Raw genomic sequence first — 72,089 nt, forward strand, 5'->3', positions numbered from 1 at the left:
TAAAAAGAATGAATATTAGAAATTTCTTGCTTTCTTTAGATCCAAATTAAGTGACACCTTCTCTAAAAATGTCCACCCATATTCCCCCCCACAAATTTCTCATAGCACTTTGCCTATCTAAGTAGATCATAAGGTCCTTGAGGGGAAAAGTCTTTTCATTTTATGCCTTTGTATCATAGCCCAACAATAACTTAATAAATCTTTTTGAACAAAATAGAATTGAACATCTCCTTAGTGCTTATTCTTTCCCTTGAAGCAATTATTGGTATTTGGATGCATGATATTTCCCCACTTCCCCACTTCTAGATTACAAATCCTTATTCATCTGGATCTGTTATCTCATTCACCTATAATAGTGCTTTTTAATCAAAGTTTGTTGAATTGAATATCTCCTTTTTATATGCACTCTGCCTTAAATTATAGCAAAAATGTGTTTTCTTCCAATGGACTATAAATTTTTTATCATATCTGTATGTGTCATCTCTAATTTTGTACTTCCAATTTCTGTCACTGTTTCACACACACACACACAAACACACACACACACACACACACATACACACATACACATATAGAGAGAGAGAGTGTGTGTTTAATCTTTATTTGTTAACTTGCATGGATTTGTGATTTCATCACTATAACTATTTCCTTCATTAAAGCAGATTGCAGTCTATCTATGACCTCTCAATAAATCTTTTCAAACCTTGATAAATCATTATCTAATTTAACTGGATTATAATTAAAGGAATGCACAATCCTGCTCTTAAGAAATGTACAAACCAATATGAGTAACAAGATAGCTAATTGGGTAATTCCTAGATATAGAAACTACAAAATTACATTGAGTTGGAAGAGACTGTGAAGAGATTGTGGGAAAAGCTGTGGGAAAAGCTCTCTGGAAGAGTTAAAGCTTCTACTTGTGATTCTGTCACTTCAAACTTATTGACATGATAAAGTATAACTGACCAAAAATTAACTTAACTTTTGAAAAATTCATAGGGGTGATGTAATGTTTAACCTAGAAGAGAGTGGAAGGTTAAGAAATATTCTTTTATAAAGGACTAAATAAGTAGATGGCATAATAGATAGAGAGTCTGACCTAGAGTCAGGAAGACCTGAGTTCAAATTTAACCTCCAACTTTAACTAGTTGTAAATCACTTAATACTGTTTGCCTCAATTTCCTTACCTGTAAATGAGTTGAAGCAGGAAATGGCAAACCATTACAGTATCTTTACTAAGAAAACTCCAAATTACAGTCATGAAGAGTCAAAGACAACCAAAAGTTGACTGAGATAAAGAATAGAATTTTTCATTGGAATTTCATTTGTTTCATTCATGGGGTAGGGAAGGAGGGGAGAAGTGGAAGATATTCAAGGTCTTCTATGTGCAAAGTTCTACGATAACTCCTAAAACTGGTGTAGCTAAAAACTTGCTTTACATGCTATTTTCACCTTTTTTTAAAATTTGTTTTTCCCCTTTCCATGGATTTAATGGGGGGGAAAAGTGCAAAAGAAGGTGGCTTAGCCTTACAAGATCTAAAATTATATTATAAAGCATCAGTCATCAAAACTGTCTGATATTGGCTAATATATAGAGTGGTGGATCGATGGAATAGACTTGGTGCAATAGCAGAAAATGGTTATAGTAATCTTCTGTTTGATAAACCCAAAGAGTCCATCTATTGGGATAAAAACTCTCTCTTTAATAAAAAAAACTGTTGGGAAAAACTGGAGGTTAGTATGGAAGAAACTCAGATTAGACAGCCCAACACCTCACACCCTATACCAAGATAAGATCCAAATAGATACAGGATTTAGAAATAAAAAACAATATTATAAGCAAACCAGAAAATAAAGGAGTAGTCTCCTGTCAGATCTATGGAAAGAGAAGCAGTTTATGACCAAGGAAGAGATGGAGAACATCACTAAAAACATACTAGATAATTTTGATTACATTAAATTAAAAAGCTTTTGCACAGACAAAATCACTGTAACCAAGATCAAGGAAACAATTTAAACAACTATTATTTCTGACAAAGGACTCATTTCTAAAATATACAGAGAACTGAGTCAATTTTTCAAAAAAAACAAGACATTCCCAAATTGACAAATGGTCAAAGGCTATGCAGAAGCAATTTACAGATGAGGAAATCAAAGCTATTCATAACCATATGAAAAATTGCTCTAAATCATTACTGATTAGAGAAATGCAAATTAAAGAAGCTCTGAGGTACCATCTCACACCTATCAGATTGGCCAATATGACCAGAAAGGGCAAGATTCAATGTTGGAAGGAATGTGGGAAATCTGGGACACTAATACTTTGTTGGTATAGCTGTGAATTCATCCCTTTCTAAAGAGCAATCTGGAATTATGCCCAAAAGGCAATAAAAATGTGCATATCCTTTGATCTAGCAATACCATTACTGGGTCTATACCATAAAGAGATCATGAAAAGAGTAAAAACATCACTTGTATAAAAATATTCATAGCAGCCCTGTTTGTGGTGGCAAAGAATTGGAAATTAAATGAATGTCCTTCAATTGGGGAATGGCTTAACAAACTGTGGTATATGTATGTCATGGAACACTATTGTTCTATTAGAAACCAGAAGGGATGGGAATTCAGGGAAGCCTGGAAGGATTTGCATGAACTGATGCTGAGCAAAATGAGCAGAACCAGGAAAACACTGTACACCCTAACAGTGACATGGAGGTGATGATCAACCTTGATGGATTTGCTCATTACATCATTGAAAGAACCAGGGACAATTTTGGGCTGTCTGCAATGGAGAATACCATCTGTATCCAGGGAAAGAATTGTGAAGTTTGAACAAAGACTAATGACTGTTACCTTCAAATTGGGAAAAAAAAAACGTTATCTTATGTAATTTTGCTATCTTCTATACTTTATTTTTCTTCCTTAAGGATATGATTTCTCTCTCATCACATTCAACTGAGATTAATGTATACCATGTATACATATCCAACATATACCATGGAAACAATGTAAAGACTAACAGAATGCTTCTGTGGGGGATGGGAGAGGGAAGCAAAAATGGGGGGGATTGTAAAACTCAAAATAAATACAATCTTTCTTAAAAAATTTGTTTTTTTCTTTCTCATGTTTTTTTCCTTTTGTACTGATTCTTCTTTCACAACATGACTAATATGAAAATATGTTTAACATGATTGTGCATGTACAACCTATATCAGATTTCTTGCTCTCTTGAGGGAAGAGGAAAGGAGAGAAGGATAAAATTTTACAAAAATGAATATTGAAAACTATATATGTAATAGGAAAGAAATAAAATACTAATAAGACAAAAACTTGCTTTAAAAATTTAATCTATTTAATGTCCATATTTTTGAAAGACATTTTCCATGAGGAAATATGGGAAATGATATGGGAAAATTTATGTTTTTAAGTTACTTTATTGGTTGATGAATGACACTTAAAACCAGAAAAGCTATTTTCAAATTATTGTACTTTCCTAGCATGACTTCTAAACTTCCATAGGGAAGTTTGAGTTTCTTTCTTTCTTTTTTTTTTTTCCTTTCTCATCTCTAGACAACTTTAATCTGTAGTTCTCACTAGAATTTATCAGGGTGTTATTTATAAAGGTTAACAACTGCACATGGGAACATATGCAACTAAAATGATCTCTAATCCTATTTAAAGAAAAAAAAACACATCTTTTTTGTGCCTAGCCAAAATCTTTGTTACTTTAATGACTTCAAATGGTGCTTTAAATTGGACAAAAAAAAGGACCAGGAAGCTCTGTCTGATTAAACTTCTTGCCTTTTTAACCATGTATACATTAGGGGAGTAAGATGAATTAAGTAGTTCTAAAACAAGGTAAATTCTTTTCAGCTGTAAGATAAAGAAAAGAGGAAAGTTGGATTCAATTTCTGAATTCCCTTAGAGTACCAAGTGACTGAAGGGAACAAATGTGTCAGATGTACCCTAATGGAACATGGCTTAATACAGCTCCTTCTCAAAGATGTGACTCCTGAGTGATGAAGAAAGTAAAAGCCAAGAGTGAGAGGTTATCCCAGATAAGTACAAAGAAGGAGCTTCCAATGTTTTCCCTATTGTGTCTGTTACACTTATTGGTGTGAATAATGTTGTTTTGTTTTCACAAAGTCAGTCATGAGCAAAAAGAGAATAGTGAGTGATAAGCCAAGCCCAGGAAACTGGAGAATGACACACTGTGATAATATATGTTAATTTAATTGGAAAGATGTGAATATGTTTTCATAAAAGACAAAGAAAAGGAATCAGAATATATTTTAAACACTTACTTTCAAGCTGTAATATGGGCCCCACCCATGTTCAAAATATTCACATTTCTTATAAATTATTTAAAATCTGCTTTGCTTGTGGTAGCTTATTTATTTTAAATTACCATATTTTTCTTGCTTTGGAGATAAAAACTCTGGTGGAGCCAGACTTCAAATAGATGATGTTCCGAGAACATCAAAACAAAGAAACTGTTTCTGAGACGAAATAAAAGCATTTTTTGAATGACTCTTCTAGTCCATTCAAGTTTTCTTTCAGTTTAGCGGCATTGGCTCAGATAAAGGACTGAACACCTCATAGTCTTTTCAAAAGTATCAAATTCAGCTGAAGGTGAAGAAAATAGGCTATCTGCAATATTCATGAGTTGGGACACTTCCCAAGTTTGCCTATTGTCTGAATGACTTTACAACTGCTTGGTGATATGTATTACATAACAGATATTCACTGGCACCCATCTCTCCTAATCAAGGCAAACTTTGTACCCAAGTCAAAAGTGTCATACCATTCTTTACTAATTCAAATCTCAACTAAAATGCTACCCAGACTTTGAAGCAGGACTGTCCCACTCCTTCTTTTACCTGATGCCAAACTAAAGGTTTAGATATCATTTCCTTACAGATCCCATGAACTGAAATCTTTCGTAGTGTATGTAGCCTTTGGAAAGCCTTTGTCTTTAATTGTAAGGTAGCCAGCAAAGAACAATTTCCAGACAAGTATTGCTAAATCTTCCATCTATTGTAACTTTTGAAGTAAAATGATGATTCCATTTTACTATGACAATTTATCAGCTACGTAGGTATCCAGGTACTACCTCTCCAGCATAGAAGACTGTCCACCTTTCTTATATGAAAACTCTAATATTCTCCTATTGAATAAGAATCTAGAAGGTAAAGAATAGTTGTTTTTAAAAGAAACTGAAAAGAAACTTAAAAAAATAGCACCAAGGCTATAATAGATATCAAATATGAATGACTGGAGCTTTATATTACCCTTTGTGTTGATCTTGTTCCAGTAGAAAAAGTTGAGTAGTAGCTTATAAAAAATATTTGTGTTAGTGCCAAAGAAGTTAATTTTTTTACCTTTCCTATTTTCTGTGGAGTCTCAGATACAAAGCTATCTGCATATTTGTTCATAGGATGATGGAAGAGAAGCTGGAAAGTTCTTTAGAGTCATTTAGTTCAATACATACCCTGATTTTACAGATGAGACAACAAGGCCCTGAGAAGCTAAGGGAATTGAACAAAATCATACAGGTAACAAATAGCAGAAAAGAGCTTCAAGCACAATTTGTCTGATCCTAGATTTATATTTCTTCTTACTGTACCATGTATTTCAGGTACATCAATGACTGTTGCAGTGGAGATCCTTTCTTGACCCTCCTCTATGCTGTGGAAGCTCAGAATAGAATTCTTCCCAGGCTTTTCCTATCTCCTCCCTGGGAAATGATTTAAGGTGAGCTCTTTTCTCCTGGCATTTCCTTCTGCTTTCTCATCTTTTCCCATATCCCTAACTCTTTAAGTAGCCATACCTTGATATAACAATTAGCTCCATTTTTAGGGCAATCATATAATTCTTTGGAACTAGTCCATTTCTGACTCTTACAGAGTAAATATCAGGTTTAAACAATCAGACAATCACAATAGCTCAAAGTCATTAATTAGGAAAAATTCTGACTGTGAAAGGTTTTTTCTCTATCTCACTTTAATCTCTCTGTGTGTATCTAGCTAATTTATAGCCCAAAATCAGGATACAGAAAACATTTATATTAAAGAAATGAGCAGAGTATATGACAATGTCAGTTATTGGAAAGGAATGTGGAGGGGAAGTTGGGGAAAGAGTAGAACCTTTATGGCACTTTAGCTTTTAAAGTGGTGAATATAGCCAGTAGTTTTAGACAGTCCTCTATTCCAAGATTCTTAGAGGGGGCCTCATGACCTGCCTCAGTCTCTCTCTGTCACAATCCTTTCACTTTTTCCTTCAGTCTATGATTTCAATTTTTTTTACTTTCATTTTCTATGATTTCACTTTTCATTTTCCTGTTTCTCCTATGCCACTGAATCTTTCCCAGATAGCTCATTAAGACAGGGGACACTGTCTCTCCATTATTTCATTGTTCAGTTTCTGAAATCCCCATTTCTTTCTATCTGCCTCTCTATATCTGTCTTATGGTCTCTTTTTCTGTCTATGTCTCTATTTTTCTGTATCTCTCTGTCTCTCTGTCTCATTCTCTATTTTTCTCTGAGTTATAGGATGTGACTCATGAGTCTGCCTGTCACTTCAAAAATCACAATAATCCCTAGTGACTCTCAGGGAATAAGAAGAAATGCTTTTTTTTCTCTGCAAATCAAATCCCAGGATGCCAATCAGTTTTCAAAATCCTACATTCCCCCCAGGAGTATGGAATTTTGCAGGCCCTTTCAAAACTGGGTGTGGAATATTTGGCAGCATAAAATCAAATTAAATCAGCATTTAAAAAAAACAAAGCTAATTAATTAAAATTCCTAATTCCTTTAGAATGACACAGTAAATATACATTAAAGATATATCCAATAGAGTTAGTTTAATGCAGAGCATCACTTGACCAATTGCTTCAGTAACTATTGTTCTAAATTTCATGCAGGATATAGGCAAATACTTCAGTAGTACATGTATAATTATATAGCTCAAACAAATATGCATAAAAACAAACAAAATCAAGCAGACACTAATATAAATAGGATTTGTAAAACAGCCATATTATGTGCACCTAAAGTAATAACAGAATGGATCACAGTTAAGAAACTATATGCTAATATAAAAGAACTAGACAAAGAGAAAAAAATGATAAAACTGGAGCAATTTGAACCTGCAGCAATAACAAGTTCATACATGAATATATGTAATTACATGCAAAATGTCTATTGTGTGGCTAAATGTTAGCATTATCATTTGGCTAAACACATGCTAACACAGAGATTTGGAGTTAACTGGGTGCCATTTTTCTTCTGCCTTAGTGCCAGTTATATGACTCAAAGAATTAATCAAAAGATTTCATTTAAAAAAAAGTTTCAGTATAATTTAGAATTTCCTTTCCTGTAGTCTTGTTTACCTCTTCCTCTTCTGTCTTACCTTGTTGAAAGCTCTTGGTTCTTGCATTTCCTAGTGAAGCCTCAATGCCAGTAGCTTGGGAGGTGGGGAAGAAAGCTGAGTTATCTCAAGGTCAATGGGGAAGAAAGCTGAGTTATCTCAAGGTCAACGAGCATCACTTCATAGGTATTTCTTTGTTTATCTTTATCATCTTTTGATTATAGGTATCCTAGACCATGGTTTTATGTCGGCATATAATTTCTCTTTTGGAGAGGTTTTGAGATATTGTGAGCATCAAAGAAAATATTTGGTCCTCCATCTTGTTGCTCATGTGATCCAGAAGGCACTGATTTTTCTGTGACTACCTGAAGTTACTTAAAAAAATAGTTTTATCTACTATTTTATATAAGAAGGGCTAATGGAATATGAAAATACTTATATAGGAAAATTTACATGGTATTAAGATTATTTGTTACTTTTTACTTTGTTAGTTTCTGCTACTGTTTTAAAACTGATTTTCAGTCTTTGATAGGCAATCTAGCATAGCCAAGAAAAGTTTTGAAATGGACCAGATGACCTGCATTCAAATTCTAGCTACAACATTTCATCTTAAACAAGTCCTTTTTCTACTGTTTTCTCATTCATAAAATGAAGTTCTACCTACTTTGCAATCTTACAAATTATTGATAATTTTGTAACCTTAAGTTATTAAGTCAATTAAATGACTATGTATTGAATCAATTAAATGACTATGTACCTATAGTACATAACATATTATATAAGACTATGGGAGTACACAAAGTTGAGATTATAAATGGTTCCTGACATCATGGAGATTCTAGCTTGTTTGGGGTAGATGATGGTAATGGCAATGAAAATAATGATAATGAAGATGATGATGATGATGATGATGATGATGATGATGATGATGATGCAGAATAAATTGAAATGGACCTTTAGAAAGTGATTTTGTCTGAATTTAATTTTGTTCAAGCCAGCACAGAATCTCCTATGACTTGGATGTGTATTATTTATTTTTTAATCTCCCAGGTATCATAGGATCACAGACTTACTGTAGGACTGAACCTCAGAGGTCATCTAGTCACGAGGTCACATATTTAGAGATAGAAGGGAACTTTGAAGTTATCTAGATAAATCCCCTGACTTTACCAGAAAGGTCCTGCTTGGGACTTGCTCAACAGTATTATTACTAGAATTTGAACTCAGTTCTTCTGATTCCAAATCAACCACTCTATATACCATGGTGCTTCTCAGCTGGCCCACTACTTTGTAGAAGTGCAATAATAAATGTTGAAAGATGGAAGAAAATCAGCATCCTTAAATATTTTTCCTCCTGGTCCATTCCTCCTCTGAATTAATTTCAATTAATCAGAACTTCATTCGAGACTAGTAACTTTACTATCCTTAAATGTAGTGAACAAAATCATTTACTAGAATGGGACACTGAAAGAAGTTTTAGAATGTCCATGATTTGAAAACTATCATATATCTATGATATTTTGAATCACCTCAAGAATAAATGAAAAGGGATAGCTCCCTCAATGACCAATCTCTGTTGGTCCTTTCTAGTCTTAGGACATAGTGTTTTTTTCCTCTACATAGTTCTTAATTTTTCTCCTCCAATCTCCTTAGCTCTCTATATATTCTTCATTGTAAGAAGGTAAGCTATGAGAGGAGGAGAGAGATGTCCTTTTTACTCACTGTCCATATTCCCATTTCCATTCTCATTTCCTACCCCTTCTCATTCCACCATTGAAAAAGTCCTTTCCTGAAGCTTCTGAGTACCATGTTTTTTTCTGAGCAACCATTTTGCAAATCCCTTGTGGCCATAAACTGAATGCTAAATTGCCCCGGGCAGGTGCAGGTATTTGACCAACTACAAATTATTCTTTCTCTTAAATGAGGTCCCTATTTGGAGTTCTGGGTAGGCTGATGATCTTATCCATAATTAGCCACTTTCACCCAAGAAATATTGTGCAGATGTGATTTTTTCCCCTTTTTTTGTAGTCACTTGGGAGTAACCACAATCACAGTTTAAAGTACACAATTCACCTCATATTGCAGTAAGTGTGGACTCATTCTTGATACTCATAAAGGCCAGGCAGAGTTTTGATAATTACTAAAGATGCTAGACAGTTAACTAAGTACAACTTAGTTTTCTAATCTGTGCATATATGGTGAAGGAATTCATGCCAAGAAAAGTGTGACTTTCTATTTTCTTTTTTTAAGTAAGCAGCATGTCATAGTAGAAAGTGAATTAGTCTGAGAAAAGGAAGATATGGGCTGCTCAACAGCTGTGGGCCATTCTCCAAGCCACATAAACATTTTGGGCCTCAGTTTTCTCATATGCAAGATGCAATGGGTTGGATTAGTGAATTTTTTTTAGGTTCCTTTCAGCTAAAAAATTATATGCCTATAATTTGGTTTTCCTAAAATTTAAAGGGATACCATGTGGCTGATTTTGAAATAGTACTGCATCAAAGGCTTTCTGAAAACAAACATATTCCCAGAATACTTTGCTTAAAATTGCCAGGTTCAACTTGAGATTCATTGAAAGTATCTGGCAACCTGGATTCTATTTATTGAACCAAAACTGGCCTTCCTCTTCAGCCATTCTGCTGACAGGTGCTGCAGATGTTAGTCCTGCTGGGCCTCAGTCGGCAGCCATCTGTCAGTGAGGGCTTCTCTCCTCCAGGCAACAGGCGTGTTGATAAGAATATACACTTTCTGCAGTTGACAGACTTTGCTATTCAAAACACTGTAAAAAAAATGGCTATAGGAATTTAATTAGCAACTTCCATTAGGAGATTAGATGACAAGAACAAAGAAAAACCAAGGAAAAGGCTTCTTATTAAAACTGGCAGAGCCGAGGAATATTCATAGCATAACAAAGGAAATGGAGGATATGCACCGTGAATTGTTAAAGGTGACTGATATATTCTGATATTTTCTCAGGGGCTGGTTAGTAACCAACTAATGAAGCAAAGAGTGGAGACCAGACTCTTGAAAAAGTACCTTCTGTCCTATCTGCTGGTAACTAAATGAAATAGGTAAAGGGAAACAGAAAGTCTTATGTTAGAAGGGCTTTCCTAACTTTCAGAGACTGTGGCTGGTTTGTTAGCTCCATTGGAGAGGACACTGCTAATGAAGCTTGGCCCCTTTGTAGGTCAATTCTTCATCTCAGTCCTCTTGACACAGACTCTAATGCTGACTAATCATCTCACAGATGCATGCCTTTGGTTAAAAGGAGTATGGGAATGTGGTTGGATTGACATAAAAATATCTTCATTCCTTTAAAAACAGCCTAAAGAATGTGAGCAGCTTAATGATGAGTAAACAATAAGAAAATTTTAGTCATAGGATGGTGCATTTATGTATGGGAAGTCCATTAATTTCTTTGTAATTGTTAGAATTTTGAAAAGAATTAATTCTGTAAATGTTATTAAGAACTTTCCAAATACTAGGCTTTATACTAGTACTAGTGATCCAAAGAAGGAATGAGACACAACCTTTGCTATCAAGGAGCTTAGAAAAAAAGATAGTGAATTAGACATTTAGGGAGATAACTATGATACAACACAAAATGTGCATGTGTTGAAGCACACAACTTTATGAGAGCAGCTGAATTAGGATGGTGTATGACCAGACTATTCAGAATCACACTGTATATTGGTCCAGGACAGGGTCAAGGAGGGCAATCAGTTGCCATAGAAGATCAAGGCTCTGGAGAGACAAATGACCAACTTGCTGACATAGTCTGTTTCTGACAACTCCATCCATTAAAGGGCTCACATTTCTGCAGCACATTTTATTTCAGAGACTGTTTGGATTTCTGTGCTCTAAAGAAAGTTTGACAACATCCTGGCCTGACCTGGGTTTTTAGGGTTCATTCTTATTCTGTTCCTAAATCAGATTTAACTTGCTCTCTCCTTCTCTCATATCTTGATTGTCCAACCTCTAGCACATTGGTTTTAATCTAAGTGGGATATGATGCTTTTATTTGATTCCTATAAAAGACAGTCTAGTCTCAATATTGACTGAGCCACAGCCCACAAGAGAAAATTTCAGAGAGCATGGACCAATAACGATTTTGATACAGATCCTTCCTTTTGATACAGAATCAGGTTCCCCCTGTACATTCTTTCACATTTTGTAAAATGAAATTATCAGTAAGACAAGTCAAAAATGTATTAGCTACTCATCTTTGTAGATAGATCTTCAAATATCTTTATGCCAGATATGTGATGTTTCCTGAGTATCTCATATAATATTTCTTCTTCTGTCCAAGTAATCTGAAGAAAAATCTAATGATAGTATTGCTTCTGTTTCTCCTTCTGCACTAATCTGCAACCAAATGTTCTCTATACCACTTCCTTTATATAGTAAACATATATGTAACTCTGTCACCACTATTTTGTCTTTCTCGCTACAAATAATAAGCAAGTTCTTTCAGAGATATATTTCAGTCATGGATTCCAATCCTCCAAGCCAGAGTAATATCTATGAGGTAAAATTTGCCTCCTTGCATTGTCAGATTTTCCACTGTTATCTATACTTTATGCATTCATGTATAGGCATCTGAGACTGAATTTTATTGTTTGATTCCTTACTTGAATTTGTCTTCTGTGAACTACTGGGTGTCTCTAACTACTTTCTGTCTTCCTATTCCTATATCTTCTTATCCACTTGGTCAATGTATGTAATTGGTTCATACCTCCACCTCTGCCCTTTTTTAAAAAAAAAAACTAAGCTGAATGCAAATGTCATGATCTAGGCTAAATAGATATAATGCACAACATACCTTTATTGTGCAAGATGTAGACTAACTCTTGACTAGTCGTTTTTTTTCTCGGTTCACCCATACTTGAAGCTGCATGTACAATGAAAGCATGGTGAATGCTGTGATCATTCAGTTTCTACTATGAAATCATAAAGCTCCATATAGGCTGGAAGTGTGCCTCTTCTTTGGATAAGGGGGTATTGTGCCAAGCCTATTCACCTATCTTCAGACTGACAGCTCCTTACATCCTGCCCCAGAGAGTCTCCCAAATTCTAATCCTTAAAATCAAACTGCTAGCACTCCCATGGCATGCATATCCCAACTCCAACAGACCCCCAAGGTGTTTTATAACTTTATAGGCTCAGCAAAGAGGCATGGTAGATAAAATGCTGGGTTTAGGGTCAGGAAGATTCATCTCCCTGAATTCAAATACATCTTCAGATATTTACTTGCTATATGACTCTGGGCAAGTCACTTAACTCTATTTGCCTCAGTTTCCTCATCTATAAAATGAGCTGGAGAAAGGAAATGGCAAATTACTCCAGTACCTTTGCCAAGAAAATGCCAAAATGGGACCTTGAACAGTTAGACATGACTGAAATCAACTAAACTGTAACAATATAACTATATGGACTAATTCCTTGTTTAGACAATAGATCTACCCCATGCCACCTATGGGATCAAAATGCAACTGAAATAATTAATGTCCACTCATCTGTTTAGACCAAAGATGGGGAAGCTCAAACTCCTATGAAGTTAAGTGGAAAAATATTGTGAGGAATACAACCTAAATAAATTCTTTGTCTTCCCAATAGTAATGGGAATACATTGACTTTTACTATATAATCAAATCAATGAGTAGAAACTAAGGAGGGTCATTATATATAAATTCCTTACCAAACTAGAAACTAGGGACTAGATATTTGGGCTATATCTAATATGATCAAGGCAAAGAAATTTCCCCTGTGCAGGCTATTGGTTTGTTTAAAGGCCATGAATTCTAAAAACCTCCATTTAAGGAGGGGGCCCAAGATAGCCAATACATTTCCCATTAGCTCTGCACTCTTGGACTTCTTTTGACTTTTTCATGATGTTTCACTCCACATAGTTTTCCTTTGTGTGCTCTTGGTTGTTGTTGTTCAGTTGTTTCTGTCATGTCTGACTCTTTGTGACCCCATTTAAGGTTTTCTTGAACTGAAGTGAAAGGGAGAAAAATAAAGTAAAAAGTGCATAGCATGGGGCAACTAGGTGATGCACTGGCCTCAGGAGGACCTGAGTTCAAATGTGACCTCAAATCTATTTGAATATTTAGTTATTGCTGTATTTTGTTTTGAAACAATTCCCCCCCCCCAAATAATCCCCCCCTTATAAAATATAAATCCCACCCCAAACAATTTATCCTTTGTTAACAGAAAGGAAAGACAGATATATCCTTCAACATTAAAAATCTTAGAAAAAAACATGGATAGACTAGCATAGAATAATGAATTGTGAAATTAGTAGAATCAAAAGAATGCTGTATACAGTAACGAGAATATTGTTTTAAGAACAACTTTGAATTGTAATAGGTCATTTTAAATATTACAACTACTCAAATTAACTACAAAAGACATAAGAAGGAAGATGCTATCTGGATCCAGAAAAAGAACTGATAAATAGAAGTATGTATAGAATTGTTTTACATACACACACACACACACACACACACACACACACACACACATATTTGTGTTTAATGATAGCCATCTTTAGGGTGGAGGGAAGGGAAGAAAAAACAAGGAATAAAGAAAGTTATATAGCTATTACATATTTAAAAGGAATAGTAATTTATACAAAATAGATTTGTAGTTTTGTGTAAACATCTTTTTTTTCTTTTCTACTATGTTATGGAAATTCTTGTTTCTTAAGCTCAGAATAAAAATAAATAAATTTTTTAAAAGAACCACTTTTCTGTTATATATTATTCTTTGTCCTATGAAGAGGGGAGAAAGAAGGGAATAAGCGTTAATGGATAGACAGAATGCATGAACTGAATCCTGAAACATTATCTCTAATACCATACTTAGTAACCATAAAATGAAAGATCATTCTACTGCTTACTGTATAATTTTGTTAAAATAACTCAGTTTACTTTTACACCTTTCTATTTATATTATGCTTTCCATTACCCGCTCACTGGCAGTCAGTGACTACTTGGAGGAACTGGAGGCTTCTTAGATTGACTTGCAGTACATTCTTTTAGCTGTAAAAGAAATATATCAATAGTGATCTGATTGATATTTCACCCTCAAAATATGACCTCCTAAAGATAGTGGATCATTCATGACTATAACTTTTATACTAATAGGCTCTCAGAAATGAGCAGAAAAATGGTCATGATGATAATGATAGCTAATGTACACACACACACACACACACACACACACACACACAGGTTAAGTCCTGAGACACCAGCTTGGAATTACTTTGTGTACATCCTATGTCCTATAGGTCTTTGTTACAGAAAAGTCATCTCATCTCTGAACAATTTACCTTGTGGAAGAGAGTGGAGGTAGGAAGGCCAGTTAAGCAACTAATATGACCTAAAATGAGAGGTAGCCACCATGGTCAGCATAAAGAATTCATTGTTCAAAGAATTCACTGAAGAAACAGCCATTTTCTGTACCAGGGGTCTGTCTAGGCTATGATCCCAATGGGAAAGGCCAATGCATAATGGACATTCCTCAGAAAATTTTAGAGATCTATCAATGCATTCTCAAGAAGCCTAAAACTCAAGATAGTCATCTGTGGGGAGAGATGGTGTCTGAGCCCATGGGCTCACTTGTACAACTAATTCAGAAAAAGCATGTGGGAGAGCTGCCTTGGGATCACATCAGCACATTAGTATATGGTATAAGAAGGGAAAGGAAGCAGTGTCACAAATGATTAAAGTTTGGGCAGAAGATTTAGGTAAAACAAATGACTAACTCTTCTAATATATACTTTATATTATTTCCTTATCCCATACTGGCCACCTTCTCTCCCACCGGGATGGCTGAATTTTCATTCCTGAAGTCAATTTTTCTGCTAATCTTCTCTTAAATTCAAATCTCTAGAGAAACCCCAGTACCAGCACAACTTGTTTTGGTAATTTAGGTTTGTTCATCTTCCAGTGTCAATCCTATTTTCTCTAGATGGATATTATTATTTTTCAGATTTGGTCATTAGATCATCATTAACTTTCACCAGACTTTTCCATTCTCACTATCATCCATTGTTGTTGTCTTTTAATCATTTTCAGTCATGTCCAACTTTTTGTGACCCCATTTGGGGTTTTCTTGACAAAGATACTGGGGTGTTTTTCCTTCTCCAGCTCGTTTAACAAATGAGGAAACTGAGACAAACAAGATTAAGTGACTTGCCCAGCATCATATAGCAAAGCTAGTAAATATCTGATGTCAAATCTGAATTTAGGAAGAAGTCTTCCTGACTCCAGGCCCAACATTCTATCCACTTTGTCACCTAGCTGCCCTATCATCTTATTACATCTCTTCTGAACTTTGTAGTTACTCCTGGAAAAATCTGACTACAATAGATACTTCCACTTTCTCTCTTCTCACTCTCTTAACTATTTGTAATTTAACTTCTGATTTTATCATTTCACCAAAATTTCTCTCTCCAAAGTTATTAATGATCCTATCATCATTTCTTATTTGGCTATACTCCTTTGAGGCTTCTTGGACTGACTGCTTCACTATACCCAAGTAGTTCATTACTGAAATAACATCATCCTTCTATGAGATCTCATCAGCCTTGGTTCACTACCTTATCACTACCCCTCTTACTTCTCTGATGGGAACTGGAGCCAAGAACTTCAAATCTGCATTTAAAGAGAAACCTTAGTTCAAACATCTTCTCATTTCTCACTGTCTATACTACTTCGGGACTTCTCTGATTAACTTCTCTACCTTGTCTCCTCATCAAGTACCTTCTCTTCTTATTCTGCTTTTCAGGTTCTATTTTATATCTTGTCTTCCCATTATATTATAAACTCCTGAAGAACAGGTACTCTTTTTTGTGCTTGTATCCCCCAAGAATTTAGTATAGTGCTCTGCACATTTTAAGTGCTTAATAAATCTTTATGGCCTATCTCCTAAAAACCAAATCCAATGGTCTTTCCTCAGTCTTCATTCTTCTAGACTTTTCTGTAGCCTTGGACACATTTGTTCACTACTTGCTAATCTCTTCTCTGTAGAATTTCAGGACATCACTTTCTTCTTGTTTTCTTAACTATTTGACTACTCTTCAATTTCCTTTGCTGGATCTTCACCCAGAACTCTCTCAGTAACTATGTGTGTCCAAAAGGATTCTATCCTAGGCACTCTTTTCCCTCTATACCACTTCCCTTGGGGATCTTATCAATGCCCCCTTGGATTAAATTATCATCTTTATGCTGATATTTCTCTGTCCCAGTCTCAATTCTCACAGCTCCAATTGCCTTTCAAATATCTCAAACTAGTAGTCACTGGATAGCACAGTGGATAGAGTGTTGGATCTGGAATCAGGAAGACTCATTTTCTTGAATTCAAATGTGGACTCAGATACTTACTAGCTGTGACTGGGCAAGACATTTAATCCTGTTTGCCTCAGTTTCCTCATCTATAAAATGAGCTGTAGAAGGAAATGGCAAACCACTCCAGTATTTTTGCCAAGAAAACCCCAAATGGAACATGACTGAAATAATTAAACAAAATCTCATTATCTTTCTCCTTAAAACCTCTCATGCACCCAGCTTCCTTATATAGGAAGCCATACTATCTTCCTAGTCTCTCAGACACCCAATTTAGGAGTTATCCTGAATTCTTTACTATCTCTAACCTTGCCCCTGCACCTCCTTTAAATCCAAGCTGATAATAAGACCTATCACTTTCATCTTCTCAACATCTCTGGAATATCTATCTCTTCCGTGTTCTGGCATTGTCATCACTCTCATGCAGACCCTCATCTTCTTATGTTTGAACTATTACAATAGCAAACTGGTGAGTCTACCTTCCTTTAGTCTCTCCTCACTTCAATCCATCCTCTCTGTTCAACCACCAAAGAAACTATCCTAAAATATAGTCACCTCCTACTTCATGAAATTTAGTATAGCCTCCAGGATCGAGTACAAAAATCCTCTGTTTGGCAATCAAAGCCTTTCATAACCTACCTTTGCAATCTTATATTTTACTCTTCACTACCTACATACCCTTCAATTCAGTGACACTGACTTACTGACTGATCCCACAAACAAGATACTCCACCTCTCAACTCTGGACATTTTCTCAGATTATCCCACATACCTTAAATTCTCCCTTCTCATCTTTGCCTACTGACTCCCCTAGTCTTCTTTATAACTGTTCTGCCATTTATCCGTTGTGTCTCATTATTTGTGACCCCATTTGGAGTTTTCTTGGCAAAGATATTGTAGTGGTTCACCATTTCCTTCTCCAATTTATTTTACAGATTAGGAAATTAAGATATACAGAGTTAAGTGATTTACACAAGGTCACACAACTAAGTGTGTGAGATCAAATATGAAGTCAGATTTTCCTGTCTCCAAGTCCAGAACTCTGTCCACTGAGTCACCAATTTGCCCTGGCCCTGCCCTAGGCACAATATAAGTATAAAGGAGAACATTAAACAAATTTAAGGAGAGAGAGAAAGATTAAGAAGGAAAATTTCATAGAAGACATGGCACCTGAACTGAGAATTGATGGAAAAGATTGATTTTGGCACTTATAATTGTGAAAAGAGTTGGAAGTAGGGAGGGAAGCCAGGAATAGGTTGAGTAGGAGAAATACTTTAAGGACAATAAATTGAAGTCTGGAAAGGCAAGTTGAATCCAGATTGTATAGGACCTTAAATTTAACATGAGTAATTTATACTTTATTCAATAGATCATGAAGATGCTCTGAAAGTTTTCGAGGAGAAAAGTAATAGAATCAACATTGCTTAACAAGCAACAGTGTGAAGGATGAATTGGAGAAATGAGAGAATGGAGTCAGGAAGGCCAGTTAGGATGCGAGATTTCAATGTTTACTAAGTGTGTCCAGGACAGTTTCATTGCATATTAAATTCTGCATTCATAGGACATTGGGAATCACCTCAATAAAATATGCTTCAGCAATAGTCAACCTTTTAAAGGTTATAATTTTATCTTGTTTGGTTATAAAGTATTCTCTTGGGGGTCACTGCCAGTCCTCTTGACTTTTGTCTTGCCACTGGCCTCTGATGACTCTGGAGGAGAAAGTGAAGCTGATGGCTTTGTGAAGTTCTGTCCAGTTCACTTGCAAGTTAAGACATCAGTTTCATGATGTTATTGGTTCTTTTTGAGAAAGAAGGAAAAAAAAATTATGAATTCTCCCTTAATTAAAGAGCAAAAGTCCTAGAGCAGTGATGTCCAAACTGTGGCTGCCTGCAGCCCTCAAATCCATTCATGCAGCATTATTATATTTTATTATTATACTCATTGGTAATATGGGTTACATTGTAGTTATAAATAAGTATTAAAGTTCTATATGCATCCCTTGACAAATTTTTGTGGGGCAATGTGACCCAGAAGAACTAAAAGGTTAGACACCAGTAAAGACTGACAAATTGCTTTCTGTGGGGGTGGGGGGAGGGAAGTAAGATTGGGGGAAAAATTGTAAAACTCAAAGTAAATAAAATCTTTAATAAAAGATTAGACACCCAAATCCTAGAGCTTTTATCTTATTGATATGCACTTCTCTCCTAAAATGTAAGTTGCAACCTATTTATAGCAACCTTTCATCATCTTTTGTGTGTGGCCTCTAATAAATCTTCTATAAGGGGTTCACCCTGTGTACTGGAAAGCTTTCCTCTAAATCTCCTAACATCATGTGAGTAGGTATGAAGTATTTAGCTATGTCTTTACCTATTTTCTATTGCTCTCTATAAATAACTAACTCACCTTCTTTTCTGGTCATGTTTATTGTGTTCCAAAAGTCTTAAAAAAATTTGATAGCTTAATCCTGCAATAAGACTTTTGGGACTGCCTGTATTTCTTTGATCTCTTATGCCACTTTTCTGATGGAGGCCATTGGTAGGACACTGAAGCTTATTTCTGCACTCCATGAGTCCTGTGGGTTCCCTATACTAAATTCTTCAAAAACTGTGTTATTATATGTTCTTCAACTCTTTTTTCTCCAATTTTTCAAGTCTATTAAATTTTATAGATACTCTCATATCTGGATTCTGAAAGAGTGGTTAGAAAATAAAAAAAGTCTTTATGAAATTTCAATGGGCTTGAGAAAAAATTAACAGATAGAAAATGACTATCTATTTGGTTAGAAATACAAAATTTCTCTAAACAAAATCCTTAGAAAATTTTTGGATTGTAAAGTTTCAGATTATGATGAACTGTTACATGGATTTTATAAATTTATACATTTATATATAATCTTTTCAATCTGAATATTTTCCATTTCTTTAAAGGACTGAGGGATACCTAAGATTCTCTCAAATGAGAGGATGGTAATTTTGGAGCAGTTTTAATATTGTCGATTTTATCCTAAATTTATTTGGATCGCCTAATACCTTGTTTGAAAGAAGGAGTTTGCAGTGCTACCCTCTAAGGACACCAAGACAAAAGCACAGACCATGCTGAAAATTGGAAATTCTATAGATTTTTTTTTTAAAACTGGGAACTTTTGGAATGTAATCAAAATGCAAAATTGGATTACTTATACAATATTTTAAAGAACTGATAAGCTTCCTTTTTAATATAACTAGCCTTGAGGAAATATCTGGAATTTGTACTAAAAATAAACTTTGATAAAGTTTGTGATATATATATATATTATATATACATATATATATACCTAATAGATATGTGAATCTAGATTGAATAATATTTGAACCTATTTCATCTTTCATAGAACATACAGAAGTGAGCAGTTGGAGGATACTATTTGTTGACATAGATTTTTGGTTACTTGAAACGACTATATTTTATATCAGTACATCCTATAATACTATTATTTTACTTTCACTGTTGTAAAAGTAAATATCCCATTATTATGTTATCCCAATAATAAGTGTCCAATTATTATAATAAGGACTATGTTGAATATGAATCAGATGTAGTATTAGAAGCTTAGGAAAAGAAGAAAAGGGAAGATTTGAAGAAGTTAACAAGTATTTACTGGACAGAGCCTGGAGAGTATAATTGATTGTTTTATACAATGCAAACTAATTAGGCACTTAATACTGATGATAATAATAGATGAGCATCTGTTAGCTAGATAGCATGAAATATTTTGCAAATTATTCCAAAATAATCGTCAATAAATAAACATTAAATGCCTGCTATTTGTCAAGCAATGTGATGAATTTACAGGAGGACATGAAAAAGAGTCACCTATATTCAGAGTCTTTGGACAAACTGACTTTGAGTAGATTAACTCATTTATTTTGCCTGTTTTGCTACTAAATCATATAGTCCAAACTTTTTCCTTTGGAATTATTAATTTTCTCCCACAATGTTCAGACATGGATGGGTTTTAATCTGCATTCTTTTAAGTAATACCCATAGCAACAAGATCCCAGATCCATTGGAGCAGGCAGTATGGAACCACTGAAAGTTTTTGAGTTGGGGAATGACATTCTTCAACCCCATGTATTTGTGAGATATTTTTTTTGGAAGCTATGGGAAGGATGGATGGGAGAGTTGGGAGAGAAAATTTTGACATGTGAAAGGGCATTTTTGAATTGTGACCTTTGAGGGTCAGAGGTGTCCAAAGCTATTTAAGACTGGAGGGGACCATTTGATCTTTAGAAAACAGTCCTGAAGCTTTTACCAAGATTATCCTCATAGGAACAACACAGTCCCTCAACCATGCAGTATCTCTTTTAAACTTATGTTTAAATAGCTATATTTAAATGATAAAGTAATAGCCTTTCACCTCCAGGTTGCCAATTGGATTCAAACCCTAGTCTTCTGGGAAATGAGTTTGGTAGTCTAAGGCAGGCCTAGTAGACAAAAGTCCTTATCTCAAAACTCCAAGCATAATTCGGTACAACAAGACATGATTGGAAGTCTGTACTCAGGACAAGAAAAAGAATGGACTGGAGTTAAAAGTAAATTACTGAAGTAATCAAATCAATACTGAATTCAAATTCCAACTATCAAAATTACAGGACATTTCAGTAGAAGCTCCAAAATGACTGTTTAGCACCATATTTTCCAGTTATATTCCATAGGGGGGAAAATGCCATTTAGAGCAGATACACTACTAGAAATGAGGTCAAATCTGCAAAGGAGCATAAGCTTGAGAACCTTAATAAATTAGAAATATCCTTGAATAGTTTTCTTATCAACTCAGAAGAATTTATATAGTTCAGAATTTCACTTCATCCCCCCCAATATGCTACTAGCAATGACCATGAATTTTAGCTGAGATATATTTGAAGATGTTAAAGAATGCCAGAGAAATATCTTCTATTTATTCATTAAAAAAAATTTATTAAATACCTACTATGTTCCAGGTCCCTTGTAAAGTGCCATTCATAAGCAAATTTAATAATTTTACCACAAAATCTTTTCAAAAGTAGACAAGATACAGCAAGAAGTATGCAATAACTAGACCTTTAGCTTTATTCTATTTGGGTCAGAAAGAAATAACTCCTTAAATATATACAGGTATGTACTTCTCAACCTACCAATAAAAAAATCACTGTGAGAGATTTTCCAATAATCTTCAACTGTTTGATAACCAGGTATTCAAAGTTAGAATTCCTCTATCTATAGGCCTTACCTTACCCTCCACACCAATCCCCAACAATACATTCCATTTCTAATCTAAGTATTTGGCTCCCAACAAAATGGATGACAGTTTCATTACAGAATGGCATCACTTGTCAAACTTTGAATTACTGATCATAAAAATATCTGTTATGCTTTGAACGATTGTTGGAGCACTTTTTTTTTATCAGCATGACTGTTTAGTGCAACATACACAAGAAGAGAAAGGGGGCAGAGGCGGGGGGAGGCATGGGGAGGAAGAAATCAAACCTGGCTGAAGAGCCCTGGGTTTGCAATATCCTACCCACACAAACAAGCTTCTATCACAGTTATAGACAGCAGAAATAAAAGGGAGCTTTTTGGCTCACAGCTATAAAAAAAAAAATTATCATAGTGATGAAGTTCCTCAGCCATCAACAGAGCTGTGATAACGCTGTTTGATGATGATTTTCCCATGAATGTTAAACAGCCGCCACTGCGGAGGGGAAGGAGCTTATCTGCACCTAATACTGATCTCTAATTCCTGCCCTTCTTGAACCATCCATTTTCTAACAGCATTAACTGGCAAATTTACATCCAATCTTAATGCTGCTAAAGAGGACAGGAGATGAAGAGTAAATGACAGCAGTGTAATGAGGATGGCTTTTTTCTCCTTTCTCTTTAATGGCTGAAGATTTACACAATTGTCTGTAAGCTTATAGAGAGAGAGCTTACCTGAACCTTTCCCAGCATGGATTCAACTTACAGGAGCTTTTGTTAACTAAATACACATAAATATTTTTAAGGAGGTTTAATAATGTGACTTCAAAAGAAAGCTAAAAGATGGGAAAAAAAGAAAAAAATAAGTATTTTTCAGCAGGTAGATTTTTAAAAAGTAAATGCATTAAATACCCAAGCAGTTTTTAGGGAGCCTAAATGATTTAAAAAAAAGTCTGGGGAAAATAATGTCCCTTCAGGTCAGAGGACTATATAAAACATTCTAGATTTCAATAAATGAGGGATTGTTCAAAGAAAGTGAATTTAAAAGACTTTTCACATGAGATTTCTTCTGATTATATAATATCAATAAAAAAAAGAGCTACTACCTGATCAGTAACTTGGTAAAGAGACAGCAGGTAATTTCAATGCAAATCTGAATTCAAGAAGTTACAGTCACATGTAGTCAATCACATTTGTGAATATAGTACAAAATATAACCCTATGATGAACTGATCATTCAACTTTCTACACTGGAAATTATGGAATTAGCTTTGATTCTTCCTTTTACTTGGAGTCCCATTTCCATTTTAAAATCAAATCCCATAATTTCTTCTTTTAAAATGTCCCAGGTTTGTTCATTATTCTCTCTATTGCCACAGCTACCACCTTGGGGTAGATTTACATTTCACAACCAGAATATTACAATATCCTCACTCTCTTACTCTTAAAACCATCTTACTCACTGACATAGATTAACATTTCTAAAAGATTGTTTTTGTCATATCACTTCCTCCTGTTCTGAAACCTTCAATGGCTCCCCATTGCTTAGAGTTCTCTCTCTCTCGCTCTCTCTCTCTCTCTCTCTCTCTCTCTCTCTCTCTCTCTCTCTCTCTCTCCTCTCTCTCTCTCCTCTCTCTTCCCCACTTCCCCCACTCCTACTCCTCAACTACCACCCACCCCCAGTGGCAGGATGATTTATTTGAGATGAAACTTCATCATACCTTTGCAGGAATGTCTACTCTTTGCAATTGAATACAATTGAATGCCAAAAGGATTATTTTTAAACAATTTACTTTTAACCTAATAATATTAAAGGAACTTTTGTGTATATGACAAAGATATCATAGCTTATTATCACTAAATATTTTTAATTGAGAACAAGATTAGATATCATTTTTCATTAATAATAGTTTATATTTCTATAGCACTTACAGGTTTACAAATCACTTTCCTTCTGACAATTTAATATGGTAAGTTTATAAGATGTGGCACAAAATGATCGTTTCCTCCCTTACTAATCTATTGTTTCAGTTAATGACATTTTCCATTTTAAAATTCAGGAATTCCATTTTTAAGTTTGTTAAGTTTTGTCTATAAAAACCTTTAGGATTTTCCCAGAACCATATATCTATCTTTTAAAATGGGTAACATAAAGACACAGTGCTCAGAATTATAACATGTAAATCCAAATTAACAGGCAGCAAATCACTTAGCCTCTCCAATTCCAGTTGTCTCCTCTGTAAAATGGGGTTGATAATAGCTATAGTAGCTACCTCACAGGGTTATGACACTCAAATATGCTCATGTATATAAAATGTTTTACAAATTTTAAATCATAATATGAATGGAAGCTATTATCTTTATCATATTTTTATTTCTTCTATATTTAGTGTGTGGAATTTGAAGTAGGAATATATAGCTATTATAATTCCATTATTATTCTTTCTCTGTTCCCTATCTGTTTTGAAAGGAAATGAGTACTTCTGTAAACTTCTGGTTGGGGAAGTAGGTAGTAGCTGGTGAGGGAGCAGCTTTACAACATGAACATGGGACCTTGTTTATTGATCTTTTTGCATTTGTCCTTTCTTACTATTAGGCGAATGAGTAATAGTAATGGAATGACTCCATGAAATCTAAAAAAGTCCAGGAACTGGAGTCTGAACCTCTGCTGGCAACTAAGCCTTGTGAGCAGCACAGCCACTAGGAGCAACTTGCTTGACCTGTTGTAACAATGAATTGGTCAGTCAAGACTAGAAGTAATTTTCTAGAGTTCTAAGTTCTAGACTACTAAAACTAGAAGGCTGATTTCTAGAAGAAAGAAAACAACATGCCCCACTGGATATGCCATATTGGAAATGAACATTTTAGAACAAATGTTTTTAATAACTGCTTTAAATTTAAGTCCACTCTCACCAGGGGCTCAAGTGGTTTAGAGAAGAGTATGACCTTTGTTGAGGGAGCATGATATATTTTTGTATTGGTTCTTATTATATAGTTTAGGAAAATATTTCCTTTTAAAAGCTATTTGATGATAATTGGTTAAATATTATTGAACCACTAAACACTTTGATTAAGGTGAAATGATTGCAAAATAAAAAGACATTTGCAAAAATAATTCAATATTGATAAACACTATAATAAAATTAAAAAAACAAAACTTGAAGACACATAAATGTATCAATAGATCCCCAAAAATGTCTTAGAAAAAATACAGTTGGTCAATCAAGCATAAAGTACCTACTATGTTAAGCACTGATAATACAGGTACAAAGAATGAGACATTCTTTACGAACAAGAAGCTTACATTTGAATGAGGGGAAAGAGGGAAACCATAAGAGCATATATAAAAATATATAACAAATAGAAAAATGAGTAAGGGAAACATGCAAAATGCTTAAATACAGGTAGTGTGGGAGGAAAGGTACTAATATTTAGGAGGTTTGGCAAGACTTCAAGACTAGGATGGTGTTTAAAAAAAAAGAAGAGAATAGTGTTTGAGCTGATTCTTAAAGAAAGAGAGACTATGGTGGATGTGAAGAGAGTGTTAATTCCCAGCATGTGAGATGGTCAATCCAAAACCATGAGTCTGGGTAATGGTGTGTTGTATAAGAGGTCAGCTTGACTGGATCATGGAGTATGGTTGGGGCAGTAATGTCTAATGAAATTGGAAAGATATGATGGCACTAGATTGTGAAGAGATTTGAAACCTAAAGAAAATAATTTACATTTTATTCTGTATTCTATAGGAAGTCATTGGACTTCACTGGATAAGAGAGTGACATGCTCAGATCCATGCTTAAAGAAAATTTCTCTGACAACAATGCCTAGGATAGACTGTGATGGGAAAAATAAGTTAATATGTGTGATGAACCTTAATAGAGAAGGAGGACTGGATGTGAGAGATATAGAAATGGCAAGATTTGGCAACTTGCTTGGATGTGCTGGCTAAGAAAAATTGAAGAGTTGAAGTTAATGCTGAAATTTATGAACCTGTCAAACTTGAAAAATGGTGTGTCTTTCAAGAGGGGGAAGTGTGGAAGTATGGAAAAGGAAAAGATTTGGGGAGAAAAATAATGAGTTTTATTTAAGACATGTTGAATTTAATATGTCTCTGGGACATGGAGTTTGACTTGTCTAAAAGGCAATTAATGATAAAGAGTAAAAAGCTTGAGGGAGAGACCAGGATGATAAGATATAAAGATAGATAGATAGATAGATAGATAGATAGATAGATAGATAGATAGATAGATAGATGGTATTAACCATAGTTTTCCTTAGGCTAAAATGAAACAACAAAGTTAGTTTTATAAATGAAGTTTAATTCTCTAGGATCTTACCAAAACCCATCGGTGGATGGCATCCTTAACAATGCCAACATTGGCAAAACATTTTGCAGACATTTTATACAAAATGAACAAAAAATAATAAAACTTTTGACAGCCAACCAATGAAATTTCACCCAGATGGCATGGTTTTCCAATTTGATTCACTCAAATCTTATAATATTTGCTTAAAATTCCTATTGACAAGAATTCCACCTATGTTGAAGAGTAAATGTTTACAAATAACAATAGGATTTTCTCTCTGCTCATCCAGGATGTCTCTTATCTTGAAGTTTGTTAATCATACTAACATTGAGGTAACCAGATAGTATTGATACAGCTATAGTCAACATTGTAGGAGACAGGCCTTACATAGCAGACTGACATTTTATAACCATTAGTTAAAGACTAACTTCTGGTCAGAAATATATGGATCAAGAAATATTAATTCCATCTTAAAGAACAAGAGATTAGAAATAGAAAGAAAGAAAGAAAGAAAGAAAGAAAGAAAGAAAGAAAGAAAGAAAGAAAGAAAGAAAGAAAGAAAGAAAGTTATGTCATATTCACAGAGATGATAGTTTAACCCTTGGAGGCTAATGAGTTGTTAAAATAGAGTATAAGAGAACAGTAGAGTGCCAAGGACAGAATATTTTGGTCAAAACCCACAGTTATATATTATAATTTAGGTGATGGACAAGTAAAGGAAATGAAAAAAATATATACGGGAGAGAGACTAATGTCATGAAAATTCAGAAAAGTGAAGATATATAGGAAGATCAAAGAAAGGACATTTTAATAGGACAAAAGGTATGTGTCTAAAATCAAAAGGTAGAATTACTTACAATGTAGAAATAATAGTTTTTTCCAATGAATAAAAAGTGAGAGCAAGGAGAGTTCCCTCCCTTTTATTACTTGACCAGTTCAAAAAAGGCTAACAAAATAGCAATAATACAAGAGAAAGAAATTAAAGCCAACCTGTCAGCAAAGAGGAGATAAAAAGGTTCTTATTTGCAAATGACATGAGAATTTACTTAGAAAACCCCAAAGAATCAACAAAGAAATTGAGACAATAGTCTCATTAAAGTAGCAGGATACACAATAAATCCTCAAACTATATCAATATTCTTCTTTATAGTACTATTGAAGACTAGGTATCATGTACATGAATGATATATAAGTATAATAAAACAAAACTTCTAGTGCCAGGATAGATATATTAATTAACTCTGTGATCTTAGCTTTATTATCTCACCTGTAATATAATGCATATGGAGCTGAAGTCTCCAGAGTTCCCTTCTAGTCTAATAGCTTTGGAATAATATCTATTCTAATAGCAGTATCTAAAAAATAATAACTAATAATAGATATTCTAATTCTATTTAGATATCTATTTATAAATCTCTCTTCTAATATAGAATCTAGTAGATTCCATAATACCATAATAGATTCCAGTTCAGCCTTGCTGTTCTAGACTTTGGTCTAATATTCAATGCTCCCTTGACCTGTATCTAATAGTTTTTATTGGATTTCCTTATGTTTTTCTCCTTTATTTTAATCTGATTAACAATGAAAAACTAGGTAAAATAAAGTAAAATCAACATACTGAAGAATCAAAAACAAAAGGGAAACATTGACATTTTTTCTATTTTTGAAAACTGCTAAAGGATTGACATATGACCCAACATCAGCATTTCAAATGAGTTTATATGATAATAGTTAAGATAGTTAAGATAAAGGTAAGATAAATATTTAAAACAACAATATTCAATCTATTACTAGGAATTAGCTTATTTTCTGGAGGAAAAAAACAATTTTGCTAGTATATATCATTTTTAGAGGGGGGGAAAAATCTATACCTTAGCTACAGAGGAATGTATTTGCATACTAAAAAAGACTGGATTTTAACCCAGAAAAATAAAAAGATTATCTTAATCAACTGAATAGCCTAACAGTATCTTATTATCTAATCATTTGTAAGGGCAGAAGCATGAAAAGCTGACCCCCTGTACACACTGTCAGAAATGTTTCTTTCATTTCCTTTTTTCTAATCTCCCTTAAAATATTAGTGTGAATTAAACTCTCAATAGAGGAAACCAGTGAACATCTTCCATAATAAATGCAGTTATGAAAATAAAAGGGGAGATATTATTGTTTCCATCTGCAAAGCCAGATGTTTTCTTGATGATGTGGGAATCGCAGCACTTTTCTGACCTGCAAACCAAAGCCTGGTTAATGGTTTCAATTGTCCTCTTTTCTACTCAACATTTTAAATGCAAACAAGTCAGACCCAAGTTCCAATAGAGGCCATGTGAAATAATTTCCATCAAAATCAACAGCCTTGACTCTAACTATTGCCAGCTTGTTACATTTTTTTCTGCCATTTTGAAGCAGGTAAGAGAGTTTATAAAGTGTTGTGCAATTCTTCATTGTTATAATAAAATCATGGCATACAGAGATACAAGTGACTTAAGAGTCCATCCTGCTAACTAGTACCTGAGCAAGAATTCCTACTACAATATATTCAGCATACAGACAGACATTCAACCTTTGTTTGAAAACCTCTACCAAAGAAGGACCTCCAGTACTTCCCAGCAAAGTGCTGGGGACACAAAAGGAAGCAAAAGACATTCCTTAGCCTCAAAAGCCCTATTGCTTCGCCTAGACTCTCTTGAATGCTCCTTGGTTTTCCTTCCCTGAATATTCTCCTACTTAAGAATATCCTTTATAAAATGTAGTGTCATAAAATGAATACAAAGGGTGAGAGCAGGACTTTCATGAACTTAGTCTTAATTACTTAAAGTTTCTTAATGTTATTATACCTTATTGACAGTTACTTCACAATATGGACTCCTTTATACCTTGTATTCCACTAAAACTTTCAGATCTATTTTGAGATGGACTAGTCTAGCAATCCTCCCCATCTAGCATTCACAACAAGGTGTGTGACTTATATTTATCCTTATCAAATTTCAAGATTTTAGGACTGGACTAACATGCTAATCTGTCAAGAGTTTGGGGGATTTTGATTCTGTTATCTAAAATGTTAGCTATTCTTCCCAATTTTGTACTATTTATAAATTTGGCAAATATACTATTTATGTCCAAGTCATTGATGAAAATGTTAAACAACATAGTGTCAGACACAGAGCACATTAATGATCTGGGTCCAGTCATTAAACCAATTGTTAATTTACCGAACTGTATTATTGTGTAAATCATATCTATCTTTTTCCATAAGTATAACATATAATATTTTGTCAAATGCTTTGCTAAAATCAAGGCAAACTACATTTATAGTATTCCCTTATTCTACTGGTCAAAAAGAAATGAGCTTAATGTGCTATAACCTATTCTCCATGCAATATATTAATATTCTTGAAATAGTAATTCAATTGTGCGAAAAGTAAAATACTATAGAAAAAATGCTTACAACTTTGTCTTCTAATCTCATAATTGTGATTTTTATTTTTTATTTTTGAATCCAGACTTTCAACAGCAGACTATGTAATGAAATTAAAATATTCCATGATGAGTTGTAGTATTTGTCATTTGTTGAGTTCTAAATAATGATACATGTCTTTCTCACACTACAATCTGTGCTTCTGTTTCTGGATCACATTTGTACATCCACAATCAGAAAATGTTTCTCACTCTATAGTCACATCTTCACAGGAAATCATAGGATTATAAAATTGAGAGCTGAAATGAATATTAGAGATCATTTAATGCATTTCCCTCATTTTATAGGAGGAAAACAAATTCCACAGAGGTGGAGTGTTTCTACCATCACATAGCTAGTTAAATAGCAAAACCAAGATTCAAATCCACCTCTTCTAAGCACAAGTCACCTTCACCCTGTGTAATAATAGAATGCTAAACATATGTTTACATCTTCTGTACTTCAAGATCTATAACACTGTTAGTTCTTCAAAGTTCAGAAAACACATAAAGTATGAATCTTCACCTAAAATAGCATAAAACAGTTCTCATTTCAGTTTGTTGACAAAGACATGAGAAAAATTCTGCAAAGTAAATATTATGCATGTTTATCTCTGATAGCAGTCAAATACATATTTCAATTTCTCCTTTTGCTCAAAGATAAACTTTGTCAAAATTGTAATCCTATCTTCTTTCTAAATATGTATTATCAAGATAAAATTTACACTCCTAAATATTAAATTATGTTCACTACAGATGCATTCAGCTTTAAGAAAATCCCACATTCAGAATTTACTTAAAATTAGAGATTAAATTAGAGAGTGATTATTTGTATTAAGTTAAGGTTGACTAAGAGGATTGTTGTGCTTAAAGAAGAGAATGTGTATAATGAACTTTGCAAAGTTTAAAATGTCAGTTGTTGTTATATCAATATTATTGTTATTATTGTCATCTCAAACAAGGACATCCTGCTTTCTGTGACAGAAATTTTCTTATAAAACCTGCATATAAGTAGCTTTTTTTCTAAATCAAGTCAAACTTTAAAGATACCAGAGATGTTTTATAGTCAAAAGAACCCTAAAACAAACCAATATATATAAAGCTAAAATAGTTTTAAATAGAAACAATCCCCCAATTCATGAATCTTATTAGTTTGACTCTTCATATATCAGATTTTCATTAAGAAGGATGTTTATGCCAAGTCAAAGTATCATTTGGAATAAATTTTGCATGTTTGTTGTATTTATAATTACTTGTAATTATACCAAAAAATGGGGCAACAGAAAACGAATATATATTAATGTAGATTTGAATGAGGACAGAAGACAGACACCTTTCTAGATACCTTAGACCTTCAAATCTATAATTATTGTCAAAAGTGACAAATGGATAGGACTTGTACAGGAAAAATAATAAAAGCCATGATTTATAGCATATTACAAGGTAATATTTTCCTTATAAATATCCTGTGAAGTGAATAGTACAAGTATTATTGTCTCCATTTTACTGATCAGGAAAATAAGTCTCAAAGAGGTTAAGAGTTTTGTCCATAGTCTCATGGCTAATTAATTAGTGTCAAGATCTTCTGACTCTAAGCCTTCCCATTTATTATGCCATCTTAAGAAATTTAATTAGTCGTGATAAAAATTTGATCTGGGACAAATATTATTTCTGCATCATCTTTTCAGAGATCCTAAATTATAAAAAAAGAAAATAAGCAAGAGTATAATTTAATGAATTTATAGGTTTGGGGGCTCAAAATTAACATCTTTTATTATATCTGGACTTTTTCTGCACACCTAAGTTAATACTTAAAGCATTAACTATGGGTCATTTATTTATAATTGAAAGCATAGTGTGGCATCTCAAAGGCTCAGCTCTTTGTATTATTATTTTAACTTCTTATTTAATATGGCAAAGTTAATCTCTCATTTCCTTCCTGGATGAATCAGGAATAAAAGTCCTGAAATCTACAAAATTTGAATCTCATTTTCAGAATACCATCCACAACAGATGTCTAAGCGAAAGTTTCTAGGAAGCAGCCAACAAATGGAATGGATCACACCATCAAACATGAAACAAAGAGAAAACCACCAGGAAGAAATCAGTTTAAAAAAAAAAACACAATATACGCTCCTAGGATTTGCTTGGTCTTGAATTCACCCTCAGGGAAGGAGGGTTAGTATAAAAGTGAGTCCAAGTGTCCTCATCTTCTTTCACAGCTTTGCAGTAGATAAGGAATAATGGCTCCTGTGCTCAATGTGTTATGAGACAGTACTATAATCATCCATTAAGATTGGAGGACATCCTGAGGGTCCAGTTTTAAAGAGCTTGATTGTAATGATTCTACTACCTAGCAGCTGCACATCGTCACAGAAGGCAGAGAATGGCTGAGAAAGTGGTGAAGGAATTATACTATCTTCCAAATGAATATCATTTCTCCCCTCCTGGCAGCTACAAATAATGACTACTTTCTGGCAGCTGTCAATGATATTCTGTTTTGACTAGATAGGAGGCAAACTCAAAAGGGAGTAGTATATTGAGAGATTTGTTTAAGGCAACTGGGTTTTCTTTTTAAGAGACAGAATAACATTCTCCTGAAGGAACAATCTAAAGACCCAACTTAGTCAATGACAGTCAGTCAACAGGTCATTTAATAAATATCTTTCTGTGCAACTGTGCTAACTTTGGGGGGGGTACAAAAAAGGCAAAAAACCATCCTTGCTCTCTAAGAACTCACAATCTAATGCAGGAGAAACATGAAAATAACTGTACAAACAAGATGTATAAAGGATAAATTGGAGACCATCAACAGAGGGAAGGCACTAGCATTAAAGGAGACTAGGGAATAGCCTTGTCTACTTGCATTGCCATAGTACCCCCAGAACTCTACATCAGTTGAGGCAAACATTTCAGTTTGTGAATAAAGAAATGTTCGCTGCTTTGGGCAAGTTTATAGGCAAAGGAAATCATGTTATTAATAAAATATGTTTAAGGTTTATAGTCATGAGACCATTTGCAAACATATTAGGTTATCTGCAATGAGGTGCATAGTTAGGTATAGAGTACAGGACTTGAATTTGGAAAGATACGACTTCAAATCTCCTCTTAGAAGCTTTCTATCTAAGAACATGGACAAGTCACTTAACTTCTGTCTACCTCAGTTTTTCCATACATAAAACAGGGATAATAGTAGAACCTATTTCCCAGGGTAGTGAGTATAAAATGAAATAATAATTGTAAAGCATTTTAGTACGATTATTAGCTCAAAGTAGGTGCTATATAAAATGATAGCTTTATTGTTATTATATTGATAGCTGTGGAATTTCCCCCAAAGATAGGATAAGCCATAGGTTAGATTATGAAGACTCTTGTAAGTCAGGGAAGGCAAAGGGACTTAAGGCTTGATGACGAAGGAAATAGGGAATTACTGAAGATTTCCGAGAAGAGTTCTGACACAATAATAGCTGTATCTTAAGGGAATTAGTCTAGCAGTACTATAAGACAAAATGCATAGACAAGATAATAGAAGAGACATTGGATCAGACAAACTATAGAAAGTTGATTTTAACAAGAGACCAGGTATGAGATAACAAGAATATGAAATACTGTATGAATGTAGAAACAGAAAAGAAAGAATATATCTGAAGACCATAATAAAGATGTTGGAATGTAGAATAAGGAAGTGGAAAAGTTAATCCTAATGGTACCAATAAAACAACAATATGAAATGGAAGGCTGAGACTGTATTTCAGCTGTTCACAATATTCTTCTTTCCTTTAACTAGTTCAGATGAAAGTGAAGTTCAAGTGACAACCAATCTCCCTCATCCTGTTTCCTTATTTATGTAGATGGCTATATGCACACCTTGATTTTGTAAGATTCTTCTGCTTAACTTTGCTTTCCTTTCTCCTTCCCCTTTAGTGTATTCCTTTCCATTCTTACCATTATCAAGATAGAATCATTCCCAAGTCTTGTCAAATTAGACTGTCTTGGGGCAGCTAGGTGGTGCAGTGGATAGAGCACCAGCCCTGGAATAAGGAGGACCTGAGTTCAAAATCGACACTAGATACTTTAATAATAATAATAATAATAATAATAATAATAATAATAATAAGCTGTGTGACCTTGGGCAAGTCACTTAACCTCATTGCCTTACAAAAATTAGACTTCTTCATAACCCTTTTGATGATAGTGTTCATATCAGACACATATTTCATCTCCCTATATTTGAGTGTAAGTACTTTATCCTTGTTCAGTGCTTCATGATTATTTTTTATGCTTCTATTAAATCTTATGTTGAAACTTAAAAATTTCTGTGCACCTCTGATTTTTTTTTCTTCAGGGAGGCTTGAAAGTCCTCTATTTCATTAAAAGTCCATTCCCCTCTCACCCTCACTCCCAAAGGATTATACTCATTTCTGTTGGGACAGGTATTCTTGTCTGTAAGCCTATAAACCCTTTGCCTTCTGGAAGATTATATTCCAATATCTCTCTTTCTTTAGAGTTGTGTCTGTTAAATCTTGTGTGACCCTGAATTCTGACTCCTTGGTACTTTTTGGCTACTTAATGCTTTGTTTCTTTGACCTGTAAGTTCTAGACTTAGTTATAAGTTTCCCAAAATGTTTCTTTCAGAAGATAATGGATGGATTAGCGGCCAAGATGGCGGAGAGAAGACAGGCACAGTTCTAAAGTCTCCTGATCTCTTCCCCATCTATCACATGAAACAAACCTCTTAAAATTAAGCCAAACCAGGAAACCCAGAAAGAAAAGCCAGGAGAGGAAGATCTACCTCAGGATTTGTCTCCTGCAGCAGCCTTGGCTGAGTACCAGCGGGTGAGTCTGGGCTCCAAGGGAAGATCAGCCCGGAATCAGCCAGATTAACAGCTGAATTGGAACCTGCAGTCTGAGGGCCCGAGAACTGGACCTGCTGGATCAGCAGTAGGGCTGGACGAAAGGGGCTTGGGTCCATGGGGAAGCAGAGGTGCTGGTGTTGGTGCTGTCCCCCTGGAGCTCAGGGACCAGGCTGGGGGAAGAGTTCTGGTGCAAGAGAACGGCAGACACTATCCCTAGGCTTCTCGGGTTTGAGAAACTCTGAGGGCATGTCTCCATTGCACAGAGGCTTCTCCTCAAACAAAGGCAAGTTACTTCTGCCTCAGGCCCAGGTGTGTGAGCAGAAGAACCAGCCCAGCTGAGGAATCACCTCAGGCCAGGGTAAAGCCCACCATTGATTGAAGGCAAAAGAATTCAATAGTTCCAACTGCTGCCTTCAGGCAAAGGGAGAAGGCCTCCCAACCAAGGTCACAGACACCCCAGAGAGGGCAACCAGCACCTCCTACTGGCCAGCCAGAGAAACTGCACTCAGTAGAGCCTTAAGGGATCTCAAGCCCAGGTGAACCAGCGCCCCCAACTCAAGGTCTTAGCATAATGAAGAAGGGTCAGAGGAAAGGTGGATCCATAGAAAAATTCCTGGAAGGGAAAGACCCCAACTCAGAGAGACCTGGAACATCTGAGGAGAATACAATCTGGTCTCCAGCACAGAAAGACTTCCTTGAAGAAATAAGGAAGGAGCTTAAAAATTTGGGAGAGACAATTAATACCTTAGAAAGTACAATTTGACAAAAACAAAAGGAGAATAAATCTTTCAGATCATCAATTGGACAACTACAAAATGAGAATAATTCTCTCAGATCCTCAAACAAGCAAATGCAAAAAGAAATTAATTCTCTCAAAACCTCAATTGGTCAAATGGAAAGCTCTTTCAAAAGTAGAATTGACCAATTGGAAAAGGAGTTGCAAAAGGTTAATGAAGAAAACTCCTCCCCCAAAAAAATAATGGAGTCTACAGAAACTAATGACTCCATGAGACAGCAAGAGTCAGTTAAACAAAATCAAAAAATAGAAAAAATAGAAGCAAATGTAAAATACCTCATCAACAAAACTACTGACCTTGAGAATAGATCGAGGAGGAGCAACCTGAAAATTATAGGACTTCCTGAAAACATTGAAGAGGAAAAAAGCCTGGACTTAATATTACAGGATCTAGTGATGGAAAACTGTCCTGATATCATGGAATCGGAGGGCAAAGTAGTTATTGAAAGAGTACATCAATCTCCACCAGAAAAAGATCCTAAAATGAAAACACCAAGGAATGTTGTGGCCAAACTCCAGAACTTTCAGATAAAAGAGAAAATCCTGCAAGCAGCCAGAAAGAAACAATTTAAATATCAAGGAGCCACAGTAAGGATCACACAGGACCTGGCTGCATCAACTTTAAGGGATCGAAGGGCCTGGAACGAGATATTTCGAAGAGCACAGGAGCTTGGAATGCAACCAAGAATCTACTTTCATACAAAGCTGAGCCTTCTCTTACAGGGAAAAAAGATGGACATTTAACAAAATGGAAGAATTCCAAAAATTTCTGATGAAAAGACCAGAGCTAAACAGAAAATTTGGACATCAAACAGGAGGTTCAAGAGACACATGAAAAGGTAAAAAAAAGGGGGGGGTTAAAAGGGAAAAAATGCAATCCAATAAGTTGAAACTGGCTATATCCCAACAGGGGGGCGGGGAGGAAAGAGACTCTCATAAATCCTGAGAAATGTAACCCTAACAGAGACAATATACCTAGACAGAAATGATGGACATCCATGATCTATCCATGAGACTGCTATCTAATGGGATGTAACTGGCTTTAACCCCACTTGGGAGAAAGACTCTAATAACTCTCAGGAATTTTGACTCTGTTTGACAGAATGTACAGAACTAGAAGGGACAGACACTCAGAATTTTCTATGACTTAGACAGAAGGATCTAAAAAAAACACTACCACCCTAAAAAGGGGGGGACAGGAAAGAGACAGGAGGAGGGAAGGGATTGAATGGGGTAAATCTCATTACACTAAGAGGTACAAAAAACCTATGGTAATAGTGGGGAAGAAGGGAGGAGAGGAGAACCACTTGAATCTTCTTTTCATCAGATCTGGCTTAAAGTCAACCTACACATACTCAGTTAAATTATAAAACATCTAACCTTTCAAGTATTAAAAGGGAAAAAGGGGAGGGGGGATGGAGAAAGGGAAGGGGAGTGAGGGAAATAAGGGGAAATAACAAAAGGAAGGGAAGGGAAAAGGGAAAAAGGGAAAGGGGAAAGAAAGGGGAGGGTGTGATATAGGAGGGCAAAAACACTGAAGGGGGTGGTTTTCAGAAACAAGAGAATGGGGAATATGGATAAAAGGGGGGAAAGGGGGAAAAATACAAACAGAGGGAAGATAGCACAGAGGGCAATAAAGAATTAGTAATCATAACCTTGAATGTGAATGGGATGAACTCTCCCTTAAAACGTAAGCAAATAGCAGAGTGGATTAAAAACCAGAATCCTACAATATGCTGCTTACAAGAAACTCATTTGAAGCAGAGAGATACATATAGAGTAAAGGTAAAAGGTTGGAGCAGAATATATTTTGATTCAGCTGAAGTAAGAAAAGCAGGAGTAGCAATCCTTATCTCAGACAAAGCAGCAGCAAAAATAGATAGCATTAAAAGAGATAAGGAAGGAAACTTTATCCTCCTAAAAGGTACCAGAGACAATAAAGTCATTTCAATATTGAATATATATGCACCCAGTGGGACAGCACCCAAATTCTTAGAGGAGAAGCTGGAAGAATTACAGGAAGACATAGACAGCAAAACTCTACTAGTGGGATACCTCAACCACCCTCTATCAGAGCTAGATAAATCGAATCATAAAACAAACAAGAAAGAAATTAGGGAGGTAAATAGATTGTTAGAAAAATTAGATATGGTAGACTGATGGAGGAAATTGAATGGGGATAGGAAGAAATATACCTTTTTCTCTGCAGTACATGGAACTTATACAAAAATTGACCATATACTAGGACATAAAAACCTAATGATCAACTGCAGAAAGGCAGAAATAGTGAATACATCTTTCTCAGATCACAATGCAATAAAAGATATATGCAATACAGGGCCAAGGAGATATAGACCCAGAACAAATTGGAAACTGAATAATGTCATTTTAAAAAATGAGTGGACCAAAAAAACAAAATATAGAAAGAATTAACTATTTTATCCTAGATAATGATAATAATGAAACAACATACCAAAACCTATGGGATTCATTCAAAGCAAATCTCAGGGGATATATTATAGCTCTAAATGCTTATATGAATAAACTGGAGAAAGAGGAAATCAATGAACTAAACATGCAACTAAAAAAATTAGAGAAAGAACCAATCAAAAATCCCCAATTAAGTACCAAATTAGAAATTCTAAAAATTAAAGGAGAAATTAATAAAATAGAAAGCAAAAAAACTATTGAATTAATAAATAAAACCAAAATTTGGTATTATGAAAAAACCAATAAAATTGATAAACCTCTGGTCAATTTGATTAAAAAAAAGGAAAAAACCAAATTACTAGTATTATAAATGAAAAAGGTGAACTCACCATCAATGAGGAGGAAATTAAAGTAATAATTTGAAGTTATTCTGCCCAACTCTATGCCAATAAATTTGATAATCTAAGTGAAATGGATGAATATTTACAAAAATGTAAGTTGCCCAGGTTAAATGAAGAAGTGATTAAATACCTAAACAACCCTATCTCAGAAAAAGAAATTCAACAAGCCATTATTGAACTCCCTAAAAAAAAATCTCCAGGGCCAGATGGATTCACAAGTGAATTCTACCAAACATTTAAGGAACAATTGGTTCCAATCCTATATAAACTCTTTGGAAAAATAGGGAAAGATGGAACTCTGCCTAACTCTTTCTATGAGACCAAGATGGTACTGTTACCTAAACCAGGAAGAGTTAAAACAGAGAAAGAAAATTATAGACCTATTTCCCTGATGAATATAGATGCAAAAATCCTAAATAAAATCTTAGCAAAATGACGACAACAAGTCATCACAAGGATAATACATTATGATCAAGTAGGATTTATTCCAGGAATGCAGGGTTAGTTCAATATTAGGAAAACTGTTAGTATACTCAATTATATCAACAGCAAATCTATCAGAAATCATATAATCATATCAATAGATGCTGAAAAAGCTTTTGACAAAATACAGCATCCATTCCTATTAAAAACACTAGACAGTGTAGGAATAAATGGACTGTTCCTTAAAATAATTAGCAGTATCTATCTGAAACCATCAACAAGCATTATATTTAATGGGGAGAGGCTAGAGGCATTCCCAATAAGATCCAGGGTCAAGCAAGGGTGCCCATTATCACCACTACTATTCAATATTGTATTAGAAATGCTAGCATCAGCAATTAGAGAAGAAAAAGAAATTGAAGGAATGAGAATTGGGAAGGAAGAGACAAAACTCTTACTCTTCACAGATGACATGATGGTCTACCTGAAGAATCCCAAGAAATCATCTAAAAAACTACTGGAAACAATTAGCAATTTTAGCAAAGTTGCAGGTTATAAAATAAACCCTCATAAATCCTCAACTTTTCTATGTATGTCTTGCAAGAAACAGCAGGAAGAGCTAGAAAGAGAAATCCCATTCAAAGTAACCTCAGACAGTGTAAAATATTTGGGAGTCTATTTGCCAAGACAGACTCAGAATCTTTTTGAAAACAATTATAAAACACTTCTCACACAAATTAAATCAGATTTAAATAACTGGGCAAATATCAACTGCTCATGGATAGGAAGAGCAAATATAATAAAAATGACAATTCTACCAAAACTAAGCTATCTGTTTAGTGCCCTACCAATCAAAATTCCAAAAAATTACTTTAATGAGCTAGAAAAAATTGTAAGTAAATTCATATGGAGAAATATAAAGTCAAGAATTGCCAGGAGCTTAATGAAAAAAATTGCAAACGAAGGTGGCTTAGCACTACCCGATCTAAAATTATATTATAAAGTATCAGTCATCAAAACTGTTTGGTATTGCTAAGAAATAGAGTGGTGGACCAGTGGAATAGACTAGGTGTAACAGCAGGAGAGTATTATAGTAATCTGCTATTTGATAAACCCAAAGAGTTAGGCCACTGGGATAAAAACTCCCTCTTTGATAAAAACTGCTGGGATAATTGGAAGTTAGTATGGAAGAAACTTAGATTAGACCAACACCTCACACCCTTTACCAAGATAAGATCCAAATGGTTACAGGACATAGACATAAAAAACAATAGTATAAGCAAATTAGAATATCAAGGACTAGTCTACCTGTCAGATCTATGGAAAGGGGAACAGTTTATGACTAGGGAAGAGTTGGAGAACATCACTAAAAACCAGTTAGATGATTTCGATTACATTAAATTAAAAAGCTTTTGCACAGATAAAACCAATGTAATCAAGATCAAAAGAAAAGTAGTAGATTGGGAAACAATCTTTACAACTAATGATTTTGACAAAGGACTCATTTCTAAAATATATAGAGAGAACTGAGTCATATTTTTAAAACAAAAAGCCATTCCCCAATTGACAAATGGTCAAAGGATATGCAAAGGCAATTTACAGATGAGGAGATCAAAGTAATCCATAGCCATATGAAAAAATGCTCTAAATCATTAATTATTAGAGAAATGCAAATTAAAGCTTCTCTGAGGTACCACCTCACACCTCTCAGATTGGCCAGTATGACCAGGAAGGATAATGATCATTGTTGGAAGGGTTGTGGGAAATCTGGGACACTATTACACTGTTGGTGGAGTTGTGAACTCATCCAACCCTTCTGGAGAGCTATTTGGGACTATGCCCAAAGGGCAACAAAAATGTGCATACCCTTTGACCCAGCAATACCACTACTGGGTCTATACCCTGAAGAGATGAGGGAAAAGGGTAAAAACATTACTTGTACAAAAATATTTATAGCAGCCCTGTTTGTGGTAGCAAAGAATTGGAAATCCAGTAAATGTCCTTCAATTGGGGAATGGCTTAGCAAACTGTGGTATATGTATGTCATGGAACACTATTGTTCTATTAGAAACCAGGAGGGACGGGATTTCAGGGAAACCTGGAGGGATTTGCATGAACTGATGCTGAGTGAGATGAGCAGAACCAGAAAAACACCGTACACCCTAACAGCAACATGGGAGTGATGTTCAACCTTGAAAGACTTGCTCATTCCATCAGGGCAACAATCAGGAACAATTTGGGGCTGTCTGCAAAGGAGAGTACCAACTGTATCCAGATACGGAGCTGTGGAGTTTGAACAAAGTGCAAGGACTATTCCCTTTAATTTAGAAAAAAAACAGATATCTTATTGTCTGATCTTGTTACCCCTGAGAATTCTATTCTCTTTAAGGAAATGATTTCTCTCTCATCACACCCAAATTGGATCAAGGTAAAACATGGAAACAAAGTAAAGACTGAGGGAGTGCTATCTGTGGGGTGGGGGTGGGGGAGGGAAGCAAGATTGGGGGAAAATTGTAAAACTCAAATAATATCTTTAATAAAAAAAAGAAAGTAAAAAAAAGAAGATAATTGATGGGTTCTTTCTTTTTCCATTTGCCCATTACTTGTTAGAGATCTGAGAAGTTTTCTTTAAAGATTGTTTTAAGTATGGTGTCTAGACTCTCATTTTCCCTTCTTTAGATCATGTTTTTGAATTTTTTTGCTATGAAATATCTTCCATTTTCTTTTATTTTTCGGTCTTTTGGCTATATATATATTTACATTAGAGTCACTGACTTCTATTTGGATCTGAGATTCCTTGCCTAGTTAATCATCTCTAGGCTCTCCTGAATCTGAACTGTCTCCCACATAGCTGACTAGAGAGAGATGGAGACTGGTCTGGCAAATTGACTTACTATGACTTTTTTTTTAATTTCCCCATCAGGTTTGAGCTTGGTATGCTTTCTAGAACTGTTTGGAAAAGTTTGGGGTGGAAATATGGATGTACTTTCTCCTACCATCTAGGCTCTAATTTCCCTGATTTTTGTTCATTGAAATATGCATAACACATATATAAATATACATATATATAGATAATATGTATGTGTGTGTATATATATATATATATATATATATATATATATATATATATATATTAAAGGCAAAATTCCTCACTAACTTTGTGTTTATTCAGGGGAAAGAAATAGGCAAGAGGTTAAAAAAAATAACCCTTGTAAACTCTCAAGTATTTTTATCCTATTTATCACTCCCACTGATAAGTATCTTACCTCCACCACATTTAGAATTCTAGTGGCATATCCCTGAGGAGTTAGAGAAGATCCTCTTGAATCATTGGCTGAAGCCCTCCATTGGTGTACTTTTCCTCCCAAGATTATTATTTGACAATTAATTTAATTTTGACAATTTAATCAGTTAACCTTAAGTAACTTTTAGAAAAAGGAATTTAAGGTGGTACATTAAGAACAATTGGCACAAAGAATCCCACAAAGTCTAGGACACGCTAACCCAAAAGTACATACAAGAATCCAAGAGAAAGTGCATATAATCTTAGCACATACTTGAGGCAAAAGTAAGACTTAGAGTTCCTGCAATCTTTTTCTTACTATTTGTGGAGTTTTCAGTAAGTTCCCCTCAGTCATGGTATTGCTTATTTTCTAGACTCCACATACATCCATTGGCTCCTTGTTCCCAATGCAGACACTTGCATTAGCTAATTCAGAAATGTTGCTAGGACATTGATGGGAAAAGATGAGTGACATCCTCTAGAATATTCTCTAGATGTTTTGAACCTAGCAAGATGCTCCTCTGGTCAAAGGTGTGGGATGGGGAAACAAGTAAGTAGAGTTGGTAAAGGCTGAACAGAGGATTCTACCTTCCCTACCCTGAAGTTCCTTTTCAGGAATATGGTAGAAAATCATAAATTCCAATATTGGGAATTCAATCCCTTCAACTCATTTGATAATTTGTAAACAATCCTTTAGCATGGCCAGTTTTCTTTAGCTTAACTGCATAATTAGCCAAAAATCTTTAATTACTTAGTTGAAAAAAAATATGCAAGATTGATTCATGTTTTCATTTTTCTCATCTAGTTAAGGTATCAAAACTAAAATGGATTAAAGGATCTTCACCTACCCTTAGGAAGGGGAAATAGTTTACTTTTTAATTTTTTATGTTCTGACCATAGTTAATTGAATGCTAATCAACATTAACATTAATTTTCTTATAACCAATTTATATCTTCCAGTTTGTTTTTGGACTAGTTTCTGAATATGAAAACACCTATGGCCACATGGAAATGGGCAAGTTGCCTTTCCAATTTGCCTACAATCTGTATTATTTTTGCTACCTCTACTAATGGAGGTAAAGCCACATTTTAATTCTTCCACAGCTGCTGCAGCTAATGTGAAGGTGACAAATCAACTTTTATAGTCCTTGGAGACACAAATGAGCTTTCAAGAGGCTCAAAGGTTACTAATGTTTATGTCATACTTCTCACATCTCCCCAAGAGACCCAAGCTTTGGGGTTTTAAAAAATGCTCTAGATGTCTATATTCTTACAAGCAAAAAGAAATCAAAGTAGTGATATTAATTCAATGAGCATTGTACATATTTACATGCTTGAATTTTTATCCCCCAAGACCCTCAGGTTTCTCCATTACTAGGGCTCAAGTATGTTTTCTTATATTGAAGCTGAAGGGTATTGTTTCTAAAAAGAGGATCTTGGGGGTGGCTAGGTGGCGTAGTGGATAAAGCACTGGCCTTGGAGTCAGGAGTACCTGGGTTCAAATCCAGTCTCAGACACTTAATAATTACCTAGCTGTGTGGCCTTGGGCAAGCCACTTAACCTCATTTGCCTTGCCAAAAAAATCTAAAAGAAAAAATACATTTTTTTTTGATATCTAGAAGATAGGATGAAGAGAAGTATAGTATATACATATAGGATGTCATTCTCAAAAATGTATAAAAATTGATTTTTAATGCTTAGATTTTTAAATTTTTTCTATTCATGTTATTTATTCCTAATTAATATTAAAAACAATATTATCTTTTCTCCTCAGCTACATCAAGGCAATTCATAACAAATAGGGTTCAACTTCCCAAACTCAGCTATTTATAGGAAGGAAGGCTCTTCTAAGAACATGAATACACAAAGGATCTGGCCAAGATTTGATAAATGATTTAGCTAGCTATGACTTATTAAATGTATTGTAGGAAGTTGCTTGTGTATTAGAGGTGGAATTTGAGTTTACTTCTACCTGACCACAAACCCAACTTCTATCCACTGTCCCATAATGTCTCTATAAAGAACAAAAAGAGGAAGAAAATCTAGCCAAAGTTTTCAGCATACTAAAAATATCTTAATTCACAACCAACATCCTGAAAGTTTTTTAACTTATCATTATTGTCTTCAGAAAAAATATAAAAAGCAGATTATTTCAGCAGAAATCTAATAAGTATAGGAAAACATCCATTTTTTTATTATGTATTATAAAGAAAAAAAGAAAATGTGGTAACCACTTTGAAACTTAAATTCATTTTATACCAATCTAACCTCCGGATATACTCCATCTAACTATTAAAAACTAGTGATGAATCATGCTAGGATGGAGCAGTTATTGCTTCTGGGTTCTAACCATTACTGCAAATCCATAAATTGCCCAGAACTACAGCTTTGAAGGCTGTTAGCTCCTGAGATTTCTATTAGAAACCTGCACTTAATCTTTGATGCTGACTTTTTTTAGGCTTCCTATTTAATTAGCTACTAAGTATACTTTTAATAATCCTTATAAAACAAGAACCTCCAGAACTGATTGTCAACTGTTATTACAATCATACTCATATGCTTATATGCTCCTGATATTTCTGGATCCGGACTTTGCAACTTCATGTTTCTCTTCTGAAAACTTTTCTTAATGAATTGATCAGAGTACTTCACTTAGTCTGGAACTCAGTTACTGAAATTTTGACTGACATAAAGCATGAAAATCAAATTACTCTGGTTGTAAAAAATCTTCACTGGCTACCTGTAAAGTACAGGATTATGTATAAAGTCCTAGTTATTAACTTACAAGTCCTTAAATTGACTTGGTTTTGAATACCTCAGAGACATTCTGGAACCATACATTCCCAGTCGTTTTCTTTGGTCTCAGTCAATTGGATTAGTTCTTTTTGGCTGAAGACATTGAGCCACAGGGCATTTTTAATGTTTGCTCTCTTCTTATGGAATGTATTAACCATGGAGGTCAGGCTGACTAACTCTCTGTCAAGCTTTCCCTTTAAATTTAAGAGTTATTTGATTAGGAAATGTGAGCCATAAATTGATGCATTATTGTTTCATTTCTGAATAATTTTCTTGTGTTCATGTGATGTTTTTTATGAATGTACTCTTGGGGGGATTGTTTGACATGCCACAGTTAAATTTTATATTATTCTACTTAATATCCCATTTTTCTACTGAACTGAATTGAAACAATGTCAAAATAAGCATGCTAATTAAATGTTTTGTCTAGTATATCCCCTTTCACTTCAGAGAACTGTTGTAAGAACAATGATATATGTGTATGTGTGAGCACTTAGACTATTAAATATGATCTTATCAGTATCACTGGATTATTTTTGCTTTTCAGACAATATTTATTGAGTATCTACAAAGTTGTAAGATACTATGCTAGATATTCATAGAAGATATAAAATTTTATATTTCCTGGTCTTCAAAAATTTGTGCTATGAAAAGATATAACCAAATTAAATAGTAATAAAGATGCAAATAACAATTCAAGGAATGAACAATGGACATATCACAAGGTATACATAATATATTGATATATGATTGTAGGCTATCTATGAAAGTTCAGAAGAGGTCATAATCCTTTCAGTTTAGGAGGGACAAGAAAAACTTTATGGAGTAGGTGGAAATCAAGGTGGATATTATGGAATGAGTAGGATTTCTATAAATATAGAAGAGAAAGGAAGACATTCCACACAGGCAGAATAATATTTGCAAAAACATAAATATAAGGGAAGAAAGTTTAAAATGTATTTAGGCATTATTGAGAGAAAACCTATCTGACTGAAGCAAAAGTTTTGAAAAGTGCATAAAAAGGTATAGGATAAGTAAACATTGTTGATTATACAAAAAGTGTTATGTTGCTGCTAGAAAAATGTGTCCAGCTAAAGGTTTCAGGGGATTGAGGAAACATGAAAGAATTCACTTAAAAGAAGAATTTAGGGACAAAAAAAGGTTTTACTATGGTACTGCTGTAGTTAACAGAAGCTAAGAGAAAGGGGGAGAGAGAGAGAGAGAAAGAGAAAGAGAGAGAGACAGATAGAGAGAGAAAGAGAAAAGGCAATTGGAAGCCATGATCTCCTAAGGGAATTAGCAGTAGCAGCACTGTGAGCAGCATAAGGGCTATGAAAGGACTAGGGGTCTGAGAGGGTTACCTGGGGATCATGCTCCTCAAGAGTGGACTAGTTTTGGGCGGCTAGGTGGCGTAGTGGATAAAGCACCAGCCTTGGAGTCAGGAGTACCTGGGTTCAAATCCGGTGTCAGAAACTTAATAATTACCTAGCTGTGTGGCCTTGAGCAAGCCACTTAACCCCATTTGCCTTGCAAAAAAAAAAAACCTAAAAAAAAAGAAAGAGTAGACTAGTTTCATAAAGTAAGATAAATTATCAAGGTATAAGCAGTAAAGGAGGAACAAGAGAGTTTATTTGGGGGATGATACTCTGGATAGTTTTCCAAAGGATGACAAGCAACTCAACTGAGGAGTGAGTGATCTTTTAAAGGGTTAGGAAGACAAGGTAATTTGGTATATGTTGATGGGGGGGACAGTAACTCAAGAGTGCAGAGAAGAAGTAATGAGGGATATGTAGATATGGGGTAACTCAAAAAGCAAAGATGAGGTAATTAAGGACAGGTAGATGAGGGGGAGTAACTCAAATTGTTTTTGTTGATAGGGGCTTGTCTTGTGCCTGGGGGCAGGGGTTTGCCTAATCCTTGTCAAGAGTCAAGGTACTTCACTGAAGTTCATTGACCTCATCACTATTAAGTAGGTACTATTATTTATTTTTCTAAATCAGAGACCCTCAAAGTTTTTTAACTTTTTTTAACTTTTCTTGAAAAGTTGAGATCACTGGACTTTCCAAATAGGAAAATTCAGTTGTGTAGAGTGAGAAATGTAGTATGCTATATCATTGGCTCAACTCATCTCATGTCAGAGAATCACAGATTATCAAGACACAAATTATGATTGTGGCAGTGATTTAGGGCTCTGTTGGCTATAGTTCTGGGATTTAATCTGTGGGTATAGATGAAATGTTAAGAGAAATATGTTCTAAAATTAATCTGTTTCCTCTGTACTGACTAAGTACCTCACATTAACACTGACACTAGCACCCCCACCCCCACCCCCTGCCCATCTCATTGTCCAGGTTATGAGATGATCTCAGTGAACTTTAAGTGAAGTACCTTGCCCCTTCCTACAAGGACTCCAGGTAAATTCCTGCCCCCAGGCACAAAACTAGTCTCCATCAACAAAACAAGGTATCCCTGCCTTAGCTTGAAAGGACCTATCACCCTTCATCTAAATTTCCCTACTTATTTAATCTTTGCTCTCAGAGTTACTGCCCTCATGAAAATATACCTAAATACCTCATCTTCCTTCTCCTTTAAAAGCTTACTCCTCCATTGAGTGGCTTTTTTTCCAATGAAGCCAGCCCATTCATATGTTATTGGTGCTGCTGCTGCTGCTGCTGCCAATCCCCATTAGGGGATCAAGGGCTTCCAACCACCTTTACTCTTTCTTTTTGCTTAGCTTCTGCTAACCACAGCAATACTTAAATAAACTTTTTTGTCCCTAAAAATATCTTCTGGGTTGGAATCTTTAGCCAGCCACATTTCCCCCTAGCACCATGGGATAATAGCTTCACTACTAAATGTTCACTTCAATATTCCAGTGGATACATGATCTTGGCTACATGGGTACTTCTATGCTTCCATTTTTTTTTATTTGGATTTCAGTCACCAATGCTTCCCCCTCCATTATATTGTTCTTATTTAAAAATTTTTTTTGTACAGATTTATTTATGTAAATTATATTTTCTGATAGAATAGAAAAACCTTAAGGAAATGTTCAATTTATGCTTTTTAGCATTAGCCTCTAGTACAATATCTAGCACACTGCAGACTACTAAAATATGTTCATTGGTTGAATGGATCTACAATCAATTACATTACAATGCTATCATGATAGTGGGAAAAATGTCTTAATCTCTTTAAAACTTAGTTTCCCTGTATGCAAGGTGGGGGATAACAATATTTATATTATCTATTTCACACAATCATTGTGGAAAAAATACTTTGTAAGCCATAATGTCATTCACACGAGCAACTATTATTACCCTATTCTCCCAATAAATACTTTGCTAGTTGTTGTGTTGTTGGGGGTTAAGGTAGGGAGTAAGGAAAGAGAAAGGTAAGGGTGAGAGAAATATGGTGAAGGTAGGGGGGGTAAGTTAGGAATACAATGAAGTCCTGATAAGTATATAAATATGTATATATATAAACATATATAATAAATCAAAATATAATAAGTTATTTTAATTATATTCCTGATCAAAGGTGGATTTATTAGCTATCAGAAAGAATGAAATCAGGGCAGCTAGGTGGCACAGTGGATAGAGCACTGGCCCTGGAGTCAGGAGTACCTGAGTTCCAATCTGACCTCAGACAATAATTACCTAGCTGTGTGGCCTTGGGCAAGCCACTTAACCCTATTTGCCTTGCAAAAACCTAAGGAAAAAAAAGAATTAAATATTTAGAATGTCATCTCCACATAGGTTAATTTCAAACTATAGAAAAATGATTTAAAGGGGGGAACCTGTCTTACCCTACTTATACTTTAATCCAGGAAAAAAAAATATGTCTTCTCTTAGACAGGATAGCATTGTATGAGAATGATACTCTTTACCCAGATTTTGTGTAACCTAATAGAATGGCCTTCAAGGAGGTTTAATGCTTTGTCTATTCTTGTTTATGTATAGATATCCTGGTCCCACCCCCTCATGTATAAATATTCCAATCTCTCTCTCTGCTCCAGGTAGTCACCATATGACTTCCATGGGTTTCATGGTAAATCCTAGGGAATAAATTTCATGTCTAACTTATTTTCTGTCATTTTATATTAACTCTAAATTTTTAAGGATTACAGTAAGAATAATGTCTCCTGAAGTAGTCTCTTTATTCAGATTCACACTGCATATTTCCATTGGTCTGGAATCAATGACCATATTTAACATAATTATAACTTCAAATAGTGTGAATATGAATTCATATGACCTCTTCAAGGAGACCTCACCAATAAAGACTGAATTAGTATAATAACATTCTACCCCCCCCCCCAAGGAACAAATAGTATAGTTAGGGAGATAAGACACATGAAATAATAGCTAAATAACTACATATGACTAAATTATTTTTAAAAACATGCACTTGACCCTATCATTCCCTCAGGCTATCATCCTATACTTCTCCCTTTCAAAGCCAAACTAATAGAAAAGGTTGTCATGACACTAATTGTTTCCATTTCCTGTCTTCTCATCCTCTTCTCAATGCCGATCTCTGGACTCTAATCTTGATATAAGCAGAAATTATTCCCTTCAAAGTTAGCAATGATCTCTGAACTGCCAAGTTCCATTTTCTTTTCTCAATCAACAACCTTTCTTGACATTTCAGGAATATTTCACACTGTTAATATTACTTCCTCCTCTCCTATAAGTAGATTAGCATTAGATCCCCCCAAATCTATAAATCCAGCCCCAGTTTCTTCTGATTTCAGTCTTGATAAACTATTGCCAATTGAAAATTTTCCACTGGATGTACCATGGACATCTCCTCTCTCTTCCCTCCATCCACCTCACTCCTCTCCCCCTTCTCCCCAATATTTTCCCGTCCTCCCCAAAATTACCTATTTTCAATTTTTGTTGTATACCTCATGCTTCTAGTCACCCAGGTTTATACCTCAGAATTAGCCTGGACAATTCACTCCCACTATTCAATCAGTTAGCTGCCAAGCCTTATCAATTTTGCCTAAACAATGTCTCTCACAATGATCCTTTTTTTTTTGCAATGGAGTTAAGTGATTTGTCTAAGGTTACACAACTAGGCAATTATTAAGTATCTGAAGCCAGATTTTAACTCAGATACTCCTGACTCCAGGGCAGGTGCTCTATCCACTGTGCCACCTAGCTGCCCCTTCCTTTACATTTAAAAAAAATTAATACCCTTAATATTCTTGACCTTTTATTCTTCCAGACGAATTCTGATATTATCTTTCTGTTTTATGAAGTAGTTTGTAAAGTGATTTGATTGGTATGGTACAGAATTAATTATTTTAGATAGAATTGTCATTTTAGTATATCAACTTTGTCTACCGATAAGCATTGACATTTTTCTAATTGTTTAGATCTGACTTTATTTGTGTGAAAAGTGTTTTGTAATTATATTCATTTTGTTTCTAGGTTTGTCTGGGGAGATAGACTTCCAAATATTTTTATAGTTTACTCTTATTTTAAATGGAATTTCTCTTTCTATTTCTTGCTGCTGGGTTTTGTTAGCAATATATAGCAATTTATTTTATATCTTGCAACCTTGATAAAGTTGTTAATTATTTCAAGTAGTTTTTTAATCTGATTCTCCAATATTCTCTAAATATACCATCACATCATCTGCAAAGAATGATAGTTTCCTCATTGCCTATTCTAATTCCTTCAATTTCTTTTTCTTCTCTTATTGTTAAAGCTAATGTTTCAATGTAATGGTGCATTAGTACACCACTCTAGTGCAATAGTAGTAATAATTGTCATTCTTGTTTCACCCCTGATTTTATGGGAAAACTTTTAGTGTATCCCCATTACATATAATGCTTGCTGATGGCTCTAGATCCTGCTTAACATTTTAGGGAAAACTTCATTTATTCCTATGATCTCTAATGTTTTTATTAGGAATAGGTGATATATTTTGTCAAAAGACTTTTCTGGATCTATTGAGATTATCATATTGATTTTTGATTAGCTTTGTTATTGATATTTTCAATTAAGCTAATAGTTTTTCTATTGTTATTGAACCAAACTTGCATTCTTGATTTAATTCCCACCTGATCATAATTTTGGTAAATTGTTATAATCTCTTTGCTAATATTTCACTCAAAAATTTTGCATCAATATTCATTAGGGAAATTGGTCTTTAATTTTTTTTTTTTGTTTTGGCTATAACTAGTTTAGGTATCAACACCAAATTTGTGTCATGCAAAGAATTTGTTTCTAGGTTTGTCTTGGGAGATAGCCTCCCAAATATTTTTATAGGACTCCTTCTTCTCCTATTTTTTCAAGCAGTTTGTATAGTATTGGAATTAATTGCTCATTAAATGTTCAGTAGAATTCACTTGTGAATCTATCTGACCCTGGGGAGTTTTTCTTAAGGAGTTTAATGATCCTTGTTCTATTTCTTTTACTGAAATGGAGTTAAGTATTTAATTTCCTCTTCTGTTAATCTAGGCATTCATTTTTTTTTAGTAAATATTCATCCCTTTAACTTAAATTGTCAGATTTATTGGCATATAATAGGCAAAATAGCTCCTAATTATTGCTTTAATTTCCTTTTCATTGATGGTGAATTCACACTTCTCATTATTGATTTTATTATTGCAGTTTTCTTCTTTCTTTTTTTAAATCAAATTAACCAAAATTTTATCTATTTTATTATTTTTTTATAAAACTAACTCTTAGTTTTATTAATTCAATTGTTTTCTTACTTTCAATTTTATTAATCTTTGATTTTTAGACTTTTTAATTTAGTATTTGATGGAGGATTTTAATTTATTCTTTTCCTAGTTTTCAGTTGCAAGCCCAATTCTTTGATCTCTTTCTCTAATAGAATTTAGAGATAGAGAACAATTTTGGTTGCATCCCATAAATTTTGCTATGTTGTCTCATTTTTAGCATTCTCTTTGATGAAATTATTGTTTCTTTAATCTGTTGTTTGGCTCACTCAGTATTTAGGATTAGATTATTTAGGTTTAAATTAATTTTTAATTTATCTTTCCATGACTTTTAAGTGCATGTAATTTTTTTGACTTTTTTTTTTAACAAGGCAATGGGATCCAGTGGCTTTCCCAAGTTCCCGTAGGTAATTATTAAGTGTCTTGAGGCCAGATTTAAGCTCAGGTTCTCCTAACTCCAGGGCTGGTGTTCTTTCCACTGCACCACCTAGTTGCCCTAATACATGTAATTTTTATTGCATTATGATCTAAAAAAGATACTTTTAATATTTCTACATTTCTGCATTAGATTGTAAGGCTTTTATGCTCTAATATAAGGTCAATTTTTGTGTAGATTCCATGTACCACTGAGAGAAGGTATATTTCTTTTTATCCCCACTAAATTTTCTCCAGAGGCCTAACTAATCTAACTTTTCTAAAATTCTATTCACCTTCTTAACTTCTTGATCGTTTGGATTTACATAATTTTGAGAGGAGAGATTGAGATCCCTCTGTAGTTTTGCTGTCTATTTCTTCCTGTAATTCACTTAACTTCTTTTCTAAGAACATAGAAGCGGGGGGGGGGGGGGGGGGGGGGGGGGACTAGGTGGCACAGTGGATAAAGCACCAGCCCTGGAGTCAGGTGTGCCTGGGTTCAAATCTGGTGTCAGACACTTAATAATTACCTAGCTGTGTGGCCTTGGGCAAGCCACTTAACCCCATGATATATATGTTTAGTATTGCTATTATTTCATTGTCTTTTGTGCCTTCTTTATCTCTTTCAATTAAATCTTTTTCTGAGATCAGGATTGCTACCCCTACTTCTTTTACTCCAGCTGAAGCATTTGATATTCTGCTCCATCATTTTACCTTTACTCTGTGTATCTTTCTGCTTCCAATGTATCTCATGTCAACAACATATTGTAGGATTCTGGTTTTTAATCCACTCTGCTAGATGCTTCCATTTTATGAGAGATTTCATCTCATTCATATTCATATTATTATTACTGTGTATTTCCTTCTATCCTATTTATACTGTTTCTCTCTCATTTCACCCTGTCTCTCCTCACCAGTTTTTTGCTTCTGATCTCCTTCAATCTTTCTTCCCTTCTATCTGCCCTGTCCCTTTTCTTTCCCCTCCTACTTTCCCCATAAGAAAATTACTATACCTAAGTGTCTATATTAATCCTCTTTGAGCCATATCCAAGGAGACTAAGGTTCAAACAATGCTCATCCTAATTCTTCTTTCCCTCTACTTTTGTGCATCTTCATGTGATGTAATTTACCCATTTCTGTCTCCCTTATTCCTCTTCTCCCAGTACAATCTTTTTTCCCCACTGTTAATTTTTTTTAAATAATCACATCAAAATCAACTTATACCCATACCTTCTATGTATATACTCTTCCTCACTGCCCTAATAGAGATGCAGTTCTCAAGAATCACAGGTATCATCTTCCCATGTAGGGATGTAAATAATTTAACTTTATTGAATAACATTTTTTTCTTTCCTGTTTACCTTTGTATGCTTCATTTGAATCTTGTATTTGAAGATTAAAATAGCTCTGTTCTTTTCACCAGGCAAGTTTGAAAGTTCCTTATGTCATTGAATGCCCATCTTTTCAGATTATGCTCAGTTTTGCTAGTGGTTGATTTTTGATTGCAGTCCAAGTTCCTTTGCTTCGAGGATATCATATTCCAAGCCCTCAGATACTCCAATGTAAGAAGCTGCTAAATCTTATGTAATCCTGACTGTGACTCCTTGATATGTTAATTGTTTCTTTTTGGTGACTTGCAACATTTTTCTTCTTGACCTGATGATTTTCAAATTTGGCTCCAATATCTCTTGGAGTTTTCATTTTGGGATCACTTCTGGAAGAGATTCTTTCTATTGAAATTTTATCCTCTGACTCTAGGATGTCAAAGCAGTTTTTCTTTAATTTCTTTTTTAAAAGCATTTCATTTTTTCCCCAATTATATATCATTCATTTTTACATTTTGAGTTCCAAACTTTTCTTCCTTCCTCCTGTCCACCCCTCTTCCTAAGTTAAATTAAATTGAATTAAAATTAAATTAAAAAGAAAAAAGTGAAAAAGTGAAAAAAACTATGCTTCAATATACATTTAGAGTTCTTCGGATCTGTATCTGGATTTGGATAGAATTTTCCTTCTTGAGGATTCATCTTGAATCATTTTGATGCTGAGAAGAGCTGAGCTATTCATACTTGATTTTCACATAATGTTGCTGATACTTTGTGCCATATTTTTCTGGTTCTGCTCATTGCACTTTGCATCGGTTCATACAAGTCTTTTCAAATTTTTCTGTTCATAATTTCTTATTGTACCATAACATTTATATACCACAGTTTGCTCAACCATTTCCCAATTAGTGAGTATCCCCTCAATTTCCAATATTATGTCACTTTGGAAAGGGATGTTATAATTAATTTTGTACATGTATGATTCTTTCCCTTTTTATGATCACTTTTGGATACAGATCTAGTAGTGGTATTGCTGGATCAAAGGGTATGCACAGTTTGGTTGCCTTTTGGGCATAGTCTCCAATTGTTTGTCAGAATGGTTGGATCAGTTCACAAATTCTCTCCAATATTGATTATTTTTCCCTTTTCATCATATTAGCCAATCTGTGAGGTGCTCTCAGAGTTGTTTTTATTTGCATTTTTCTAATCAAAAGTGACTTAGAACTCTTTTTCAGATGCCTATAGATAGTTTTGATTTCTTCATCTGAAAACTACCTTTCATATCCTTTGATCATTTATAATTTGGGAAATGGCTTATATTCTTATAGATTTGATTCAGTTCTCCATATATTTGAGAAATGAAACTTTTATCAGAGACAGTTGCTATAAAGATTTGCCAGGGGCCAAGAAGCCCCATAAGATAAAAGGAGCAAACAAAATTCCAGGCATACCAAGGGCCAAGATAAAGGAAAGAGGCTTCACCCTCCGTTATCAAGAACAAACTGACCACAGACTATCCCTTCTCTCAGGCCAAGGCATACCAACTCCACCCCTAAGCTAACCCCCTTGTTCCTTCTCTACAGTATATAAGCATGTACTTTTTTCAAATAAATTCAGACCTTATCCACCATCCTTGGGTCTCACTCTCCTTATTCTCACCCATTCCTTTTCAGGCTGGGTCCTCCTCGACACCCCACTTTGCTGTCCCGTGGGTCGGGGCAAAGATTATTTCCCAGTTTTCTGTTCTTCTTCTAACCTTTGTTGCATTGGTTTTGTTTGTGTAAAAGTTTTTTAATTTAATGTAATAAAAATTACATTTTGTAATGCTATCTCTTGTTTGAACCTGAAGTCCACTTTTCCTCTAAGAACTTGTATGCTATATCACTTTGTGCAAAAATGTTTAGTATTGATATTATTTCATTATCTATGGTACCTTTTAGCAAGATGTAGTTTCCTTCTTTATCTCTTTTAATTGGGTCTGTTTTTGCTTTTGCTTTTTCTGATAGCAGGATTGATACCCCTGCTTCTTTTTGTTTAATTTCAGTTGAAGCATAAAAGATTTGGCATCAGTCCCTTATCTTTACCCTGTGTATCTCTCTGCTTCCAGTGTGTTTCTTGTAAACAACATATTATAGGATTCTGGTTTTTGTTCTACTCTGCTATCAGTTTCTTTTTTATGGAAGATTTCGTCTCATTCACATTCATAGTTATGATTTACTGTGTACTTCCTTCCATTCCTATTTTTTCTTCTGTTTGTCTTCTCTCTCCTTTCATCATTTCTTACATCAACAGTATTTTGCTTCCACCTCCTTCCATCCAGTCTGCATTTTTTTAGTCTCTCCCATCGCTCTCTCTCTCTCTCTCTCTCTCTCTCTCTCTTTCTCTCTCTCCCATCCTTTACTTAATCTTCTTTCTTTTTACTTTCTGCCTGGTAAGATAGATTGCTATGTCCAACTGATTGTGTATGTTACTTCCTCTTTCATGAGGGTAAGTTTCAAGTGATGCCCTTGCCTTCCCCAATAGAAAGCAATCTAATATATACTATAGGTTAGGAATGTATATTATTCCATCTTTGAGACAAATCTGTTGAGAGTAAGATTTACTCAGTGTTCCCACCCTTCCTTCTTTTTTCTCTACTTTAATAGGTCTTTGTGCCTCTTCATGTGGTGTTATTAATCCTCTAATGCCTCACTTTTTCCTAGTATATACCTACACTTTCTATCAAGATATACTCTTTTTATCTATCCTGATAGTATAGTTCTCAAGGTTTGATTGATTGTTTAATAAGCAACATTATCTCATAGCCACTTCCTATTCATAGCCTCTGTGCAAGTACATGTTCCTCAACTATCCCATTAGAATTGCAATTCTCAAAAGCCATAAACATCATCAAATTAATACCCTCTTTAGAAATACAATACTCATGAGCTAAAATATTGTGTAAAGCAAAATCACTCAAGAATTAAGTTTGATCACATCATAGTCAAGTTATGCTGATACACTTTGTCTAAATATGTTCTTTTCAATTGTCCTATGAGAAATACAGTTCTCAAGAGTTGACTAACATTTCCCCCCCTCTTCTGTTTATCTTTTTACACATCTCTTGAGCTTGTCTTTTGTTGTTGTTGTTTTTGCTAGGCAATGGGGTTAAGTGGCTTGCCCAAGGCCACACAACTAGGTAATTATTAAGTGTCCTGGGGTCATATTTGAACTCAAGTCCTCCTGACTCCAGGGCTGGTGCTCTAGACACTGTGCCACCTAGCTACCCCATCTCTTGAGTTTTGTATTTGAAGATCAACTTTTCTGTTCAGTTTTGGTCTTTGTATCAGGTGAGTTAAAAGTCCTCTATTTCATTGAAAGCAATCTTTTCCCTTGAAAGAATATGCTGAATTTTTCAGGATAGTTGATTCTTGGTTGTAATCCAGTTCCTTTGCCCTCTGCAATATGACTCCTCCCCAGAACTCCTATTCCTTGACTTTTATTTTTGTTTTTGTTTTTAGATTTTTGCAAGGCAAATGGGGTTAAGTGTCTTGCCCAAGGCCACACAGCTAGGTAATTATCAGGTGTCTGAGACCAGATTTGAACCCAGGTACTCCTGACACTCCAGGGATGGTGCTTTATCCACTCCGCCACCTAGCCGCCCCTATATTCCATGACTTTTAAAGTTGAACTCTGCTCCTGGGGCAAAGGGAGCTCTGTCTCAAATTTCTTGCACTGGTTTGCCCTGGGGCCTCCTGGGTTCATGGCTTGCCCACTGTGCCAGGACGATCTGGTCTGGTTGTAGTTGTTCTTGGATTCCAGGGTTGTTAGTTTATCTTCTGCACTGGGGCTAGAGGGCTCACAGCTGTTCTGGTATGCCACCATTCTACTGAGTCAGGATAAAGGGACCTTGGTTACTGATCTGTACTGTGGCTTAGAGACTCCCACTGGCTTGCCCAGACACTATCTACACTGGGCTGCCCTCTTCTTTTGCCCAAATGAGATCAACCTTTCTCAAAGTCCTTCTAAGTTACCTTAAGCTGAAAAATTATTTCATTTTATCTTTTTATAGGATCTGTTGTACCAGAATTCATTTAATGATTTGATTTAACATTGTTCCTAGGGGATACTGGGGAGAGATCAGGCAACAACTTGACTTCTCTTCACCATCTTGGTTCCACCTCCATAAACTTTATATGTTATTAATTATCATAAAATAGGATAGAAATAAAAATTGGACTGGGAATATAGAGAGGGGCAAAAAAATAGAAAGATTTCATGGAGAAGGTGATTCTGAAATTAGAACCTTAAAAAATGGGAAACATTAAGATTTTCCTTTTGTTTAGCTTAGAGGTAACTATAATTAGACCATACAAAAATCAAGATAATAGACATGCTTGAGCAAAATGAGATTCAACCCTAGATGTGCTTTCATATTCCATTTGCTTACTATCCAAATCTCTTCCCTTTGGCAACAACTCTAGACTTTAATACTACCTACTTGTGAATATTTGAGGCCTGAGAAGGTCTCATATGAAAGGAAGGCATCACAAGGTAGATTTGCCCATCTTAGCCCAAGTGATGTATACTCTTGTGTTCTGACTGAATAAAATAAAAAAAAAGAACTTTGAAGGTGAATAAAAAACTAATTAATCAAATATGGGACTGGGAAGAGAGTCCACTCAAGAAATATATACTTCCTATAATGTTGGATCCTACATTTGATTATGTACAGTGATGGATTTGTGCCATTCTTTTCAAAAGGTAGGAAAAAACACAAATATAGACTCAACCTACTTTTATCATATTAAGAAGACCATGCTTAACTGGTCTGAATTAGAGTGGTTCATTATAGCCAAAGAGAAGAGACATTTTAAAAGAATTGGCAATAAACAACTCAGAGATGCCCAAACAAATAAACTACTAGGGTGAAATTCTTGAGTTTGTTCATGTTAAAAATAAAAGTCTTATACGTAACACTAATGAAGTACCAAAATGATTATGGAGAATAAATTCTGATCATATTTAAATTCTTCTTCCCCTCTTTTCCCTTTTTCTTCTTTTTTTTTTTGGATGCAGACATTTTTTAAAAAATGTGTTGCCATGCAAATCAAAAACAGCTGAAGGCTTACCAAGGCCAAGATGTAATTGAATATGGCATTTAAGTCATTGTGTCTTCTCTGTCTCCAGATATATCATCATAAAAAAAACTTCATCAGGTGATGTTTTCTTCATTTATTCATCATCACAATTCTTAAGTGAAGAAGATAATTAGACATACACTGCTGTCGACACATAGTTTATGAGGAGCTTCTAGTTAATTAGCCATGGTAAAAGGTTTTTATATAGTCATAATTACTTTATATTTTGAAGGGGAAACATACACATATCTTTTTTTTTTTTACCTACTGACAGATTTGTCAAAGTGATGCTGGTGTTTTGATGATTCTTCTGCAATTTCTTCAGACTTCCCAGGGTGTAATTTAAAGTGTCACAAATGGATTTTAACAGCACCATAATAGTTAGATTTAATTCTGAAATCCTTACAGATCATTCTTTGAGTTTATTAAGGAAAACACTTTTTCCTTCTCCGAAATTTTCATTATTTTTAGTAAGAATCCCACCTATAGGATACCATGGAAGAAGAATTTTTTAAAAATTCTATAAAGTCATAAAAAAACTACTTTTCTATCTGTACCAGCAAGTCATGACAGCTAAACCAAGTTGAAGATAACTAAAAGGTTTCAAACCTGTTGATGGGGGGGAGGGGTCTGTCTAATCAAGTTTGTGAAGACTTCCTCCTCAATGGAATTGGCAGATAAGAACAATCTGTTCTAATGGCCACAAAGATGACTGAGGTAGGTTCTGTGAACTGCTCAGATTTAGAGCTTAGCCATACATTGAAGACATCAACATCATTCATGGCATCCTGGACCAACATCAGACTTTTATTTTTCTACTAGACTTCTATGACTCTGGAAGAGTGAGGCTGGTAATTTTGTGCCTTACTTAAATTCAATTCACACATGAGTCAAGATATCACTCCATAATGTCAATTTGATCCTTTTTTGAAAAGGAAGAATGAACAACTTTTTTCAGTGTTTCTAGCATTGAAAGTGACAAAGGGAGCAGCTAGGTGGCGCAGTGGATAGAGCACCAGCCTTGGAGTCAGGAGTACCTCCAATTTTAAGAAATTGAGTGGAAAATCTTAAAATAAATTAAATCCCTCACCCCATACTCTCAAAATTTCAATTGTCTCAGAGAAAAAACAAATTTTAACTTGGAAAAAAATTCTCTTTATTCCTCTTACTTACAAATATCCAAATATTACAGAGTAGGGGAAAAAAGGTTGAATTTTCTAGATTTAGATAGGAAAAAGGCCTTCATCTAACCCACACCTTCTGTTTTATGATTGAAGAACCTGTGATCTAAAAAGGTAAGTGATTTGACCAAGGAGCCAGGATGTATAACTCCATCCACTTAATCATAAAGCCATTGCACCATGCTGGCTGCCAAAATCTTCATTAGACCAGAAGCTGTTCCTTCAGACTGAAATCATGTTCTTACCCAATTGTCCTTCCCTGGGCAGGTCTAATGGCTGGGGCCTTTCATGGACATCAGTTAAGCAAGTTCCATTGTTGCTGAAAAAAGCTTCCCCTATTGTAGCCAGGAAGTTCCTGATCACACAGAGTAGAACTACAGTGCAAAGAAACTAAACTCAAGCATAAGAAATATAAGTTGCAGAGCAAAAAGATATCAAAACAGTATCTGAAGTAGAAGCTGTGTCAAACTCAGCATCACAATAAGATCAGAGAGATGCTAGCAAGAAGCATTATCTAAAGTTATTGTTTCAGAATTAGTTTTTATTCCTGATGTGAATGGTTGATTTCTTCCAGGTTCTTCTGAAACTCCTTTAGCTTTAGGAAGCCTTATGGTACACTCCTTGTTTTCCATAGCACTAATCAATTCTAATCAGTGATGGATCAAGTCTCAGTTAAAATCCACCTTTTATTAGATGCCTCTAGCAATTCCCATTTATTGTTAGGGCCTTATCTCTAATCACTTCTGTATTTATCTTGTTTGTACATAGTTGTTTGCATATCTTCTCCCCAATTAGAATATGTGTTTCTTGAAAATAATTTATTTCTTTTCTGTGTATCCCCAGAACTTAACTGTGCTTTATAGATAATAGATACTTTATAATGATCATTGAACTAACTGATAAATAGGTTATGACTATAGAACAAAAGAGGAGAGAACTAAGGAAAATTGAACACTGGGAATTATACATACATTTTGAATAATTTGAGCAAAAATTATACATTATTCTTAATAGTATTTCATATGAAATACTTTAATCTTCCCCTAAGGTTAAGCCCATTATATAACTTTAAGCCTTAGGAAAGAATGTTTTGAGCAAAGTTAATCTTGATCTCATTTACTTTTAATCTGTTAATATATATGTCTGGGTTTATATTTTAGATAATAAAGTTTTGAATCAGAATGACAGACAACAGTCATGATAACTTATTTATAATTGTCCTGTCATCTTGCAAGGATAAACACAGAACTGAAAAAAATTATAAATTTTTTCTGTACCTTATTAATATAATACAATTTGACTCTTTTAGCATATATAAGTGGGATAATTTTTAAAATATATAATACTTTAGGTCTGGTCAACATTTTAAGCTTATTTGTATAAATCACTAAAATAATTTGAAACTCCTGATGAAATAATTCTCAATTACATGTTATAGACTAATTATGTTAATTTAACACTAATTACCAATGTCATTACAAAACTGAAGATTAACCTGGAAATTTGAAAAAATGAATGTTGTATAATCAAACAGAAATAAACAGTGTAAAGAAGAGTAAGGCTATAATTTTCCTTGACTACCTAGAAATCTTTTGCAGTGCCACTCAATCTTTCAGCAGCTAAAGTTAGTTTATAATCAGCTTGAAGAAATCATAAGGCAATTCATATTATTCATTTTATCCTCTGTCTATAAACTCCTTAAAACTTCAATAGTAATTTCTAACATGAAAAAGATGTTTTGCAGCTGAAGGAAAAAATGAGAATTGGTCCTGCTCAGTCACTGTCATCCTCAGTATCTAAATGTTCTATTTGGGGCCTTGAAGTCATCATCTAATATCTTCAATTTTGTGATGACACTTGGAAGCAAAGATAATTAGAAGGTTATTGAAATAATACAGGAAAGAGGTTATGAGGTCCTGGTCATAGTTTGTGCTACATCAATGAATTAGGGTTGTATGCATGTGATTAAAGAAGAGTGGACAAATGTGAGAGATATGGATGTTTAACTGACAAGACTTGATAAATAATATATCAGGTAAGAGAGAGCAAAGAATTGAAAATTACTCTTAGAGCATTAGAATGATGGTAGTATACACAACAGAAATTAGAGAAGTCTGGAAGAGGATTAGGTTTGGAGGAAGAGTTCTATTTTGAAATGTTGAGATTGAGATGGCTGCAGGATGATCATATCAAAATGTCCATTTGGAAGTTGATTTGAAACTATAGATAAGGAAAGTATCTCTAGTTAGCTTTATTATTAATCTTATTATTATTATTACTTGAGTAGGAGTAGTAAGTAGCAGAAGCAATAGCAGTAGTGATAGTGGTAGTAACAATAACCCTGAGAGTTGGTCTTATTATAGAGAGGGGTAGGAAAAGACCCCAAGATCTTTTACACTGAGTTAGAGATAAGGAAGACAAACAAAGTTCCTTTATTGAGATTATGGAAAGATGACAGCATGTTAGAGAAATCTAGTTGTCCAACAAACATTCTAGTAAAACTCTTAAAATGTACCAGGAAGAACAGTTTTAAAGAAAACTGAAAAAATCAGCTATAAATTTCTCCATCTATTCCAAGATTATAAAAAGAATTTTCAGAATTCTTCAGAAGTCCTCAGTGGAGATAACCTAGATGACTGAAAAGTGAAATACAAAGCCACCTAGTTCCACAGAAAGAAGCAAGGCCATCATGGCATCCAAAATAGTAAGGGACAACTATCCACCCTAGAAATCAAACAAGTGCCCAGCTTGGCTAGGATAAACCCAGGGAGTCTATCTCCATCTGAAGCAAGAGGCAGAAAAAAGACCAGAATCCAAGTAACCCATAATTCATCCAACAAACAGGAAGACTATGCTTGGCCCAGTATTCAGTCAAACACTGCCCAGCACTGCATTTAGGAAGGCTGGGCTTAAACCAAAAGAGTAGAAAAAGCCAGTCAGTCTCTCTGATGATGAAACTTAGTTTTAGCCTCTCAAAATAAGGCAGGGCATATACACACCATCCAAGGATATCAGAACAAAATTTAAGTGAAACAAGCTCTCATTCAGAGATGGAGCCTAGAAATATGAATAACCAAGGTAAAAGAAAAGCCAGCTACAATGAAGAAATATACCTTGGACTAAAAGAAGTACAAATAACAAACTTAGAAGTAGAGAATACATATCCTAATCAAATAGAGCCTCAAAGAAAAGAATGTCCTGGCAACTGGAAGAAATGAAATATGAGATAAAAAATGGAATAGCTGGGGATGAAAACAATTTTAAAAGGAATTACTATCCTAAAATAGATTAGTAAACTTCAGTTAAGAATTGAGCTCCTGAAACTGGAACACTAATGAATTGCTGGTAGAGTTGTGAACTGATCCAACCTTTCTGGAGAGCAATTTGGAATCATGCCCAAATTGCAATAAAAATGTGCATACCCTTTGATCCAGCAATGCTGCTACTAGACCTGTATTCTAAAAATATCATGAAAAAAAGGTTTTAAAAAGTCACATATACAAAAATATTCCATAGCAGCTCTTTTCATAGCGGCAAAGAATTGGAATTTGGAGGGGTTGCTCATCAATTGGGGAATGGCTGAACAAATTGTGTTATATGAATATGATAGAGTACTATTCTTCTATAAGAAATCATGAGGGAGGGGCTAAGTGGCACAGTGGATAGAACACTGGCCCTGGAGTCAGGAGGATCTGAGTTCAAATCCAACCTCAGATAATTAATAATTACCTAGCTGTGTGACCTTGAGCAAGTCATCTACCCCACTGCTTTGCAAAAACCAAAAAATAGAAAGAAATTATGAGGGACAGAAATTTTAAAAAAAACATGGAAAGACTTATATGAACATCTGATGCCGAGTGAAATGAGCAGAACCAGAAGAACAATATGAACACTAACAACAACATTGTGTGGCTGATCAACTATGATGGACTTGTTCATTTCAGTAGAACAATAATCAAAGACAATTCTAACTTGTGATGGCAACTATCATCCATATCCAGAGAGAGAACTGTAGAATTTAAATGCAAACCAAAGTTTAGTTTCCAATTTTTAAAAGTTGTCTTATGTATTATATATTTTTCTCTCTGTTGCCATTTTGATTTGATTTTTTTCACAACATGACTAATATGGATTTATGTTTAGCATGTTTATATATGTATAACCTATATTAGATTGCTTTTTGTCAGGGGGTAGGGGGAGGAAAGGAAGGAAGGAGAAAAATGTAAAACTCAAAACTTTTGTCAAAAGAACTGATTGGTGAAAATTACTGTTGCATGTTGTTGGAAAACCAAACAAATAATTTTTTTAAATTGAAAAAAATCAACATATCCTTTAATGACCACAGTGAAATAAAATTAAATTCAATGAAAGGCCTTCAAAGAAATAAAAATTAAATGAGACTAAATCACTTAATTCTAAAGAGTTAGTGGGCCAAAGAACAAATCATAGAAACAATAGGACATTTTATTCAAGCAAATAACAACAATAAGACCACATGCCAAAATTTAAGAGATCCAGCTAAAGCAATCTTAAAAGAAAATTCTTATATCTATATAGTTTGTTTCAATATAAGAGGAAAAAGAGCAAATCAATAAAGTATTCAATTAAAAACCTATAAAAGCAACAAATTGGGGCAGCTAGGTGGTGCAGTGGATAGAGCATTGGCCTTAGAGTCAGGAGTACCTGAGTTCAAATCTGGCCTCAGACACTTAATAATTACTTAGCTGTGTGGCCTTGGGCAAGCCACTTAATCCCATTGCCTTGCAAAAACTAAAAACTAAAAATAAAAAAATAAAAGCAACAAATCAAACCCTTCCAACTTGAAATCAGATTTGAAATTTCATAAATTAAATAGATTAACAAAACTAAAAACATAGCAATCATTGTGTTGATAAGAATTGTTTGAGAAAGAAATTTCTTCAAATAAAGTTATTTAGTTTGATCTTTAAATAAGTGGTAAACAATTTTTTGATTTGAAAGAGAAGGATTCACAACAAATGAAAAAGACATAAAGGAAACTATCAGAAATTTATTTTGTTCATCTATATGAACAAAACATTTATATGTCAGATTGAAAACTCAGATGAATCTAATGAAGATTTACAAAATTATAAAATACACAGGTTAAGAGAAGGTGAAATAGATTATTTAAATAACCTAGTTATTTATAATCAGAAAAAAGAAATTGAACAAGTCATAAGGAAATATGCAACAAACAACAAAAACAATTGAAAATCTCCCTTCAAATGCATTTTATATTTAATTTGAGTATTTATAGTCTCAGAATAATTTAGTTGCTTACAATTATTCTTTGAACAATATAGATATGACACATTTTTGAATCCCATATGATTTGCCTTTCCTGTTTACCTTTTTATGCTTCCCTTGAATACTTAATTTGAAGATCAAATTTTCTGTTCAGCTCTGGTCATTTTATCAAGAAAGTTTGAAAATCCTCTATTTCATTGAATGTCTATCTTTTCCCCTGAAAGAATATGTTCAATTTTGCTTGGTTGTTGATTCTTGGTTGTAATCAAAGCTCTTTTGCCTTCTAGAATATCATGTTTTAAGCCTTACAATCCCTTAATGTAGAAGTTGCAAAATGCCATGTTATCCTGTCTGTGGCCTCACGATAATTGAATTGCTTCTTTCTGGCTGCTTGCAATATTTTCTCTTTGACTTAAGAGCTCTGAGATTTGACTATATTATTCCTGTTAGTTTTAATTTGGGGATCTCTTTCAGGTGATTGATGGATTCTTTCAATTTCTATTTTACCCTCTGCTTCTAGGATATCAGAGCAGTTTTCCTTGATAATTTCTTGAAAAATGATGTGCAGGGGCAGCTAGGTAGTGTAGTGGATAGATCACTAGTCCTGAAATCAGGAGGACCTGAGTTCAAATACAGTCTTAGATGCTTAATAATTGTCTATCTGTGTGACCTTGGGCAAGTCACTCTTAACCCCACTGCCCTAAATAATTTTTTTTAAATGATGTCCAGGCTCTTTTTTAAAAAAATTATCTCTCCTGCCCAAAGGGCAACAAAAATGAGCATACCCTTTGACCCAGCAATACCACTACCGGGTCTATACCCTGAAGATATGATGAAAAAGGGTAAAAACATCACATATACAAAAATATTCATAGCAACCCTGTTTGTGGTGACAAAGACTTGGAAATCAAGTAAATGTCCTTCAATTGGGGAATGGCTTAGCAAACTGTGGTATATGTATGTCATGGAACAATATTGTTCTATTAGAAACCAGGAGGGATGGGAATTCAGGGAAGCCTGGAGGCATTTGCATGAACTGATGCTGAGTGAGATGAGCAGAACCAGAAAACACTGCACACCTTAACAGCAATGTGGGGGTGATGTTCAACCTACGAGGACTCGCCCATTCCATCAGTGCAACAATCGGGGACAATTTTGGGCTGTCTGTAATGGAGATACCATCTGTATCCAGATAAAGAGCCATGGAGTTTGAACAAAGTTCAAGGACTATTCCCTTTAATTTAGGAAAAAAACAGATACCTTATTGTCTGACCTTGTTATCTCTTAGACTTTTTGTCTCTTCCTTAAGGATATGATTTCTCTCTCATCACACTCAATTTGGATCAATGTACAACATGGAAATAAAGTAAAGACCGACAGATTGCTTTCTGTGGGGGGGGGAAGTAAGATTGGGGGAAAATTGTAAAACTCAAATAATATCTTAAAAAAATAATAAAAAAAATTATCTTTCCTGCTTCTGTTTTTCAGGTCAATTTTTTTTTCTAGTGAGGTATTTCACATTTTCTTCTAGTTTTTCATTTTTTGATTTTGTTTTTTGTTTCTTAATTTCTCATAGTCATCAAGCTTCCCTTTGTTCCATTCTATATATTTTAAGTAATTTTTTCTTCAATGAATTTTTGTATCTCCTTTTCCATTTGACCAATTCTGCTTTTTAAGATATTCTTCTCATTGAGTTTTTGAAGCTCTTTTTCCATTTGACCCAGTCAGATTTTTAAGATGTAATTTTCATCAGTATTTTTTGTATCTCCTTCACCAAGCTGCTAACTTGGCTTTTATGATTTTCCCACATTCCTCTTCTTTCTCTTCCAAATTTTTTCCTCTACCTCCCTTACCTGATTTTTCAAAATCCTTTTTGAGTTCTTCCATAGCCTGAGTCCAATTCATATTTTTCTTGGAGGTTTTTGATGTAGAAGCTTTGACTTTGTTATCTTCTAAGTGTGCATTTTGATTTTTCCATATTACCATAGTAACTGTCTATAGTTGGATTTTTTGGTCTTTTGTTGCTTGCTCACTTCCCAATCTATGACTTGATTTTAACTATTTGCTAAGGTGGGACTCTTCTTCTAGGATGGAGGATTCACTGTCCCAAGCTTTTGAGGGTTTTTGCAACTGTTTTCGGATATCCTTCTAGGGATCTGCATGTTTTCAATTCTCCAAGGTTTTTATGAGGGATTATTCTTACTTTCCTGGACTGTGCTCTGGTTTGGGGTGACCACAAGCACTTTTTTTTACCCTGGAGCTATGAGAAAGGCCCCTTCTCTGCACAGACAGTAAGCTCTGTTGTGTTTCAGCTCTTCTTCCTGGGTCTGGAGTCCCAGATAGGAACAGATCTGAGTATTAGTAAAGCAACAGCATCCTACCTCAGTGATAGCAAAAAGCTTCCTATAACCTCTTGACCCCCTTAATGTCTATGGGCTGAGGGCTCTGAAAGCAGCTGCTGCTGCTGCTTCAGTGGCCAAGGTCTGTTCCTGGTCTGCTGGAGATGGGTCTACACTGCTAAGGTCTGCTCCAATCTCAACCCAGTATGGAAGTTTTCCTGCTGACCTTCCAAGTTTTTCCTTGGCAATTCCTGGACTACCACTGACCCAGTCCACTCCCTTCCTGCTCCTAGATGGTTGAGGTAGGTTTGCTTGGGCCTTCCTCTCTCACTAAGGAGCACTTGACACTTTCACCAGATCTTCCCAATGTCTTGGGCTGGAAAGTTGTTTCACTTTGTCTTTTTGTATGTCTCTTTGCCACTACAGAATTGGTTTAGGGTCATTATTTAAAGGTATTTGGAGAAGTTTGGGGGAGAACTCAAACAAGTCCCTGCCTTTTCTCTGCCATTTTGACTCTAAAACTCAGTATTTTTCAAGACTGTTCCTCACAAGTTCTAACAGGAACTTTCATGTTAGAAAGGCTTCACCTATGGGTACAATGAGGACCATATCAGTCAAAGACCTGCTTAAATAGGTTTAAAAAAAAAGTTAGTTTTAGGACACCTGTCTTTTCACACATAGACATAAACACACACATATATACATGTATGCACACATACATTTATGTATATATGAGTATATATATAAGTGGGTATATACTACATATATACAATGGAATAAGTTAAAAAAATTAAGAAAAATTAAGCATTTATGTCTTTCTACCTCCTATGTGTCTTCTCCCCCATCTCTGGGGGGGGGGGGGAAGAAATACAAAGCACTTGTGACAAATAAGCATCCAAAAATGTACATTTTATTCTGTATATTAGCCCATTGTTTCATTCATCATAGGTCCTATGGAATCATGGTTGATCATTGTATTGATCTTTCAATTTTTGTCTGCCTTTACAGTATTAATATAATCATATGAATAATTGTCCTATTCTGCTTTCTTAATTCTGGATCATTTCATATGTCTTTTCAGTTTTCTCTGAAATCATTTTTAATTTGTAAAGCACAAAATTATTTTATTACATCATATATAATTATTTATTCAACCATTTTCCAATACATAAATATCCCTTATTTCTAGTTTTTTTCACTACAAAAAGAGCTGCTACTTTTTTATGCATATAGACCTCTCCCTCTTTCTTTGATCTTTTTTGAAGAATAAGGCTAATAGTGGTATTAGTAAATTAAAAGGTATGCACAGTTTAGCAACATTTTGGGCATAGTTTCACATTGTTTTTTGGAATAGTTGCACCAATTTACCACTCTGCCAGCTGTGCATCAGTGGCCTCTTCAATATTTATCATCCCTCCTCCTCCCATCCTTTTTTAAAACTTTGCCAATCAGGTAGATACAAGGTGGAACCTAGCATGGTATATGTCTACCTAAAAGCAAAAATAGATATTTTATGGGAAGGTGGAAGTCTTTTCAGTATGAACAGGGGTAAATTAAGATAGCCCATTATAGTATTACTCTTTAATACATCACCATTTCTCTACTATGGTAAAGACTTCTTCCATTGTATATATGTAGTATATACCCACTTATATATATACTCATATATACATAAATGTATGTGTGCATACATGTATATATGTGTGTGTTTATGTCTATGTGTGAAAAGACAGGTGTCCTAAAAGCTTGAAACTGTCTCTTTAAAGCTCAAAAATGCACTCCCACACATACATTCATATACATATTGACACAGATGTTATTTTTACTAAATCCTAGGCTAAAACAAACTAAACTGAAGTATAAACATGTGTCTTACCTAAGTAGAAGAAATTTCCAGAACCAGCTCTTAGACGAAAACATTGACTGTTGATAGGCAGTATGTAGGAGATGATAACCTGTGTCTTATTTTTCTGGGTATTAGGCAGTAAGATTTATTAAACAAGAGCATCTATAACATATTTTCCCAGAAGCAGCAGCACATCATAGTTTAAGGTGTTGTGCTTTGAACTTTCATGGACAAGTTCTGATTAGCTTAGAAATTTTCCTATAATCAGCTAAAATGACATTTGAATTCATTTAAATAGCACTATCAAAAATATATTTTCTTTCTTTTAAATCCCATAATTTAATGCTACAAAAGTTCATAGCTGCTTTCCAAAGATCAAGGAGTTACACTCTTTTCATTTATGAGGTGTAGCCTAAGGTTTAATTATATACATGGATCCTTGATATGTCATCAAGTATGCGATTATTCTTGGGAACAGGCAAGGGGAAGGAAAGAAAGACTGTATTAAGCAGTACAAATGTCTTCCTTAGGTTTTTGAAACATTTTTGTTTTAAAAAATCTCAGGTTATTGGATCTGATTTTCTTTTATCTATGTCTTGTTCTTGACAAAATTATCTCCTCTCTAAATTCTCAAGAAAGGGAAATTTTAAAATTCACAAACATGTTTGTTTGGGGAATAGTAGATTTAGAGAAAAGAGCGTTTGAGAATTTGAATTTGGAGGACTTGGTTGTAAACCATGGCTTTACAAATCACTTCTTAACCTCTTTGGGACACATCAGTAAAAAGAAAGGATAGATTAGATTTGCCCAGCTCTTAATCCTAAGAATTCTAAAGTTGACTATTTTACACAGGTCATAATAAACCTATATAAAGTCACTTTAAAGTTTATGTATTATATAAAGACATGCATACCTATGTATATGATAGCCGGGCAATATGTGGGTGATTCTGGTAAGTTTATTGTATTCTAGTTTTCAGTCCCCTGTTTCTTCTCTTTTTAAACTCTTTCCCTTGGTTAACTGATACTGTTTTATAGCATCTATTATCACTTTTATGCTAATAACTCTCAAATCTATATCTTTAGCCCAGATTAATTTTTTACCAATTACAGTTCTAAACTTCCCAATGTCTTTTAACTTTATTTGAATCATCTCCACTTGAATATGCTATCACCACTCAAAAATAGTAAACTACAAGAGATATAGGGATGCTATATATATGCTGTAACAGTGACAGTATTGTACATAACAATTCCAGAAGAACCGGATATTAAATCAAGTGAAATGAAGAACATGGAATCATAAGAAACTAAGAAGAGTTTTAGGAGAACATCTGATGCAAATTCCTCAATTTGGGGGGTGGGCTATTATTCTGGGGAAAAAATATTTTAGGTACTCATTTTTTTAAATTGTAAATGAATTTAGGGTGTCAAATAGTTTTCTGAGAAACATCTTAGACAATTTCAGGTCCAGAAAATGATACTCAAATATAGAATCATAGAAATTTAGATCTGGAAACAATCCTAAGGTTATCCTAATTTTTTTGTCATTTTTACAGGTGAAGAGACAAGAGGTCCAGGGAGCTAAAAATGATTTTCGTTAAATTATACACAGAATTAGCAACAAATTAAAAAAATAGAACTTGTGTTTTCTGACTCTTAGCACAATGCTCTTTTTATTCCCTTATATTAATATATGTGTATATTTAGCAAATATACATATGTATTATACTGAATATTCAAATTTGTTGACTATCCCCAATGTGAAGTATGAGGCCCAAATGACATAATATATGTAATGTACTCTGTAAAACTGTTCTCTTCCATTTTCTTTTGAAAATTGGAACAATTGCCCAGTTTCCTTTCAAAAATCTTTCAAAAATCACTGATAAATGACTTAGCAAATCATGTATGCCAGTTCTTTCAGTGTTTTGGGATGTGGTTAATCTGTGCCAGATGACTTGAGCTTTTTTAGGACAATCAAGACTCTCATATAGTACTTTATCTTTATTTATCTTGAGTTTCAATTACCAAATAGTTATTTTTATTTTATCCTTTCCATTGTAGGAGTTAGTCTCATGGGGGACGAATTGAGCAGTTCTGAGATCTCCCTGTCATCACTTTTGTCTCATTTACTCCTCTTTATTCCTCCCCCTTCTTTGATCATCCCCATTTCACATTAACTACTTTAAGGGAAATTAAACGATTGCTCAGGATGACAAAGCAAGCAACTGTCTCAGGTTGGATTTGAACCCAGGTTTCCTTTCTGAGTTCAAATCTAGGGCCTATCCACTATGCTACCAGGTCATTCCAGACTAACCTTATTTACTTTCTTTAAGAAAAAATAAACTTTACTGGAATGAAAGATTAGAGGAATGGCATAGACATAATTTCTTCAAGATCTTAGCAAAACATTCAACAGTGATGCTTAGAGGGAAGACAAAGGATGTCGTTTTCAAAGTGAACTGAATTTTCAAGATGAAAGAGCAGTCATTATTCTGACATATTTAGGGGGGGCGGAATCAACAAAAACCTTCAGTAGTGTCTCCTAGGGATCTATGCTTGACCCTGTTCGATTTGCTATTTTTCTAGTGGTTTGAATAAAGGTACAGAAAATGCTTTTCAAATTTGCATTAGAGAACAAAAGCTAGGGATGATAGCTCTCATAAGAGGTGTCAGTTTAATGGTGCTGAAAAGTTAAAATATTGGGCTTAATGTGGTAAAAAGTGACAAAATTAAAGTCTGACATGAGTTCAAAAGACAGTCACTTTGGTGGACTCTAAACTCAGTATAGGTTTGTTAGGATGATATGACAAGCAAGAAAGAAAAAATTACCCTGTTACAATTAGAGGTAGGAATAAGAAGAGGATGGTTCTGTTTTCTACTACTCTGATCATACCACATCTGTAGTATTGTATTCAGTTCAGGATATTGCATTTTAGGGATGCATTAATAACTAGAGGGTTACTAGGATTATAAAGGACCACAAATCCATGAATATGAAGATGAATTGTAGGAATTAGAGAAAACAAAACTGATACCTATTTCCAATATGTAAAAAACTATATTGGGAACTTGGCCATACTTATAAAATGAGTCATTCCACAATTGATAAATGATCAAGTAACACGAATAGATAATTTTTTAGAAGAAATCAAAGTTTTCACATGAAAAAATGCTCTAGCTCACTATTGACTAGAGAAATACAAATTAAAACAACTCCAAG

The sequence above is a fragment of the Macrotis lagotis genome, chromosome 4 (genome assembly GCF_037893015.1).
Source record: "Macrotis lagotis isolate mMagLag1 chromosome 4, bilby.v1.9.chrom.fasta, whole genome shotgun sequence".
Taxonomy (NCBI): domain Eukaryota; kingdom Metazoa; phylum Chordata; class Mammalia; order Peramelemorphia; family Peramelidae; genus Macrotis; species Macrotis lagotis.